Source organism: Charadrius vociferus, unplaced genomic scaffold, assembly GCF_000708025.1.
Source record: "Charadrius vociferus isolate BGI_N301 unplaced genomic scaffold, ASM70802v2 scaffold259, whole genome shotgun sequence".
NCBI lineage: Eukaryota > Metazoa > Chordata > Aves > Charadriiformes > Charadriidae > Charadrius > Charadrius vociferus.
This window is the reverse complement of record NW_009661368.1, coordinates 9,740,882-9,798,650: the sequence shown is the minus strand read 5'-3', so window position 1 is coordinate 9,798,650 and position 57,769 is coordinate 9,740,882. Positions and strand designations below refer to the sequence as shown.

Here is a 57,769-nt window from a genome sequence, read left to right as displayed (position 1 = left end):
CACATCATAACTTTGGATTTAAAACTTTTATTTTTAAAGCTAGATCTGAGTCATGCAGCTTTCTCCTGAGCTCGAGACAGTTTCATGTAATAACTCCAGGCCAGAATCTGCCACCATTTCTAACATCAGTGAAGGCTTACTTACGTGACTAGACTTATTGAACGAGTGCTACTTGGGGTGAGTAATGGTTACAGAATCAAGTCTGAGCCTTCTCCCATCAAAAAAACATTCCCACTGATTTGAGTCAGTTGCTGGGTCCTGCAAAGATGTCCTGTCCATGACTCATGCAGCAATTACTTTGCAGGTAGAAAGACAAAGGAGGAAACGAAGACTTTAATTCCCCAAACTGACCACTGCTGGTGGTGCAAGCCTGCCTGGCAGGGAGCAGTGACCTGATCTAATGAGGCAGACATCATTACATGTCAGTCATTTGAAACATTTGGCATTGATTTGCTACGTGGCTGCTGTCAGAAATATTTTACTTCAGGTAAGCGTCCCAAGGACCCCAAAAAGGAAGGGGAAAACCAGCAGAACTGAGCCCTGAATGGCTCTGTGGGTGCTTTAAAGGTTTTGTTCTCTTCCCTTTCCATTAAGAGGAAACAAAAATCCAGTGCCTGTCAAAGCATCTGCAGATAATATACCAATACACAAGAAGGGGACTGAATTAACCAAAAATAAATCCATATAACAATTTTTCAGTCGCTTTAGCTGGCTTCAGAGCCAAGTAGCATTCTTTAATGAAAGCAGGATCAGGCCAGTAAAGCTTTAAGAGTTTGAAGTTATTTGATAGATAGTCATTTTTCTTCAAAGAGACTAAGTAAACCTCTGCCTGTAGCCTTTATCATGCCAGCAGAAACCCTTTGTCAGTGTATTTGTGACAAATTAATTACAGTGATAGAAAATCTCAGTAGAAATGAATATTCAAAAAAAAAATTATTTTTTTTTAGGCTGTTGGCTTCAGGGAATGCCTGTCTGTTTCTAAAGCTGTGTTTTCCTCATTAGCTCTCTCCCTACCCCAGTGCTTTTCAGAAAATTTCAGAACGCATTAGAAATGGTTTTCTTTTCAGCTTGCCTGTGGAATGGTATTAGCAGTGGAAAAAACCAATGACTTTACAGTTTTGTTGGCAAAAAGAAATGGCCCATCAGCAAACTTTTCAGAAGAAACATCCTGAAATTATCATATCAGTCCTGACTACCTGATGCTAATATGCGGTAAGATGCTTGTATGGGGTTATCTCACAAAGCTTTAACACTGAAGGATCTTGTCCTAACAGCTCTGGGGAGACACACAGCTCAGCAGCTCCATCCTCTAATGGATCCTGGCCTGATCCCATAAACAGAAGAAGGAACAGAGCTGGAACAGACTACAGGTAGCTCTAACTTAGCAGAAAGATACGTAGCTCTTGCTCGCTGCAAAGACTCCAGTGAAGCAGAGGACTCCTGTTAGTCTCTTGCTCTAGTTATTGTCTGGAAACTGCAGATCTTTCTTGTCTTGGGCAAAAGTGATTTCAAGGAACACAATGCCCACTTATGAATTTCATTAAGGCTGACAAAAGCAGGACGCCACCACTGCATGTCATATCCCACACCTCCAAGTCATCCTCCTTACGTTCATCCCATGGTCACGCTGGTCCTGTCCCAATGCTTACACAACTTAGCCCTGCATGAAGCACTGAAATATTGGCCTGCAAGTCCTGGAGTCTCTTCTTGACATGTTGCTTTGGGCTGACAACAGGAATAAACATGAATAAATCTTCTCCCAAACTGCAACTGCATGACCCAGCTCAGGAAGCTCCAATGCCCGATGGCCCCATAAGAAGGGGTCCACCACAGGAACCAGGCAGAGATCCTCCTCCCCATCCTCACCTCCCCCCGACAACTCAATTAACAAGCTGCCTCATTAGCATCTTATACTTAATTAACAAATTGAATTTATAAGTAACCTGGGCTGCTTAATTAATAATTAATTAATCCTTGGTTAATAAGGACATCAAGAACTAGTTCATTAGGCAATAATTTCAATAGATTAAGGGGAAACAAGGATCTAAGGAGGTGGTGTTAAATGTCTGCATGGAGCTGGTGCTGGACTTCACCCCGAGACCAGGTGGCCCTCCCTGAGTCCAGCTGTTTTGGGTGCCACCCTATCTTGAAAGCACTTGCCTGCCTCCTCCAGCCCCAAATCCAGGTTGAAAAAAAAATGTGTAAAATGCTCATTTGGTTCTCACTTCCACTGTTGATGCTCTCCAGAGCTACTGCAGGGAGGTCCCTGTTGGAAAGGAGGAGCTGGTGCAGGTCTCACTTGCCAGCACTGCAGCAATGCAAAAGGGTGGTGTTACTTGAAATGATCAATAAAAAAAGGGAGGAATAAGCACAAAATACAATCTAAAACATCCTTTCCCTGCCCTGCAATGGTACATTATTTTGCAGGGAAGGACTGTGAATGCATTTGAGTAGTTGAAGTTTAAACCTGCTCTGGACCAACCAACCAAAGTTTGCCGGGGCTGGGCGAGAGACCTCACCAAGCCTCTGCCCATGGTCCTTGAGCAGAAGGCAGGTGCGGGTGGTGCTGAGGGTCCTGTTTCCAGGAGGAAACACTGTTTCTTTGGGCTAAGGCAGTGCTCAACTCCATCATACCCAACTCAGTATGTTGCCCACAGTTTGACAACATACAATATTTGGCATTTTTCAGTAGGAAAGTATGAAGAATTACATTGATGTTTCCTTTTCATTTTGATATAGTAAGCATCTTGTTTCCATATTAATATTGATTTCAAGGTGTATATAAGTATGTATACACACATTGCATCGAAACACTCATATTATCATATAACATTTCAAATTTAGCTAAATAGAAGAAGTTGGATTTTCCTGATGGTATTGGTTTGAAATTTCCCATCCACAAACCCCTTTGAAATCCCAAACAAAACAAAACCCAGAGTTGTTATTTCCCACACAACAGGTACAGTGCAACAATCTATAGGAAAATGAATTTTTAATTTATTGTTGCTTATGGTGACTTCTGTTCATGGCTGGTTTCAAAGACAACATTGAGTGTAGCAACAAAACACCTTTGCAGAGAGATAATTACTATTATTTTCAATAATGTTGTAATTTCCAATCCAAATATTTCAAGACTGAGAAATACAAACATTTACTGTTATTGTGACATTGATAAATTATATTGTTAGTTTATTCCGAGAACAATTAATGGTGCTCAGTTTTGTTCCAAAATTTGTTGGACAACCTGAAGTAAAACACAACATAAATTGGTTACTAACAATCACAGCAAGGAGGGGGGTGGGGGGAAGGTATTTATTAACAAAATATTCTAGACACAAAATCTGTAAGCAAAATTGAACTGGATATTCAGCTTCCTAGTAGAAAGATGTGAGATGGTATTACATTACTTTACATAGTGGCAATCAGTGCTCCTCAAACATCTTATTTAACCGTTTTTGGTATCTAATGTTTCTCTAATGTCTCAGACTGCTATCTGCCCAAGCATCAGTAGGGACAACCTGAAAGCAAGTGCAACTTATCTGATGACAGAAGGAAGTTCTAGTTAATTTTGGATTTTTTTTTCCTGACATAAATCTGTATTTTCGTAGTGTTTCATCCCTATATGTAGCCAAAAATACACGGTGTCTCAGACTTAGCCCTGTTTTACAAAGGGTGGAAAGGAGGAGGAGCTCAGTGTTTTTTCCATCTCCTTTCACCCGCTGCCTGCTTCCCAATCACAGCACAGGCAGCTCAGACCCAGCCTCCCCACTCCTGACCATAAAGGTTGAAGATAAATCCAGTGATAACCATTAGCATCAGTAACTCAAGAAAACCATCAGAAAACTGAAGAGCAGTCAGTGGTCTCTAACCCAAAGAGAACTGGAATGAAACTTTTTGTTGGCTAATTGAAAGCGTCAATAAACAAAGAGACAGAGTTCCTTTAAGTGTAACCCAACACCCGATGTAACAAAAAAATAAATCTCAGAAAAATACCTGCTGCATGGTTGTTAACTGTCTGCTTTGTGTTTGATCAGAATTCAAGACTCTTTCTCTGCCATTTGTATAACATGGATCGACATCCTTCTGCATTGTCTTTCCAACAAGCAGCCCCTAAAGCCCTCTGAGGTCTGTTTTGATGTAGAGACACAGGCAATTATTTTACCTGAGAAGCAACACGAAGATTAGTGATTTCCAGAGCTTGACAATACAGCATAGACCCTGTTCCAGCAGATACAGGTCATGGTGTACTAGCGTTCTAGTGCCTTGAAACTGTTCAGGGTTGACAACACTTTTTATACATGGTACCGGAGTTATTACCCTTAATGAGCTTCATGTGACTGCGATATAGTGTGTGAACATCTCATATAGTTTGAAAGTGACAGAAGAGAGAGACCCGTGTGAAGCTTCTTGCCCAAGGCTTCTAAGCAAGTCAGCAGAAAGCAGATGTGCAGCCTATCCAGCAGGACATTTCTAATGTAGGACTCCCCTCTGTTGGCTGTGACTCTGCAGACCCCAAAGGGGTCCTCGGCCTCTTCTGCAGATCTCCCAGGACACTGTTAGGGCAAAACCCATCAAGTGCTGGATGGGATTTGTGCCTCAACCAAGTTTCAGTTCTGTCATACACCAAGCAAGAAAGGATGGGAAGAAAGGAGAATGAAAGAGCTAACTGACTTCATCCCCATTGGACTCCAAATAACAAACACAACTAATTGAGGTAAAGGACTGCATTGAGTCAGCAGCATGGTTATAGTCTGGAGAAAAAAAAGACTGCTCCCAAATGCTTCCCACAGTCAATGTTGCAGTAACAACTTGGAAAGGTTTTCAAAGTATTTACCAGTTGCTGTGTCTGCCGCCTTGCATGGAAGTTCCCACTCCATGATCTGCACAAATCCATTTGTATTTCTCCCATTGCTTTACCTGTTTTTCATTACACAGCATGTATAACACAGTGGGCTTCTTGCTTTGCAATGCAAATAGCAGTAGCAATCTGGATGGCCTTTGGGACAGTTTTAGCTATTCTCATATGGTTCAAAATCCAGTGGTGCTGCTAAAGACAAGCAAAAAGCTATATACCCCTCAAGGCAACTTCACTATATTTTCTATAGCGCCTATTGTAGACAGAGAGTTGCCTGCTTCCTTATCACCCTCATCCTGAATTTTGCCTTTGTGTAGTCATATAACAATGATTATGGATTTGGGAGGGAACTGCAGTCAGAAAAGGCACGAAGTAGAGAGTACACACCACTCCCATCCCTCTGAGCAGCTGGGAATTGCAAACATAACTACAAATTCCCATCCAGTGAAAACTGTATTTACTCATCCAGAACAAATCCATGTACGTCACCATTGCCAAGGACTCTAGGTCCTATTTTGGACCACACTGATTCATATGCCTTCTAGATGCCTTACCAGAAGACTGGGCTTGCTGTGGGTGACTGGCTCTGGCCTTGCAAAGACACAAGCTGACTTAATTTCAAAGAGCAAGCAGGAAACTTTGCACATGTCCTGGAGGGAAGCCCCGAGTATCCTGGCTGGTGCTGTCTCACAAGAAAGCTCAGAGTTGCAGCTCCATCTCGCATCAGTGACCTGGTCCCACAGGTCAGCATGGTAACAGCTAATGAATCCACACTACTACGCTGAAACAAACCAGGAAAGCAGATCTCCCAAGGCCTTCCTGCAAAAACATCTCTTTCAGAACATGATATCCTTTGTGTTCACACTATCTTGTGCAAGCTATATCAGCTTCACAGCTGGGGACACACAGAAGATCCTATCCTGCTTCTCATAGCTGAGCTCTGTCTGTTCCCTGTGGCAGGGGATGGACCCGTTTGGAGCGGCCAGCTCTTCTGCAGCAGCTAGATTTCATGTGATGAACATTCAGGAAGTTTTGCTAGTGAATCCCTGGATCATCACATCATCCCCTCTGAGGCTAGAGTCACTGATCCCAAGACTCCTGCCTTTGGGCCAGACATGGTGTGTTTTACCCAAACTTAACCACCCACTCTTGCAGCAGGGCATGAGATAAGGCCTGCAGATTGATTTTTAACCTTCTTGTTCTTCCCAAGCCTGTCTTGACACTTCCCCCCCTCCCATATTTCATGAAATCCAGGCCAGCAAGGAGGAAGAGAGAGTTCAGTGCATCTGTTCACCACTAACATTGACAAACAGCACTAAAGAGCTTTGCTAACCTGAAATGTATTGGCATATCTAACCAAAACCCACTTGATTTCCCCTGGAAGGCAAAAGCTGTGAAAGGCCATTACTAGCAGGTTGCCCTTGCATATGAAGTAATTGAATCAGGAAATGGGAAATGTGAGGCATGAGAGCTTAGCTGTCATTTTACAACAACAATTAAATGCATGAAATGTATCTTAATGATATAATTAAAGCAAAATTCCAATCCACCATTAGTAGTGGCATTAATTATTGCAAGCATATTACATTCAGTATTGTTGGAGTGATGAAATCCTTTGTTATGCAGCTTTATTAACAAAAAAACCCACCACAGATTATCTGTTCTTCAAGAGAGGCGCTGATGCAAAATTACTTTTGAACAAGCCTTGATTATTTTTGTTTGTTCAGGCTGATAGTAAGGGAGGTCAAAGCAACACAGCTTGCAATACTGTAAAATACCAAACAATTGCTGGGACCCATCATGGGCTTTTACTGAAGATGTGCAGTGACAACGCTGTGTGAAGCAAGGTTGACTAGTAACATCATGGTACACAGTAAGCTGTTGCCATACATTCACAAGAGGCAGATCCATCCCGTGTGTAGCCCAGGGTACTGGACAGCTGTCAGCACAATAAGCAGCCCAGTTTGCAAGTCCTCCCTGCCTGCGGCCACCAGATAGCTGGGACACTTGCCCTGAGCTGCCTCAGGCTATGGTCTCACTGGCCTCCACACTCCTGGATTTCAGCATTTCCAAGGCTCAGACCTCAGCAATCAATCAATGGCTGGAAAGGTGTTCCATGTAATCCCCAGCTTTCAAAGGGGCCCCAAACTGTGTTTGTGTGGTCATTCCTGGTGCAAGCAGAGCCTTGTAATCTCATGGCCACTTACAAATCTCATGTGGGTATAATTTGGACCTCAGTCGCTAAGTATAACCATGTCATCCAATGCTCCATCCCATCTAAGCATGCCTGCAGCAGCCTCTTAATTCCTGGATTTCACAGCATCTTTCACAAAGATCCCCAAACATCTTGTAATCTTTTCCACCAAAGAAGTTAAAACCAGCTCAGGTCAAAAGCTTACTACCCCACATGCAAACCCTGCTTTCCAAATTGCACTGGCCAGGTGCTATTCTGGTCGGGTCTTTTTTTGCCACAAGTCCCTTTGGAAGGGCCAGTCCATCTGCTCAGCTCCCTGGGAGCTGCTGCTCCCCCTCCCGCGGGGACATGTCAAAGCTGATTTGTTCCTTTTGACTCTGCTTCCTACCCAGTCGAGCTTTTCTGCCTTCCCCTCAGCATCTACAGACTGCCAAATGAAGCACAGCTGTTGCATTTTCATGATTTCCAAGAGGAAACCCCTCTGCACTGGCAGGAGAGCGTCATGCACTGCTGGGCTAAGGCACCCAAAACAGCAAAGGGAGGCGAGGGAAGCTCCTGGTGGGACACTCTGTCCCTGCAGCTCTCCTTTAACACACCAATTTACACACCAGCTTCGTGAAGGACTTGCTTTTGCCTTCCTAAAGTAACTGAAATCTGCTGTCACCTTCGAGACCTGGTTTGCATCAGGGCAAGATCTCACCTGCCTTATATGAGAGCCAGTAGAACACAGCTTTTCAGTTTTACAACCCATTTTACACGTATTTTTATACTCTGCTCCAACTCTGACTGTCAGTTCTATATGTTAGTTTTCTGGGGTTTGAAGCAGTTGGTTTGGCACGGTGGAGAAAAAGGGTTTGGAGTAGAGTGTCTACACTGCGCAGGAGCTGTTGATCAGCTGCTAAAAGGCCCTTGGATGTTGCTCAGAACTGTTTTACATATTGTGACAAGTGGAACTACCCATCTCAGAGGCGCAAAGACATCAAATATACCTTTCCAACCAGAGGAGGAAGCCATCAATAACATTCCCCCTATGGGTACACTTATTTGGGACTATAAGAAAACTTATTAGACATGGAAGACTCTTTATAGTGGTTTTCAACACTTAATTCAGCTCAAGAAACAAAAAGTAGAAAAATTAACGCCCTCCAGACGGCCATGTGATTCTTAGGTGATAACTGCCAGAGAACAAGCAAGCACATCACTTGAGTGATTATGTGGATACCTGCTGGAAGAGGGGGATTTTCAATTACGCGTGGTTGATTTTCTACACGTGTATCTCCTGTTATAGAGGGAAAGAATCAGTTAGCAAGAGCCATTTTTTTCCAAATGCATTGGCTGGAGGGAAACATTAGTTCAGAAACATTAATTTCTGGACAAATGTTTACAATTAAAATGCAATTTTGATTCCACTCAAGTCCTATACTGCCACCCTGAATCTTAGGCAGATTTGGAGAAGAAACCAGAGTCTCCAGGAAAGGCAGATCAGGGGTCACAGTAGTGGGAGGTAGCAACCATCAGTTTGCCACGAAGATGTTGAGAGGCATTGAAGGACAAGGCTGGGGGACTGGGCAGCAGAACCTTGCTCCTCAAGCCGTGAACAAGTCCTGGGTAAACGGGAACCCAGAAGCAGAGAGGAAGACAGCACACACAGATAGCACGTGGGTACAGAGCACAACATGATGCAGTCCCTGAGGGCTTGGGGATTTTTCTGGGTAGGACTGATAATGCAGAGCTTCTTTAAAAGCAACATGAAGCTGTGCTGGATGACATTTGTGCTGTTTGCTCAAGTCCTAAACTCAGAGCAGAAGCTGAAGACCAAGACAGAAAGTGAGCAATGGGCATAGTCTCCCAGGGGTGTTAGAAACCCTCACGCACAAGCAGCACATGCAGAAGCAGTGAGTTGTGGCTGGGCTTTTACCCACACATAGCGCTGAAAGCCAGAGCAGGAAAGCAAAACCAGTATCTTTTCCCATAAGCCAAGACTTTAAGAGAACAGACAAAGCCTGTTTTCCAAACTCATATTTGGTACCAGCAATTATTCACAACTAGTTACATTTGCTCGTGATTCAGTCTGAGAAGACCTTGATTTGGGGCAGAAACCTCACCCAGGAGTCCGGCATCTTCTGATGAATTGGAAGAGCTGAGTACACTTGATCATAAAGTTAATCTACTTCCTTAAAGCTTTGCTGCATACTGTGCTTCTCTACACCACAGAGAGTCTCAATTATATTCCTTGATACTGTCCCTTTGTTCTCCGACACAGCTACTCACACTCCACACACCCCAAAACGGAAGTTTCCTTTGAAGCATCGCCAGGCTATAGGCAACGGCAACCACATCCTTATCTCTACATGAAGAGCAAGTGTGCTGAAGGTGCCATGCCTTCTTCGAGATCCGTTGAATGTTACGGCACCTGCCTGCATCGCCTTCATATGGGTTTTCTGCAGTAAAAGTTGCTCTTCTGCCACAGGTTACTCATCAGATCTGAATTCTCAGCAGCAGGGTGCAAGTGCACCCAGGCACTGTGCAAATTTGTAGAAATTGCTTATACAAATAGTTTATTTGAGCATTTACAGTACAATCTGGCCTGAAGGGGGTAAATAGAGTTCCAGTTCCATGCCACTCTTATAACATTACTGCAAATCTAGTCATATTAAGTATTTTTTCCTTCAAGTGCAGGAATTATGCACCCAGCTGACTTTGCACTGGCGCAGGAGGAAAGGAAGCTTTCCAGACCTCCTGTTTGCAAAGCAATAAAACATAACAGTGCTCAGAGATCAGAGGGGAAAATAAACAGATCCTCTTGCTCACCCTCCCCCACTCCCCTGTTCCTCCTTTCCCCAGCTTATATTTAGCTCTGGCTCCTCCATGCCCACACGAGGCCTGCCCTGGCAGCAGGGAGGCAAGGGACCAGGGCTCTTGGGGAACCTCAAGCTTTCCTCCTCAGAACAGAAAATCGACAGACCTGCTAAGCAGAGCAGAGGGAAACAGCAGCTCTGACAAGAGAAAAATACAGATGAGAAAAAGAAAGCAGTGAGGCCCACCAGGGTTGTGCATTATTCGGTTTTTAACCTGCTTCTGCTCATCTGAACTTTGCAGAGCCTTGGCTTGAGATTCAAGGGAAAAAAATCTGTCTGCCTGCACTGTGATGGACAGGTACATTAATAAGTTGTCTGGAGTGAACACATGCTTACAGCTCATCATCTTCCCTGAGAAGGCCATGGGTACGCACTCACCCAGCGTTAAAACCCAGCCAGCTCCCTCCTCACACTCACGCCAGCTCTACTGACTGCCCCAGAGCTATACAGACTTTCCTCAAAACACCACAAAGTACCCCAGAGGGGTTGGTCTTGCATGACTGCATACTTGCATGGATATTTTAGAACTCCTAAGTGTTTGGATGCCTAATTCTTACCCATCTTAATGGACACAAGTACTAAAACATTGTAAACACCTCTTGCAAAGAGGTAGCTGACTGCACTTGGTACTGCAGATATTAACACAATGCTACGATATAAGAGCAAGAGCTGTGGCCACAGCCCATCCTCTGTTGGTAACACAAAGGGGACCTAGGTTACAAACTGAGAACAACCACCTGTGACACTACAGTGACTGCCAGGGATTTACAGCCACTTGCTACATCTTGCTAATGAGCGACTCAGCAGAGCTGCCGTGGTCCCCAGGACTGCGCAGCCATTCCCCTCCCTGGGTCAGGTATATCCATCTTAAGGGTCTTTTGAAGTAGCCCAGTAGCTTCTGCAGTTTTGGGAAACAATCTGCGCCAAGCCTCCAGTGCAGCAAAAGCCACCTTTTCCTTTCCATTTATGCCTTGACAATAGCAAGGCCACAGAAGAAAGGAGGAGATGGGAGCCTGGTGCGAAGCCACTTGCCTTGGTGCAGCACATTGTTTGGTGAGCAATGCAGCAGAGGTGCTTTATACTTAAGTCTCCAGTCTCTTTTTTTAAAACCAGGCTGCTTATTAGCAATGCACATCAACACCAAAGCAATAGCTTTGTACTTCAGAATTACTCTCTTAATCAAGTGCAACTTCACAGAGCCACCTTGATCTCATTGTTCAATGTCCAGGTTCCCTGCCTTTGCAAGAGATAAATACTCTGAGGAGCTGCATTTTGACTGGCATCCAAAACTCACCACTAGCTGCTATGATTGTGATTTATTGCTGCTGCTAACAATCAATCTTAAGGCAACTGCGTGCATTTGAACTGAGAGTCAGGACTGGGGCCGGGAGAGGTGGGGGGCGGGTTGTGACACAGGGAAAAAACACCCAGCAAGAGCTGACAACTAATGAATCCTGACCAGCAGTCGACGCTCTCCCACATTTCTGCATTGCAAAACCCACTCCAAGTACACTGCATAGAGTACTTCATGCCACCTCTCCTCTGCCTAGTCCAAAGCCATCAGTCTGGTCAGCCAGAGCTCTAAATTTCATTTGTGCATCTTTTAATCTTACCTGACAATAGGCTTTCCATATGCAGAGCCAAGGAGGAAGCTGGGGAACCATGCAGCCACCAACCCAACCTGCTGGGCAACACCACCCAGCAGAGAGAGATGCTCTCTGGCAGGCAGCAAGCCCCAGGAACAGCAGGTCATGTTCCCCCAGGGAGGAAGGCAACCAGAGAGGAGGGCCCAGAGCTGCAGTGATCAATGCACTTTCAGGCACAGAAGAAGAAAAAGCACACCTACAGCTCCTGGGCACTCTGAAACCCACTGTTGTGTACCCTAAAAAAATGCTATAAAACTTAGTGTCACCTCAAAAAGAGTAAGCACTGAAGTAGCTGCCATTTCCAGGGATTTGTCTTTCCTTCACATCACCCAGGCAGCTTCTGAAACCTGGGGCATCACTGAGCCAAAACCCAGCCCCACATCACGCAGCTACAAAGGGTGGTCAGGAAACACCCTCTTTAAACCGCCTTTAGCCCCTACTCAGCAGAAGAGCAGAGGAAACCCCCACAGCCAGCCACCACCCTCCCTGGAGCTGCTTAAATTTGCCTCCTGGGCCCTGGCAGGATTGTGCCCACCTGGGTCAAAGCCCCCAGCTGGGCCAGCTGCCCTGCCTGCTCACTCAGCACAACCCACGATTCTTCCTGTGCTGGGTTCGAAGGAGAAGTGTGAGCTGTCTGCAGGGCTCCTGAGAAGGGGAAAGAGGGAAGGGGAAGCAGTTTTGACCCATCAGACCTTGAATGAAGTGGGTTATGAGCAGTGCTTTTTCAGCCTTATTGTGTCCAGGAGCACAAGGCAGGAATTATTTCCTCTTTTTTCCTGTCCAGTCTTTTGCTACTAACACTGTTACACAGTCCTGTTTTATGTGAAAGCAGTGGGAATTTCTAGACTCTTTTTTTCAGAGAAAAAAAAATGATAGCAGCAAGTGTTTGGAGTAAATTCCCATTGCAGTCAGGATAGTCAACAGCAAGGATTCCTGTGAGAACACATTGCTTTCTTAATAAATCTCAGTGTAACCATCACCGTGACACTCACCGTGAGGGAGAAACTGTGTTTCCAGCCACCATACTCAGGGGTTTCTGTCCCTGGTCAAGGCTTCCCCTCCCTTGACGGGGGTGGACAGGTCTCAGCCTGCGCAGGGGCTTCGTGGCCAGCAGCATGGAGAAAAAAAAACGCTCCAATAAATCAACTCGAGGGAAAAGCAGCCTGATCAGGTTAAAAAGCAAGAGGCTGATTCCAGGTTTCACACCTTCCCCACCTCAAAGCACCCCAAGCCATCGCCTCCATCTTTACTGGGAGGGAATCACTGGCGGGCACTATCCCAGAGCACTAGGACTGGAGGTGAAGAAGCCCTCGGGGAGGAGTTGCTTTTTGCCCTCCAGGCACAAAGTGGATTAAATGCAGGTGCAGGCAGCAACATGGAGTGAGCTGCAGCTGAGACTGCATGAGAAATGAATCATCTGCAGGGGAGAGCAGGAGTGGGGATTAACGCAGCTCATGAGGAGGGCAATGGCAGAGAGGAGGGGCTGGCAGATGGAGAGTTTGGGTTAGAACAAGCAGATAAAATACAGAGACAAAAAGTGGGGGAAAAAAAAAAAAAGCTGCTGTGAAGTTCAGATACTTTGATGTTGGAATTTACACCTTCCAGTGAGCGCAGCCAGGGAGGGCCAGAGGCGCTACAAAAAGGTTTTGATGCTGGAAGCACAGGGGAAAGCCGAATCTGATTTCTTAAGTCCTATTCAATTTGCAGCACAGAAATCTGTTTAAAATCAAAGGCTTTGCCACTTGTGGTTTCCAAAAGTCACAAAATTTTTTCTTCCACTGAGTTGCAAAAGAAAAAAAGAAAAAGCATTAAAAATAATCTTTTGCTGTTCAGCTGTGCTGCAGTGTCCCCAGATCACCTCATTAGCTGCAGAAAGGTAGCTTAGTAACAATATTTCTCTGCCCATTCCCACGCACTGTGCTGGTTGAACTTGGCTTTTTTTTTTTTTTTTTTTTTTTTTCCCCATGTAAAAGTTCCCTTTTGGAAAATGTGGTTTCAGCTGAGTTCCCATTTTCTGTGGGAAGATGTTTGTTTCAGCCGTGGATCTGAAAATAAAAAATGTCATTTCGAAACAGTGATTCAAACCAAACCCTGCCCTTTCCCCCATCTCGCCGCTCCTGGAGCAAGGTGGATGTTTCCCACTCTGATACTTGCAATCCTGACGTTGGGGCAGGGGTGCTGCCCCCACTCACAGAAATGTAGCATTTCAGTGTTTCTTTGCACGTGGGATGGGAAAGAAGGTTTGGAGCAGCTTGAGCCAACGCCAGGGCCATTGGCATCCTGCCATGGTCACTCAGCTCCTCGTCCCGCCTGGGCTGTGCTGCCCCTCGCAGCCCACAGCCTCACATTTGCCAGCCAAAGTGCTGTGTTGGTAAAGCAAATCAACTCATCCCTGCCGTGGGGCTTTCCCTTGTTTTTTCCTGCCGGCCCCCATCCAGCAAGACTCCTGTGCGCAGTGTTATACAGCGAGTAAGCCATTTGAATTTTTATCTGTGTTATTCACAGCACATAAAATGAGACAACTGTGCCTTTTCAGGATGGGGGCCTCAGTTTCCGCGAGCTGTGTTAGCTCCCGCGGAGCTCCCACCGTGTCGAGGGTTAATCCCGGCCACGCTCACATGCGCGTGGCAGCTCAGGCAGGAGCAGGGCTAATGAAGACTGCAATGAAGACAAAACTCATGTCTTCACTACCTGCTTGAACACATGCAACGGGGGGTTGCTTATTTTGCTCCATGCACGCAGACTGAAACGAAGATTTTGCTTCCTGAAAGCTATCCCATAGCACAGCCCCCCAGGGCTGCCACTGCCACTGGCAAGCCTGCTTGAGCTGCTGAGGTGCCATCCCAAAAGGAAAGAAGAAATCTAGCCCTGGAGAGCCCGGCTTTGGGACAAAGCATCACTCTTGATCACAAATGGGTTAAAAGTTTTAGCTCCAAACACTTACGTGAAAGTTGGTCAGACACTAAAATGGAGCCAGCAGGGTTCTTCTCATTTAAAACATGATTTAGATGAAAAAGGCTTCCTGTCTAACAGCTGGTGGTTTGTAAATGGACTGGAAGGCACCTAACACTGGCAACACAGAGTGGTACTCCATACAGCACACTCTCCGGTACCTCCAATACATCATCTCAAGTGCTCCGTGATGCCTTGAGAAGCCCACTTGCACCTCCGAATCGTCACTCACTGATTCATCCTGGAGCCCAGACTGCTGGGGCCAGTGACCTATGGTCTAAAATGGCAATGAGAGCAATTTAAGCCATAGTGCTGCTCATGAACCTTGCCTGCATGGCAACGCGCTCATCCTCCAAGCAGTACCCCAGCTCTTTGGGAACCTCTGGCTCCCTGGGCCATGGGGACAGCACCAGGCTTGAAGCCCCACTGTTCACCAGGGCTCTGAGAGCAGGCAGGGACAGTCCCCTGCCAAACACTCCCCCAGCCATGTTACAGCTGCTTACCATTGGGTTCGTTGAATAATTTGGGTGTAAAGGTAGAAGGGCTCCAAACCAGACTCGGTTGGGTATTTGGCCCATCAGAGCCTGTGGTCAGTTACTGATGAGTATTCCCTGAAGCCAGGAGAGCCCCACCAACAAACCAGGCAACAGCATGGCCTTAAAAGCAGCCGACTGCTTATCATGGGGAAAAATTAAAGTATTCCAACACAGGGCAGCTGCTTTCCAGTACTGTATCGCCCCGGGTCATCTTTTCAGCAGCAATGCACAGAGGACACCAGGAATCCCACAAAATAAACTGCAACCGGGAGGTGAGTGGCACAGTTCCAGGATCAGAGCTGGAGGGCTGGATGTGGGGTTCTCATTCCTGGGCTGCAATTAAGCTGCTTTCAGTCATTCCTAGTGATATTTTCCCAACTGGCCATCAGCTCAGGGCTGTGTTGCAAGTAACCGACTGTGCAGAGCATCCAGGTGTCCCACTGAAGTCCACAAGAGCTCCTCATGCTCATGGCTCCCCCAAACTAAAGCCAAGTGTCCACCACTTGCTCATCCAAACCAGCTGGAGAGGCCGCTTGCAAAAGCCAGAGGCCACTTTCAAAAATGCTGACACCTTAAATGGAGGTTTGCAATCAGCCAGACAGGCTGGGGAGACAGAGGGCTTAGGCAGAGCTGACAGCCTTCAGGCAAAGCCCAGGGATTAATTACTACACACTCCTTAGTCCCAAGAGGGAACCCGAAGTCTGGGTGCATCTACAGGGCATCCTTCAGAAACACAAAAAGAAAACCCCCTGCAAAGAATTAAGTTTTCAATCATTTTAATGTGATCACTGCAATTTGACCACAGTCTCAGAAAGGAAAGTCACACAAATTATCTGTGCTTAGAATTTGAGTCAATCTACAGAGTTCTTGTTGATTGACAGTTATTCAAGTTAAGACCTTCTGACCATCAGTGATGTTCTTGGCTGAAAGGCAGGATCGCAAGTGTTGGACATACTGGTGCAAACCAGGAATGCTTCTTCTGGTATTAAAGCTGCGACACCTGATCTACTCAAAAGGAAACAGAATTGTACACGCACACATGTGTACACACGGACCGAGCATGCAAATACACCGGGAACCAGCTACAGCTTCATGGGAAACACGTTCAGGCAATACAGAGGTTGGCTTGTTACTCAGAAGGCTACTTAACAAGGAAGGGGTGAAACCACACAAATATAAAAAAATGAGAATATTGATTTTCCAATATTTGAAAATAAAATAGGAAGAGCTTTTGAAATTACATTGTGTTGGCAAACTCTGATTTTTGGGCAACAAAGCAAAAGGTGAAGGCAAATTTTCCAAAGTATTGTAAAATTTATTGTATAAGTATTGCAGCTTTTATAATGACATATAATTGCCACTATTGGTTACTGTTACACAATAAGCGTTTACAACAGATTTTTGTAAATTGGCATCAGAGTACATATTCATACTAAAACAGCAAAATATAGATAAGTACTGCATTGCATGTGCTGTCAATAGTTTACATAAGTTTAAACTTGAACAGAACTCAGGATACAGGACTGCCTATAACAAACTCCAAAGCTAAAGCAATGCAACTGGAAGTTTAAGAAAATATTAATACAATGAAATGTGTCTGTAAGGCAGGCAAATTAGGACTTTAATGTTGTCCTTCATGAGCTTCTATAGTACAGCAAAAATTTGAAGTGCAGTTTCTGGAAAACTTTTTCTTTTTTGTAGCTTTGTGTTGTACATAGAAAATCTCTGAGCAATAGAGAGACAGACGGGATTAAAAATTTGTTCTGTTCTTGCCTAGCTCTGTTCATGCTACACATCTGGATTCAGTCTTTTCCTTAGTAAAAATGTTGGGCTTTTATTTTTTAAGATAGCAGTTAGTGCAATTTTATAGTTCAATACACATACAAAAGGGTGATTCTCCAGAAAGCAACTGGATCTCCTTATACCCCCACTTAAGATAGAATTAATTTCATAACACTTACAGAAACAACGCACTAGATTAGTGAAGCTGAATCTTCAAACTGGTGAAATGGAGGGTTGTGAAGGGAACACAAGCTGTACCAGTGTCAGCCCCAAATGAAACCCATCCTTCCTCACCATCCTGATCAACAAAGCCACGTTCCCATTCCAGGCCATTAAGATTTGGGGGCACTTTAAGGATGCTGTTTGCTGTACTGTATAAGAAACTCTGTAGGATTAACAACCCCTTTTAAAGCTAACGTGACTCTTAAAACTTCAAGCAAAAAGGCAGGCTAGGACAAGAGGTTGCTAAGCATTAGCAATGCCTTGTTTCTCCATTCTTAAGGGGCCTGAATCTCTCTGCTGGCAGCTGCAAGACGCTAGGGACTCCTATGGAGCAGGACTGCAGTCCAGCTCCTGGTACAGTTCTCTCCTGAGCTGCATGAAGGCCAGAAGGAAATGAGTAGAGACACCAGCAACGGTGTGCAAAGCAAGTTCTCTGCCTTGGTGGCAATACGGGATGTGGGAACTGGGAAGAAAAGGACCCCGAGGCAAAATGTGACATTAAATAGTAATAATAATAATAACAATAACGACAACGACAACAACAACAACGATAATAATAAAAGAACAGACTGTTATTTCTAAACACCCACTCAGAACTTGGAGTTGATCCGGGCCCCAGATCTGGTATCTGCACTTGAAATACACAGTTCTTGGGACTGCAAAGCAGAGAGATGGACAGAAGAAAGACTAACGGCGACAACTTGGCTCTGTTGAGGTGGACTTGAGTTGCACCCGCTGCCTGGGACCCGGGGCTCCCCCCCACCGAGGCTGCAGCTGCTCTCCCGGGACCTGCACCAGCAGTGGGAAAGGCGGCAGCTTGGTTTTTGTTTGTGCATGGCATGGACTGAAAGGCATCATTTGCAATAGAAATTTGGTGTTGATGAGCCACCCCATTTCACACTCATTAAATTCACCATACTAGAGAGAGGTAAATGAAACTGGACGCAGGAACTCGACAAACTAGTCACTCAACTGCAGATGCTTGGGGTGATGCTTGAGAAATAAAAGCTCACGCTGGGATTGGATGGGGGAGAGAGAAAAAAATAGGGAAAAAACCCAGAATTGGTTGAAATTTTGAGGACTTCAAACAATGACAGATGGGTTTAATTGCACTGCGTTTTTAGGCCCTCTCCTACTACCCCTCCATGCCTTTTCAGACACTACCCACCCTCCCTGATCTCTCTATGGGGTTTGGTGACCAGGTGACACCACGTGACAAGACAATCCCGTTACTTAACAACCTCCAGTCCCCATGACACCTCCTTATTCACTGCTCAGTTTTAAACGTGTGATGCATATTCCACCCAAAACCTTCTGAGGTAACCAGTTTTTGCAGAAAACAAATCAGTTCAGATCACAGAACAGCCCCACCCCCCAAAAAAAACCCCACAAAACCAACAACAACCTCAACAACACTATTCATGCGTTTTGGCTCAAGAGGGCAGTAGATATTATATTTCGGTTTCTCTTTTGGTTGGTATCTCATTTACAATATCCACCACAGTTTCCTACCTCCCCGGGTAGGATGATGTGCATAAACGCGTTGAAGTTCCCTTAGGAACAGCAGGAGAGCAGAGGCAGCAGCCTGCACGGCCAGGCATGCGGCACTGTGCCGGGGAGCGGGCAGCGCTGCCGGCAAAGAAGGGACTGGAAAACTGAGTGCAAGGTCCAAAGGAGCAAGAGACCAGACGCTGGTTACTTGTGACACTAATGATGATTTTGTTTCCCCCTCTCTAAAAAGGGAGGGTTACTGTTTCTTTAATAAGGCACTAAATAGACATGTTACATAAAGGAAAGATACATTTTAAAAACTCGTATAAATTCATCGGTTTTGTACCTTTCATGACAAACTAGATTTATTCCTTTGCATTACTTTTTTTGTGGCTTTTTTTTTTTTAGGTCATCAAAATTTAGGTTACATGACTGTAAAGCTATGGAGATTTCAAGAGCTGTGGAAAAGCTGTTTGAAATATTGAGAAGGTACAGGACTATTTCTAGGCAAAAATAAAAAATGCAAAAAATAACGATCAAACTTCAAGTTCAGCAATTCATCATCTTCCTTAAAATATATAAATATTGTTCAAATGGTCAGAACTTCAAAACCGTTCTCATGTTTCTTCTGGGTTTTTTTTTTCAAGTAATAGAAAAGTTGCTTAAAAACAATAGTTATTGCCTTTATATCTTTCATTTATGTCACTCTACTAGATAGCATCCTGCATAAAACGAAATCGCACCTCCTTGTAAAATCTTCGCTCTCTGTGGTTCCCCTACCGACCATTCCTCGTGCGCAGAGAGATGCTCTCCTGGCCGGGGACACAGGACAGAGAACAGGTTCTTTCCCTTTTGCTTTCTCTCTTGCGCGTTCTCAGGTTTCTCACTTGCTCACTCCATCACATGCAAATTCACCATGAGGGTAAAACACCTACCAGACACCTACGCAATATAAAAATGTAAACAATAGCATAGTAAGACAAAATGCTTCCGGTATCAAGATAAATTAAAGTCGCACAATGCCCGGCGGGCAGGAGGGCAGGTGGGACTGTGCTGCTGTGGATGAGGACATCTTCGGAATAGGTAAAGGGGGTTTGCTTCTAAAGCATTAAGCGTATTTCTTTAGTCTTTAATAAATACATCACAGGAGCAGATTCTTTTCCACCTACTGTATCTGATGCCTCTTTAGCTAGGATAGTAAAGTAAAAAAATAGCAATGACCAGAGGCAGCCCAGGGGATGGCGGAGCTGCGAGACACGGCTGCGCCCATTTATCCCAAATAGAGGTTTGGGAGGTTAATACAAAATGAAAATGACTTTCGCCACCACCATGCTTTTCAGCTCCTACTTTCAATGAGATATTTAAACCCCAGCTGAAAGGCAGCCGGTGGGTACATTACCATTTACTCAGATTAACTTCCATAATCACCACTTTAGCTCCAAATAGGGCCCTTCAGTTGAACATTGAAAGAAATGAACCAAAAACCACTTTGTTCCTTCAGACACAGAAGTTTATTCTCAACCCCACCACCCCCCTCCAAAAAGTTAGAGGGCTTCCATAAAAAAAAAAAAAAAAAAAAAAAAAAAGTAATTTTTGTCTGCTTCAGTCATTACTGACTCTCAGAAGCAGGGAGTTTTCATTTTACCTTTTTACTCCAATAATCCTACCAGGTGACATACAGATACACACCAACTCCTCTTTCTTTGTAGGGAATGTATAAAGTCGTGACTGTTGGTGGCCACGCGCAAAGACTCTGGAAATCAAGGATTTGCATAAGACGCAGTCTTGCTCACCGCTCCTCCCAGGGCTCGCATCTCCACTTCAGCATTCTTCCACCCCCTTCCAGCTACTTTGTTCTTCACTTCAACATATATCCCTTAACAGGTTCTTGGTAGACATGATAGAGGCTTTGACCAACACAAGCACTGACATTTATATTAAAAAATAGTGCAAAATTTCAACATTTATATAAATAACTCTAAACCCCTGCTTTTGATTTTTTTTTTTTTTTTTTTTTTTTTTACAACGTAATACACGCTTTTTGAGTTGGCACTCAAAAATTGCCATTTTTCTTCTAGTTCAGAAAACAATTTTTTTTGAATAGGCCTCTTCTAATACAAAAATACTCCTGCTCCTTACACATACACTTTCTCTTATTTTTAATATATATTTATATATTTATATTGCAGATCTTTAAACAAAATGTTTTTGTGCAAATATTTTGTTTTTAAAGATACGTGAAATAAAAAAAAGCATTCACACACAGCTCAACTAGAAACAAAAAAAAAGGACTACGGTTGGGTTTTTTTTTCCTTTTTAAATGTCAAGACACAGCTCAATGAAGAAATGTTTTTGCAAGCTTGGTAGGCTTGTGCATTCAGACCAGACATAACAAGTAAATATTTATATATGGAGAGATGGGGCTTTTTTTTTTTTCCTTTGCTCATCTTCCTCAACTCATTCTCTCGCTCTCCTTTTTCTTTTAACGAGAAGTGCAGCGTGTTTCATTTACTTTCTTGCCTTTTTTTTTTTTTAAAAAGGGTGCCCTTTTTGTTTCTCTTTCTCTTTGTTCCACCCGGTTGTGCTCTCAAGGCCATTGATTTGTGAATGATGGAGTCTGCTGCCCTCCAAGATGGAAGGCATCCCGTTGTTGTTCTGCTGGTGCTGGTAAAACGTCGACCCGGGGTAGTGCCCTATCACTTCGCTGTACGTCGGCGGCGGTCCCTCCATCCTGCCATTGCTCCCATAGCAGGTCGCGCTGATCCCAGAGTTACTGCTGGGGGGGCATGGCCCCCCGTACACGGAGTTATCTATCAAGTCACTGTCGAAGATGGTTCTGTTGGGGGGCGCCCGGACCGACTCTCTGTTGAGCTCCATCTGCTGCTCGGGGTCTCGCAGCTGCAGCGTGCAGGGTCCCTGGTACGGGGGGGGCTCCTCACCGTCCGACAGTGAGATGGTGGGCGGCAGGTCAATCTCGTGCTGCATGTAGGGGTAGGTTGGCTGGAACCTGTTAAAGCGGTCCCTCTGCAGAAAGGATGGCACTGCCAGGCGGTCACTGGGTCTCGGGGTGTAGATTTGCTGCTGAAAGGAAGAACGAGAGAGAAAGAGGGTGAGAAGCGTGAGACGCTGCAGCCCAGGACAGTGGGAAAGGCGGTGGCACCCGCACCCGTATTGCCCTCACCTCTGTTATTCCATTCCCCGACACAGTGCTTTCCGAAGGCCACAGGCTCCCCTCCTGCATTGGAAAGGAGAAGAGAGCACAGAGTGAGTCTGATTGCCAGCAGGGGTTACGCTCCTGCAAACAGCTCCTGCCTGGTCTCATCCTGCACCAGAGTCTAGGTAAGATGCTGCTGCTGCCGCTGTCAACGTGTCCCTTCTCCGGCTGCGGCAATGCATGGCATGCACCCTCCTCGAAGCAGGAAAATGGTTCACAGAATCACAGAATCACAGAATGGTTAGGGTTGGAAGGGACCTCTGGAGATCATCTAGTCCAACCCCCCTGCCAGAGCAGGGTCATCTACAGCACGTTGCACAGGACAGCGTCCAGGCGGGTTTTGAATGTCTCCAGAGTGGGAGACTCCCCCACCTCTCTGGGCAGCCTGTTCCAGTGCTCCACTACCCTCAAAGTAAAGAAGTTCCTTCTCATGTTAAGATGGAACTTCCTATGTTCAAGTTTATGCCCATTACCCCTCGTCCTATCACTGGGTGCCACTGAAAAAAGACTGCTCCCATCCCCCTGGCATCCTCCCGTTAAGTATTTGTAAGTATTAATAAGATCCCCCCTCAATCTTCTTTTCTCTAGACTAAAAAGACCCAAGTCCCTAAGCCTTTCTCCATAGGAGAGATGTAGGTTCCAGTAGGTTCTAGTAGGGGTATCACATACGCTGGGTATCGCATGGGTATGTGCTAAGGGTATTAGCATATTACCAGTGAAAACAACACTTCTGATTAAAGTTTCCCTCAATTTTCACCTCCATTTGTATTTAATAGATCACTTGCAGAATGAATGATGAGAATGACACTAGAAAACAACGCTCTCCCCATTTGCAGACCTCCCCCCTCCCGCCCACACTCACCCAGCATGTTTCTCTCCCTGGTTCAAACATGCCAGAGGAGTATTTTTCAATTTGTGATCCATGAGCCGTGGGTGATTCACAAGACATCAGAAAATGTTCCATGAAATAATGACAAGATTTAAAAAAAAAAGAAAGAAAAACCTCACACCCACATTCTCATGCACACAATCATGGAAATCATGGGAAAATAAAGATAATAAGTGAATAACCAAATGTTAAGCCTAATTTTGATTTAGCTAAAAAAACCCAGAAATCTGTAGCAACAGGATGGTTCTAGAGTATTTTTTCCCCAAAAGGATAAGTGGTCCTTGGCTTAAACAGACTGAGAAACTGTGGTCTAGATGTTTCCTTACACTGCAAGCATTACATCACCCTGACCCTGCAATGTGAACCCAGGTGCCAACAACCCCGAGTATGATAAAGCCACAAGCCAATTTCCCCCAAACGGTGAGATTAGTTTACAACTCATGATCAAAATAAACAAAGGTTCTTCCCATTTGCTGGTGATACTTTGAGTATACACAGTTCACCCTCGACACTTTTGCCTTAAGAACTAAAATATTTAAATATTGCTGATATTCACACATAGCAACTTCCCCCTGACAAGGCAGGGCTGGAGGAGAACAAGCCAGAAGGCTCACCACTATAACCTGGAGTAGCTGGCACCTCTTGGTTCCTTGCAGGTGAGTCTCCAGTTCAGGCATTAGCAAGTCAGACACAAGCAGAAGTATTTACCACCAGTGGAAATAAAATACCAAGGATGTCTTTTTTTCCCCTTTTTCCCTTTAAGGTGTCCCATCCAAAGGCCGTTCTGTGGCCCAGCCTATGCAGCAGAGCTCTCAGATGACCGCAAGCTTTCCTACTATGAAAAAAACCTATTTCTGTAGTAACAGCGGCAGCGGTCCGGGCAGCCTGGTGCCCCAGTGAAAGCCTGTAAAAAGCTGCAAAGGTACCGCAGCACCACGGACACCTTCAGTGATAAAGTCAGAAGGGATTCTGCCTGTATGATGCTCCCAGGACCTCTTCCAGCTGTGAAGCACATCTGGCCTCATACCAGGCTGCAGCACGCAAGGGAAAACGTTGCTGCATACCCCTGCAGCTATCCCAGTAAGCAGCTGAGCAGCATCTCCACTCCCCCCAGAAGCAGCTCGGAGAGAACAGCCCGGGGTGTCCCTGTGGCCAGAGCCAGCCCCAAGCCTTGCAGCAGGAGCCTTGGCACTGGGGCACCCCGCAACAGGCAGCCGACTTCCCAAGACACAGCACCAGCACCACCTTCAAGTTTCCAAAGAAGCCACCCATTAGATCCCCCTCCTCCCTTTTTCTTCTTTATTTTCCCCAACTTTGGAATATATTTTCTCTTGTGTCATCGCACATGGTATCAGATAACGAGGAGAGAATCCCATCGGGTTCCTGTTTTTGAAGCTCAGCTCTGCACATAAACCTCAAGGCGGTCCTGTTGCCAGTGCAAGGAAAACAGTGATTTATATGGAAATGAGAAGGCCTAGATTCTTCCCACTTCTCGGTGTTTTTTAGGGAGCATCTCCTTGGAGCAGAGGTTAAGTGCTGCAATACTGGCACCCTCCCCAGCTGCAGCTAATGTACATGCTGGTTGAGCTGTGTGCCACACAGCCCTTCCTGAGCAATGCAACACCAAGTTTTATACAGACCTTGAGACTTCAATATGTAACTGTTTACACAGGCATCAGCTGTTTAGTCTGGTCCATTTTAGGGGTATTTCTTGCCTGCAGGGATAGCCTACAGTCAAACTCCCCCAGCAGCCAAAGACCCAAGAGCATCTGCCACAGATCAAATCCTCGCCTCTTACCCCCTGCTCAGCCACGGAGCTGACACCAAGGGCACGGGGAGGGTTTTGAGCGCAGTCACATGTGCTGCCAGCCCTACACCTCATCCCGAAGGACACCGAAGCAGCAGGCAGGAGCGGGAAGCACTCTGAAAACTGTGTTTACTTTGCCGTGCCCCTGTGGCAGACTTCCTGAGCAGCAAGTACCCCGCTGCCTTCTGCTAGATGTTTTATATTTAACTTGGCAGTGGGCAGTGCCATGGCAATATCCCATCTGCTTCCCCCATTCCCAGGAGCGATGTCAGCTCGCTCCCATGAGGGCGGCTGCAGCCCAGTGCTGCTCAGGCTGTGGAGTATTGCCATGCTCAGATGGGGCTTCCCGCCACAGCAGGTGCTGGGGAAGGCACCTAGGCACCCTTACGTGAGCTGCCCAAAGCATTCCCCACCCCTAAGTACCCGCTCACCCAAAGCCGGCACCCAATAGCCCACCCAGGCATTTAGAGGAAAGGCTCTGGCTCACACATTAACTCATCGGTTTGTACAGATGTGGTCCAGGAACAATGCTCCATGCAACACGCGGATGCAAGAGTAGCAAACCAGCAGAAACACCATTAAAATGGGACCCACAGAGAGATAAGGAGCAGACAACCCCACTTTCTGTAGGAGCTGGATCTCTGCAGCTGTTATTAACCGCTTCCCGGGACTCCAGGGCTTGACCGGGACATGCTTACGTGCCCATGGCCAACAGCACAGTCACTGCTCGCCAAGACCAACCCTCTGCCTCACACGCTACTGTGTGGCCCATCTGGGTAACGGCTCATCTCTCCTGAAAACTCCATAGTGGGATGAAAACTGCTGGCAGTCAGTCATCAGAGGAGGGCAAAGCCTCAGAGACAGAAAACATACATACTTTTAGCCTTCGATCTTCGGCCATGGGATGGCTACATAGCCCTGTCGAGCCAAGCAAAACCACGCTGCCCATGAGGGGTCATCACCACTGTAAATCCTCAGCCTCGGGGCCCTCCTCGCTCACCTCTGATTTTCAGAACACTTCGGACTTGAATTCATCTCGACTATGGCTGAGTCTAGAGAGCTATAGTCTTCTGAAATGCAAGCTGAGATTCTGCTGCCTGATGAGCAATATGGCTGTAAAAGCCTCCACAAGTATTCCAGGACTCACTGCAGAACCTAAAATTACTTTTTAATTTCTTTTTAGAGATCAATCTTCATCTTTTATAGAATCGGTTGTTCTAGTAATGTCAGAGAATTTTCTCTGTAAAGCTGCATGGTGGAGATTAAATCTCTGAGCCTTCAGGAGGACTTACATTTTCCATTTTGGGGGACAAAGGTATGCTTGGAAATTGCATTTAGATGATCTTTAAGGTCCCTTCTAACCTAAACCATTCTATGATATCAGTGTTCCAAAGGTGCAGGGATAGTGCCATTCAAATTGCAACAAAGTTTTGAGTATCAATTCTTAAATATTCTTAGTTCTGGAAAAATAAAGGTACTTGTTATAAGGAGACAGAGTTTAAGTACAGCAAGAACAGTGATGGAAAAACACATGACGTAATACAAAAATTCCTTGCTAGCAAGAACCACATTAAGAAAAACCTTCAGGGAAATTAATTTCTCCTTCAGCTGTAATTTTTGAGCTACAACAACAAAAAAGGACAACTCTGGGAGACCTAGCAGTATCCTGACCATGGGATGAACTACTTTAATATTTCAAAAGATGAAAAGCATGTATGCAACTCTGGTGCCTGTCTGCAGTCACGGCAGCAAAATGAAGTTTGGGATTTAAAAAGCCCAACACCAGTTCAGGGCAAGTTTAATGGATTACATAAACCAGTATCCAGTTCAGCGCAGCCTCTGCCTGCCAGCCTTCAGCACTCATGTAGACCGAAGCTGTTTTCTGCAAAAAGATGTGCTGCGCTGAATCCAAATGGAGCTACCTTTAAGATCTTTGTTATGACTGATGCCACTGTAACGAGGGGCTTCTCTGTCCCGCCAGGAGGGTGCTCGGGCCAGAGGAAAGCTTGGCTGCCAGTCCATCAACGCTGCACTCGCAGCACAGGCAGGGGCAGGGAGAAGCGGAAGAATCATAAGAGGTGTGGAAACCCCCAAAATGGTACATCTGCATTTCTCTCCTTAGTTCTGAGAAAGGTTTTGAAGACTCCGCACCCTCACTGAGGTCCAGCAGAGGCGCGGAGGTAAACCTTTGCTGAAACGCCATTTAATTGCTGATGTGTCTGAAGGCTGAATAAATAAAGGAGCCGTTTTGATGTGAGGACTGGGCCAAAAAATGACTGGAAATTTTGGCCTGGTGAATTTAAAAAAGAAAAAAAATTAAAAAAGAAAAGGAAAAAGGGGAAAAAGGCAGTATTTTTTTTAAATAGTCAACAATATTTGCTTCAACCTGGAATTTTTGTTCAAACTCCATGTGATTTTTACTTGTCTTTCCATGTTAGCCTTCTTTCCTCTTTTTAAAGAAAATAAAAAACAGGCCACTTGAGAAAACAAATCAGTATATTAAAACAAAAAATGTCTTATCTGATATTTGCTTTGAAAATGTAAAATGAAACATTCTGGTATTGTTCAAGTAAAACATTCTGCACATGATAAAACAGTAAAAAAATCTGGAAATGGGAAAACAATCTTTCTGCTATTTTTAATAATTCACACGCTCGGATGTTCATATTCTGCTGCTGTTGGAAACCCATGCACGGGACAGTAAGAGACATAAGATTTCTGCAACTCCACAAGGAGCCGAGACGCATGAGGGGAGTTTAGCTCTGATCCCCAAAGCAGGCAGGCGCTTCAGCATTCTCCACCCTTGCGCCTGCTGGTTTAACGTGGGATCACACACTCCCAGAACTTTGATCTTGTTGCACAGCATCAATAAACGACCACGAGCCGCATTCACTGCCGTGCCTTCCGCAGACGTGCTCCACAGTCCACAAAAAGTGCAGTTTAATTGAGCTTGGGGTTTGCACAGCTCTCCTGTAATGTGGGACAAAAAGAGCAGCTACGGAGCAGAGGGACAGCCCATACCCTGGTCATCTGCTGGCTGGACAGCCTTCAACAGCACTGTACCGAAGACTTATTTAACAAAAGATGTTAGGTATCTCTCTCACTTGGGGGGGGGGGGGGGAATAGAAGGAAAAAAAGAAAAAAGCAAGCAATCCCAGTATTTGATCTTTTTTGAAGCGAGCATGGATTTGATACAAGAGAGCACGGCCTCACACAGACCACCACAAGGCAGCACCGGCGTGCTCAGCCTGCCCTGGAAGCCTGCAGAGGAGAGGGCACGAAGCAGTGACCTTGAGGAAGCCCTATCATTTAAAGAGCTTTAAGATCCTTCAGGGGGAGCACTAAAAAACACCAAACCAGAAGTATCAGTACAAGATATCCCTCCACTGAAGACAGAGCCATGTAGGCAGCAGTGAACAGCACATGCACACCCTGTAAGAAAACGCGAAGTCCTGTCTCTATCAGTTCTTGTAAGTGTCTCTGAGCTGCTGCATTTGACGAAACAACATAAACCAACATCTGCCTCAAGGCTGGAGAGGCTGCCCCCCGAGTCCCCGTCAGAGGTACAATTAACATGTTTCTCCTCAGGCTTTTATGAAGCGGGGAGCCTGGGTTACACAGGGAACCTCTCGAGCACCCCCTTGGAGAGATTTCCGCCTGTCTGGCTGACAAGTGTTTTCTGACCCCTCCCCTCCATCACAGTAACGACAGCACCATTGGTGAAAATGGGAGAAAAGTCTTTCAGGATTTCCTGTTCTCTTCAAGGCAGGCAATAAGTTTTTATACATTCACTTGAGACTCTCCAACTGGAGCCGCCAAAGCACTCGATAGTTTGGGGCTGTTAAAAGCAAGGCATATGCACCCCAACCAGCTGAAAGTACGTGGTGGTTTCAGGAACAGAACACGCCAAGAACAGCCTCGCGCAGTTACTTTACTGATGTAACGTTTGAGTTGCAAAGCTCAGGGCAAAGGCAGAGGCTACAGCTGTCCATATATTACAACATACAGAACCCTAAAGAGCCAGAGGCATCCCTAAAAGGGCCCCTACCCCAATGACTGAGAGACAGAAGATGATGCCAAGACCCAACCTGGAGGGTGTCTCTTCATGCAGTATGAAGTGGCACACGGGCAAACCTGACCCAAACAAATGCCTTTGGCTTTAATGTTTCCCCGATGCCACATCATTTGGCAAACAGTGTAGGATGATGTGGGTTCAAAAAGCAGGGTGTAACTTACTGATGAGAGGTTCTCGTCTCTCCGCCTTCCCTGGCTGTGCCGGCTGATGAAGGATCGCGCAGAGAGTTTGTAGTGATTCAGCAGACACGTGATCACCACCACCATCACCATCATCACCACCACGATTATGATTATCTGTACAAATTCCAACTCCGCTGCAAGAGAGACAGACAGACTTTAAGCCACCAGAAAAAGCAGCATGTAATTGAGCACAAGAAATAATGTGGCTGAGACGCCAATGACACCACTGCATCCTTCCCCCATAAAGCCCTCTCACATGCCTACCTGGGTTCTGCGCGCTTTGAGCCCAGCTACTTACTTAATAAAAACTCATTCACTTTTTCAGTGCCACAGAAGAGTCTCTAGGAGGGATCTTTAAAGAGGATCTACAAAGCAGAGTGTTTCCAAGCTAGAATGCAGACAGGACTTCCCAAAGCCCTCCCAGCTGCAGTGTGCTGGATGCCCCCACCGCCGGCTACAAAACCAGCAGCATTTCAGTGCTGTGTGTGCCTCACTCGGGGCCATGGAGCCATGAACCAGCATAATTCATCCTAATGAAACAATTTAGCCAAGTGCAAGCTAAATTTTTGCAATTCTCTTCCCATCACCACCACTCCTTCCTCCAGGGAGGACTGGACTGAGGTCCTCCTCAGCACACCCTCACACCAGGCACATATCGTCCCCTCTGTCAGGGAGGTCGAACAGTGGCACGGGGAGCCCGCAGCATGGCACACCAGGCACTGGTGCTGGCAGCCCCCCTCTCCCCAGTGCTAGCCCATCCACCGCAGGGCGCAGGCAGGGAGACCTCCTGCTTTTTGGTGAGATGCCAGATGGGCACACTGCAGCTGCCCATGGGGGCCGTGCCCCAGAGCTCCAGACATCCCTCAGCTCAGGGCTCGGCCAGCTGACAGTGGCAGCTTGAGTGGCTTGAACTGGCGTAAAGGAAAAATGCCAAAAATCCCCCGAACAAACAAGAATAAGCAAACAACAGCCTATCCAGTTAACTCCAGAGACACTTGGCAGGAGGCAGTAAGAAGCTACTCCTAAAATTTTCTAAGGAAATAATTCCTCATGCCTCTCCGAGGCTAAGGAAAATTGAGTACTGGAGGCAAACGTAGCACTGGGGTTGTTATTTCCACACCTTTTGGGACCCAGAGAGCAGACGCCATCCCCAAACTGCTCAGTCACTCCCCGCAAACCCCCTGGTGCCAGCAGTGCCCTGGGCTCGTGGAGCCCAGGACGGGGCCACAGCAACTTCAGTGCTCATTGGAAAGGAGGGGCCAGACCAGCAAAATTCAATAGTTCTGGGTGTTTAAACTTTGTTTGCTTCTCAATAGGGACAGCTATAAAATCCAGTTTTGGAAAGCCGTGCCCTCAGCTATCATGGATGCTGCTATCTGTATTTTATCTATACAGACAGGCACACATATATATATATTTGCCGATACACAGGAAGACCCATCATGCCTCGAAGGGCAGCATCACACTGTTTGTACCAGCTGGGGTGGCTTCTGCTGAGTCAAGCAAATTTAATTTTTTTTTTTTTTAATGGATTTTTTTTTCCTGGCAGGTGGCATTTAAGTGCCAGTAAAAGCAAATAAATGTCAAGAAAACAGCCCAGGTGGTAAGTGCTGCCAGTTACCTTGGAGCTCATTCTGCTAAACAGCAGCTATTTCTGCCATTGCCCAAAATGCTTAACCAGCTCTGCCCACCACCTTCAAATAGCAGAATTATGCCTTGAAAGCAGGAGACTTATCTGTCACTTAAAGTTTGATGCATGAGCATCCATATACTTACAGCACCCCTAAAATGCAGCTGCCTCTACACTGGAAGATCACACACAGGATGGGAAGAGAGGGATTAAAAGCCAGGCAGAGGAGTTTTGTCTTAAAAATGCCTTTTAGCTAAAGGCACCTTCTTAAAAGAGGAGCTTTGGGTCTTTCACAGTAACCCCAGCAAGCTTCCCGAACGCCACTGTGAGGGGAAGAGCCTGGAAAAACACACGTTCCCAAAAATTTATGATCCAGCCCCGAAGCAGCGGCACAGCTCGCCCGTGGGAATGACAGGTGACCGGATCCAAGAGCTGCCATGGGTGCCCTGTGCTGGAGGAACAGGCTGAAATAGGTTTTGTCTTCTAAGCATAATTCATAATAGCCAGATGCACAAACACACCAAAACTTAAAGGGCTGGTAAAAAGACGATGATGCAAAACCATTTAAAAAAAAAAAAAAGAAAAAAGCAAAAAGCACAATGTTCCTTCCCATGTTACCCCGCCGCCATGTAGGGGAGTGTCTCTACATGGCCCAAAGGCATGTCCTAGTGCCAGCTGCACCCAGAGGCACTGACAGCATCCCCGTTGACCGGCATTCCCCCAACCAGTAGGGTGAAGCTGCAGTACCCCAGCCAGGCATGGGATGCCCCAACACCTGGAGTTGGGACACCCAACTCTGCCTCACCTACACCTAGGCAGCAGAGCCCACAGGCTGGAGAGCAGCCACTCTGCTTGGGTACAGAGCCCACTTTCTGCAGAATTCATTACAGAAAATAAAAAAGAAAAAACAACCAAGGTTTTCAGGAAGATGAGTCAGTCCAGCCTCAAAACGCAACGTGTGCTTTAGCCACAGTGAGAAAAGAAAAAACATAGATGAGGCCAGTGATGGAAAGCTTCCTTTTCTGTTAAAAGAGGTTATATTTCTGAAGAAAAACAAGACCAAGGTAGTTGTAAAGGAAAGTTTGTTTCCTAGGATGAGAGGTCCCTTAAGTGAACCAAAACTTGCTAAATTGGTCACGGTGCTTTGGTGACACAGGCGAAGTTTTGGCCATCAGGAAGCACTGCCCTGACTCCATCCTAGGAAGGAACACACACGAGACCTGCGTCATTCACAAATGACCTAAGCCAAGCTTCCTGCACACATGTACAGACACGTAACGAGCAGAGCCTGAAGCAGAAGAAAGGGTGGGAACTCCGCCAGAATCTGGGACAACACGCCGGCATCTCATCCATCCCTATCCAGCCCCGAACGCTGTTTACTCTAGCTCTGGGACTCCTGCAATTGGGCTATGACAAAACAGTTGCCAAGAGGTGCAATAGTAAGGCCCAGCATGATTACCACAAGGAAGGGGACGCTCCTCCCACCCCACCTCTCCCTCAATGTTCTCCTGGAACTGGTCATGGGGATGGGCTGGACCCCCTCGGGGACCACAGTGGGAGGCCAGGAGGCCCAGGCAGCGTTCGGCCACACATCATGCCTTGCTCTTCAAAGTCTAAATTGGGTTATTTCAGTGGAATCTAGTCTAACGCTACAGCAGTCACACCGTCATTACCAATAGAACAATTTTAGTATCTTGCTTTGTGGGAGGAGGGAGACCAATTAAGCTGCAAATTAACGTTCTGTAAATGGGTTTGGTGAAATGTGTCTCGATGATAAAACCTGATCAGCTCCCCCCATTTGGACTTCGGCCTTTTCATGCCAATGGCCTTGCTCATCTCCGACCTCCTTCATTAGCACAGGGAAGCAAACAGCCTAATCACTGCAGCGGAGCACATCTATCCTTGTCCTGCAACACAGACAAGGGCTGGAACCTTTAAGTATCATATACCACAAATGTATCTGCCCCCACGTCTTCTTTAGTGGTGCTGCTGAAATTAAAGTTTCTTCCCAGTGCTGTACGTATACGTAAGGAAGCCAAACCCAGCAGGAACCTCCGCTCCCTGCACCACCTGCAGCGGGTACCTTGAGATGAGCTTTAATCCCACGAACAGTCATGTTGCCCTGTCTGGCCTTTGGGAGAAAAAAAAAAAAAATCAAACCAAACCAAAAAAAGTCCCACGTGTTCAATTTGTGCTTTTCGACTTTCAAGACTCACGCCCACTCAAGGCGACAAAGTTTTAGCCAACTTTCCTTCTGTTTTAACTTGTCTTCATGGCCTTCACTTGCAGAAAAGGGGGGGGGGGGAACAACACTCTGGGAAGCTGGATACACTCGGTAAAATTTTGTCTGAGCAGCTCAGTCAAACTAATGAAGAAAGATCATTAAAAATCCAAACTTGGAGTTAATACATTATACAAGTGCAATTTGGCTGCTATGCTAACAAAAAACCTTTGGGGAATGAAAAACAAGACAAACTGCAAAGCACATAATTTATGATTCCACTGGTATTCTTAAAAACACACATACAACAAAACAAGAAAAAAAAATTCAACGCATTCTGTATTTGTCTTCCTAATCATTGTCACTTTTCAATTAGAAGAGACCTCATTCCATTTCTCTCTGTAATTTTCCCCAAGGGAAGTGTTATAAATGCACTAGGCTTTACAACATGGGCATATTCAGCCTGCAAATGCAAAGTAAGGTCACACTAATTTAATTTTGCATAATTTTTACTCCAGAACATGTTTCAAACTAACAGGTTCAGACATCACATTTAAGTGACACAACCTGCTTTTCTGTTTTTTCTGTCTAGACGCTCACATGCAACCGTTCTGCAACTAGCATTTTGCCCCCAGATTCTCACAATCCTGAAACCGGATATTCGTGATAAAGGAAAAAAATCACCTGTCAGGTTCCATTCTTCAAGTTTGTTGCTCGCTTGCCACTTTAAGCCACACGTGGCCTTGAATAAGGGTTTCACAGCAGATTACAGGGTTACGCGGAGGAACGACAGGAGACTCCACCGCTTCCCAAAGCCTGCAGACGCTGCAACGTGCAGGCTGCGGCTGCTCTCCTGCTCAGAGGGCTTTTTGGAGGAAGGCAGCACACGCCCTTGCTGCCCGGCCACTGCGACGGTAAGGCTCTGAAGTGCCTGATACTTATGAAAATGGAAGGTGGCTGGCACATGCTGCCGACGCGGAGGCACCTCACCCCCATGGCTGCTGGGGCGCCCAGCCCCACTCCTCCCACCGGAGACCACCTTTATGGCTCAGTAAAAGCAGCTGCGGAAAGGTGCATCCCAGAGCTTCTTCAAGTACCTACGAACAAAATGCTCAGCACCCACAGGTTTAGGATTTATAAATATTTCAGCATGGAGGGAGAGCTATTTGAGTCGATGGAGCACTGAGCCTCTGCAGACACACACTGTTCACAACAGCCGCAGGGGAGGTGAGGCTATGACATATTTAAATGCATTTCCTTACTTTTTACAGCGATACTACAGTTCATAAAATGCTTATGATAAACCATATTAATGCTCTTCCTTCCACATAAGAGTATCACTGCTGAAGACAAACACTCCAAAGCACTGGCAATTATAAAGTGGAGGCAAAAAAACAACCCCACACCTGCATTTTGCTGCAGTAATTACAGGTACTCCAGCTATCATTTACAAGTGGACAGAACAGCTTTCACACAGGTTGTCAGTGAAGATGACCTTTGCTTTCAGCTGAGTATAATACACATCTGCAGGTCAAAACAGTTATCTGTAAGCTTCAATTATAATTTCTATACATATTGAAATTGCGTATCAGGAGAGAAGTGATGAGAAGGAAAAGTGAAATTACTCAGGAAATAATGGCTAAGCTGAACAAATGTAGCTGCACTAGGCACAATTCCTAAGAAAAATGTTCTAAAAAAATATGCCAGTCATCACAAGGGCTGTGGTGCACCGTGCTAAAACCCAAGTCTGTTTTGCTGAGACAAAGTTAAAGCAAGAAGAGAATCCTCTGCAGAATACTTTGCTTCTCCTATGTTCACTTTCACTTCCTCTGGGTATTTTTATCATTAAAAACCCCTTAGTTCTGACTTGAAACAGATTGCTGGGACAGTTCAAGCACGACGAGTCCAGTCACAAGCTCACACAGACTATCAAAAACACACTCTTAAGGGTGTGGAGAAAAAACTCCTGCGGCTGATTTCATGTTCTGGTGGACATCAGCCCGGTGTGAGGCAAGCCAACACCCCACTTCATCCCAGTCACGATGAGAGACCTCCTGAGCAAACCTTGCTCTGTAAAGTTAATGAGCCATCAGTTAATTTCTACCCAGAAAGGACGGTATATGCACCTCAGCTTCTGGATGCTCCCATGATTGTCCCTCAGCATCAAGCCCCATTATCACTCGTTTTGTTAGCGTTCTTTGGGAAAATACATCTAAAAACATGTTTTGAGGTTGCTCCACATGCCTGACAGAGGAGATCTGGTAACAGAGGCAGGTAACGCCTTCATCGGGCTTTGGGAACGTCAGGTACCACTATGGGGAAACTTCCAACTTTGCTCCAACATCTGCAATAGCACAAGTCACAGAAAAGAAAAAAAGACTGTTGAAGTCCAAAGGGATGTAATCAGGTCTCATACAAACCTGGGCAGCATCGCTCTAGCCTCCAGAAGACATAGGCTAGGCATGCCTTCTAACGGCAGGTAGCCGGAGCTGCCCTGCAGCACCCCTGACCGCCCCAGCCGGGCCTGCAGGTGCCCATGCAGGGTTTTAAAGCAAGGGTTTGCCCACAGTGGTGGGCACACCACAGCTTCCCCACCGGCTCGTGCGGCAGAGCCACAGCCTACAGATGAAGTCAATGCACAGACACAGGGGGCTGGCGGGGGGGAGACCAAAGAGGGCAAGTAGCTGGAAGCAAAGCTTGGTGTGGGAGATGCACCACGGTGAGCAGAGGAATGCTCACCCTGACCCCAGGCACCCAGATCAGCTGCCCCGTGGCCAGCCCAGGTTCCCAGCCCATGCACCGCAGAGGGACAAAGTCTTTCCCCGGGTCACCCAGCCCCGGAGTGAGACCCAGCGCTGACACAGCCGCGCTGAGGAACCCGGTCCCTCCCAGGACTGCAGGAGGAGCACGGCCCTTGGTGCAGGCATGGAGCCAAAGAGTTCACCAGCAGCACGACACAATCACTGGGCACAAACCTATTGGCACAAATGGGGAATGTGCAGCACAGGGCACCGGAGCCCTCTGCCAGCAACCAGCCTCTGGGCGAACACGTGCCTCCTGCAGGGTGGCAGAAGGATACCTCTCAGCACCACGCTAAGAGCCAGGTGATGCTTAGAGAAAGCAGAGCTGAGAAAAGCATCTTGCTTTCCACCCTCAGAGCCCTCGCTCCAACTATGAAGCAGCACCATCCACTCCCTGCCACACACAGCCGCCTCATGGGCCTCCTGTGGTTATTTACGGAGTGTGGCTCACGCAGGTGACTGCACCGTGATTCAACAGATCCCAGCCAAGAGCCCACAATGACGAGGAGCGGGGCAGCTCAGCGGGGACTGTCCCGCAGCAGTGCCCCGTGAGCAGCACCAGCCCGCAGCACAGCCCCAGGGGACTGGGGACAGTCGGGTCACATCCACTCCTGAAGCTTGTGAAATCCCTAAATGAATTGCTACCTACCATCAGCTAAATACAGTGGCACTGTAATGTCACACCGCGTGTCCCGGCTTCTTCCATAATCCTTGGGGATTTAGACTAAGTTCAACTGACTGCAACACTCCATCCTCCATGCATCCCCTACCCTGGAAAGGAAGGTCTCCACACCCCCACACCCCCGCTCCAGTCTTTCCAGGCATGGCAAAATTAACCAGATGAATTAATGAAAAATCTTCACAAATCTGCAGTGATCACTTTCATCCCTGATTTTCCATTAATATCTCTGATACTCACAGAGCTGCCCTGGCTGCACGACTCCAAGCAAGACGCAGCAGAGATGCGCACAGCCCTGACTGCAGTCCCTGTCCTCCCAATTTTCTCGTCTTTTCACCCACCCCCACCCTTGGGCATCTTCCGTTTGAAGAGGTTCCTTATAGCCCTTGATGGCAGTGCTCTAGTTACATTTAAAAAAGTATGTAGAAGACATAAATAAGGGTACAGCTACATTTTGACTGCGCATGTGCAGAGGAGGCTATTCAAGACTAATCAGGAAGGTGATGGGGAGAAATCTAAGTCCAAATCAGGCTGGTACTGGCAATAATTTGAAGCTTGGAGCTGAAAAGCATCCATGCATCCTTCCTTCCTGTCCGTGATTCCCCAAATTCTGCACTTACAAGCTCTATGGGATGCCGAGCAGGGATGCTCAAGGATGTTAGCCAAGAACGGTTTCAGACCAGTAACCTTAAACGCTTGTACAGCTCCTCAAAGAGCAAATGGAAAACAAGTCTTGGAATAGGGGCAGACCAAGGCCCCCTCTTCCAGCATAAGTAAGTGTCTGTCAGCACCCAAAACCTGGTTTGCTTCATTAGCAACCTATAGTGAGCATCCTTCTCAGCTGCTGGTCCAGAGGTCCCTGCCTGCTCCCCTACCTATGCAGGGGCTTTGACAGGCAGGAGAATATGACCCAGCATTTTCTCCAACAGACCTGGGCTGCTGTCTTCACACAAAACTTATTGTCTATGGGTAGCCAGAGACACTGCCCTAAATGAGAAGCGATGGGTCTGACTTTCAGCCGTTCTCAGCACCCACATCTCTGGCTGAAGGCAGCAGCAAGGGCAGGAGCTTGGGCACCAGCAGGCTGCAGAGGAGGAAGATGAGGGACATCCTTATCCATTCTGTCAGCTACTTGACAACCTGACCCACTCCCCTCCCCAGTCTTTGCTGACATTTCAGCGGACCACAGCTTCAGCACTGCCCAGAGGCACTGTTGAGAGCAAGGAGACACACAAGGACAGTCCCTGCCGTGAACAGCTGAGAGCCTACCACTACCTTGCATGCCCCAATAATTAGGGCACAAAACAAGTCCTAATCACTTTTGGAAAATGAAAGCTGAGGACACCCTGTACCACCTTGCCTTACACATATCAACAAGCTGTCTTTTGTAAGCAGAGACCCAGAAAGGCCAGAGCTGCCATTACCGAACTGGTCTGCAGCAGGTCTGGACCAAGGCAGAGTCCACAGAGCTGGCCTGAGGTTTGCCCGGTCCTCATGCTGGGTTCAGAGCCCTCCCTGCCCCAAGGGCCTACGTTGTGCCTGCTGGCTGCGAGCATACTTTTGGAGAGCAGGGAACAGAAGTTACAGCAAAATTTGAGCACGCTTTAGAGCAGCATGTGGCTCCCTAGAAGGACCGGAGGGTAAACTCAGCAGAACCAAGTCCATCCAAAGTGCAGTTGTTATGCCAGATGCTCATCAAAGCCTCTGTAAAAGGATGTGGGTTAAGCAATGTAGCCAAAGAGTGGACCTCATTTTTTCTACTCAGGGCTAAAGAATGTGAATTAGAGAAGAGCCATCTGAATCTAGTCACCCTTCCAAGCTATGATTTTGGTAGCGAACAAACTCACAACTCCTCAGTGAGCAGCTGCAGGGACTCGGACTCTGCACCATCCCACTGGAGAGGCAGCAGGCTCAGTGTTGGGACCATGTCTGACCACAGCCCCTCGTGCTCCCCTGTTCATACATACGCCACAGAGGAAAATACCCTGGCAGGGCAGCAACACAGCCCAGTGCAAGCAGCTCTGCCCTGGCGCATCCTTCCCAGCCCTGCCTGGAAAAGGGACATGCCCATTATGCTAAACATTACGTTTGAACTGCTCTAATTTAAGCAAGAACCAAAACAGCTCCAGGCAACAGCTGGAACCCAAAGGCTGCCAGAGAGGGTGCAGCACCGAACACGTCTCCTGGTTTACAGAGGCCATTTCATCCACCAGATGCCGAGCTCCACTTGTTAAAGAGACCAATGTTCTCTCTCTCTCAGACTGTGAACGGGGAAGAAGAGATGAAAGAACAAAGAACTTCACATGGCAGATTACTCACCCTCCACCACCCGCCTGTTAGGTCGTCTTACAAACAATCAGACCAGGCAAAATCATTACTGCAATATCCGTGTATTAGTATCTGCTACATTTATCTTCTAAATAATACCTCCATAACACCACATACAAAGGCCCCATCATATTGTCAACAATTGTATTTGTTTACAAGGCAGCACGGGAAGTACTGGAGATAGATACAGAATATGATCTTGATATCGCCACCGTGGGTGCTATTCAGCAGCATCTTGAGGCTGGAGCAGCAGCAACACCAAGCATCAAAGAAAACAGGATCAGGACCATGACAACAGGCAGGACAGCTGGGAAGAACCCATTGGATTTGGTCCCGCTTCATGCATCATCAGTACAGTTAACAGCTAAATTGCATTTCCAGACTCACAGTGGCCAGTTCCGATGTAGCAAGCAGAAATAACGCTGTGCGAGTTCATGAAGGCAGGCTGAGAGGGGGGCAGGAGGGCAGAGAGCAAGTGGGACTCAGAAAAGGAGACAGTTTGAGGAAAAACATTGCTGGAAAAATGGTGATGGGGCCCCAAAAAGCCATGTTCATAGTGTAAATCCTTGGGCCACAACTGTGCATTTAATTTAGTTCGTTTTCTTCATTTGTCACCCCGGGTAATCAAGCATCACATCCTCTGAGTCACTGGCAAATGATGATCCTGCATCCCCACCCTCTTTTTTTGTTTGTTTGTTTTAAAGGAAATGGCCCCATTTCATGCTTATAGCCACAGAAGTATTGGACTGGTTGAGCCTCAGAAATTTTTTTTAGTCCTTAAAACACAGTAACTGTCCTGATCACACCGCTGTGCCTGTTTTTAAAAAGTGACCTTCCTGAGCTAGCATGGCCACGGTGGCCACTGCGGGGAGCAGGACCTGCATTCAAGGGCCAGAAAGGCAGAATTGGCACAGCAGCACTCAGCTTTCACATGGAAATTGCCAACGTGAGAGCTGGGGTCACCAGCTCTTTCCACTGGGACACCTCCTGGCTCTGAGCAGAGACCTGTCAACTGGAGACTTGTTTAGAGAAACTCCTAAAGACATTAAACAGCTCCCTCAGAGCAATGAGAACTAATGAGGCTCTTTGGGACACTCCAACTCTCTAAAATCTTGCATACGCCAGCCATTTCTCTACCTTTGTGTGCCTGTTTCTCCCACCCTCCCATTTCAAGGATTTTGAGACAATATGTTTTGTGTGCAGTAAGCCTGATGCCAGCCTACTGAGATGACTGGAAGGAGCACATTGCTTTTGAAGTTACTCCCAAGGGTAAGGAAAGCTAAACTGGATTAAAAGAATAAAGTAATTTTGATCTTGCACTTAAAAGATAGGTAAACTTGCTTGCTCACTAGAAAACGTTGAGCAAGGCTCATGGTCCCCAACAAGCTGAGAACAACCAGAGCATCTCCTGCTCCCTGAGAGGCAGCACGACAGCATCAGGCCCAGACAATGTCTGGGGCAGGAGCGAGGGCAGTGCATCTCCCACCCCTTGAACAGGAGCACCCAGAGAGGGACATGGCAACACGAGTCTACAGTTTGAAATCATAAATAGCATGAACCAGAAAACTACCAAAGAATGAGTGAAAAAACACAGTACTCAATATCCAGATCAAACCCTGCTAGCTGACCCTAAAAGACCAAAGAGGTTTTGTTTATCAGGGGCATTTCTACAGCTAGTAAAAATAAACACATTAATAAGTAAGTATTTTCTTATACCCTGGAAACACTCCCAATCAATATATGGCTTGCTACCATAGAGGTGGTTTTTTTTTTTTTTTTCCTTCCACCCAGCAGAAACTCATGACAAAGGACAGCACATCTCATTTATGAACTTAGCTATAAATACTTCTGCTAACTGCCATTTAGGAATTTCATTTCCTGCTTGAGCAAGTCCTGTTGAAAGAGGCAATTACCAAATTTGTTTCTAGTTATAGAAATAGATGTTTGTTGCTGCCCACATCTGTTTCGACAGACAAATTGCCAGTCGCGGACGCTCTGAGGAGAGCATGTGCTCCATCCAGGGAGGGCTTTGCCACCTCTCCAGAAAGCTAACAGCCATTACAGGGATTGGGTTTCTGATTCCAACTTCGTTTGAGCCCCGTCTCCCACTGCAACAGAGCAGTCTCGCACCAACAGGGCACCTGAGCTCCAGTCAGCCATAGCCGCTGCACCACCTCACCCGGCACGCGCCACCAACTGCTGACGGCAGTGCCGCAGCCTGCTCGCCCTCCCGCTGCTGCAGAGACACTAAGGAATATGCGTTTCATTAGTCACCAGGCCCATCAAAACAAAGCAACTTAACTCTGCAGGTCACGAGGATCCATTCCGCTGCATCTGTTGTATGCACAGAAAGGAGATGGCGCAGGCTCTCCGGCTCCACGTGGGACACCCCACTGCAAAACAGCCAGTGGTGGCTGTGCACAGGCACGGAGATGGAGGTTTACGGTTGCCATCAGCACGGAACACAGCCTCTCCCAGCCCAACGCCGTATACACCGGGCTTTACCAGGTCCTCCTCCCCAGTGTCCTCCCTCTCCAATCCCCTCCACCCTGGCTGTCTGCTAGAAAGTTTCCATTTCCACTTATTCCTGGGAAAACTGTTCTTCAGCTGACTCCCAACAGGCTCTGGTCTTGTGGGACCAGCACTGGAGCACGGGCACCCCAAGAGGGACACGGGGACAAGGAGCAACGCCCGTGCCTCCCTGACACAAGCACAACACCCACTGACGGGCGCTCAGCGTCCGGCTCTGGGCCGCAGCAGTGAAACTCCATCAGCTGTGGTCGGGGAACCTCCGCTCCCCCGGCACCTCTCCTGCGTGAATCAGCACGGCTCCTCCACGCCACCGCGCTTATCAACTGGGCGCAGCCTCAAGGAGCCCAGCGGTGTTGGGGAGCAGTGCCGGGGACCCAGCTGTGCCCTGTCCCGAGGCCGCAGCGCAGCAGCTCCCCAGGGGCTCTGGGACGCGTTCCCCCAGGACACGGTGCTGCAGCGGCCGCCCCGATGGGCAGCTTGCAGACGCGTGTCGAAACACGGATTGAGCAAGTTGGCCAAAGCTACACAGGTCACGACAGGGCTGTAACTGCGACCGGATTTCCTCAGCCATGTCCAGGGCCGTCCAGCAGGACACCTCTCCCTTCTCTGCCTCTTCTTAAGCATCGTTATTGTCTATATAATTTTGCAGCTTTTGCTTACAAAAGGAGTGACCTTTCACAAGGTAAGGCACTCCAATGGAACAAGGACAATCTTAAGTTAGACATAATTATGCACTGCAGAAAAAAAAAATATGCAAAATGCATGCAAATGCCCAGACACCCACACTGCTGTTTGGTCACTGCAACAGTCAAGTTCAGTTCTTAAACTGGTCTGAACACCACCAGATGGGAGCAAATGCATGTGCATACTCTCACATAGACATGTGAAAAAATATTTTATATTTATATAGACACACACCAGAGCAAATGAGGGAGGTGAGTAAAAACGCCCCAAATCTGACAAAATTAAAGGTAATAAGTTTACTTCGATCTCCTGATCAGCCTGAGAAAGGTTTTAACTCCTACAGCAGATATGCTGGAAAGTCTAAGTTTTGTTGTAGTGTTTTGCATTTGCGAGATTTTAAGCACGCACAAAAAGAGAAGCAGTTCTCCTATGTAAAACCCAGCAGCGGTTGCTCAGCAGAGATGGTTTTGGAGCTGAGAACAGGGCTGGGTTCCCATGCCCATCCCTTGCTCGGCTGTGGCACGACAAGCCAAGCCTCCCCATCCCAATCACCATCCCCTGGCACATCTGCATCCCTCCTACCCATGCCATTGTCCCCAGCACCCCCACCTTGTCCCCACGCAGCCCCCAGACAGCAGACTGATGACACCGGATGGCAGCGGAGAGCCAACTTGCAAGGTCAGCCATGACAATAGGTTTTGGGGGTGATTGGAGGGGAGAGGCCCCCGGCTCACCCATCCCTCCACAGAGGTGATTTCTAGCCTGGCTCTTCAGGCCACCTCTGCGGGCCACCCACCAGCATCCCCACGGGGACAGGGATGCTTGGCAGTGAGAAGTACCATGGGGATGAGGATGATCGGCAGCAGGCAGTACCGTGGGGATGAGGATGCTCGGCAGTCGGCGGTACCGCGGGGATGAGGGAGGAGAGTGGCAGCTGCCCTTGCACTAGGGTGGATGATGACATCGGGGAGGAGAGGGAAAGGGGCAAGAGCACAGAGGGGAGGATTATCCATGGACACAGCTTGCCCTTTTCACTGCATTTAACAATAAAGCAGTAGCTATAGCAACGGGGTTAATTAATGCATCCGATTTGCATAACTAAAACTCTGAACTCATTCAAACCTCCCTGATATTTTCAGTCTTAAACCTGGCCTGCGAGGCTGTACTCTTATGGCAAGGGAATCCCAAGCAAACACAGACATCCATATGTATTGTGATACTTGCAGAGAGCTGCAGGTACATACAGGACACTGCACAGAAACGAACAGGGCACAAAGCCATCCCTCAGATGTGGCTTCTGCAGTGTGCCCTGCCAGTGAGGCTCCAAGAGTGATTTGCTCCACATACCTTTATTTCCCCAGAAAGCATTAGCAGTTGCAAATAAGCATGTGGAAAAGAACAGAAAAAGAGGGACTGAAGTGTCCTTCAAAAAATAAAACAGGAGAAAAAGTGATTTTCAGAAATGGAGGAAGTAAAGCACATTCCAAGGCAGAGGGGGTAAGAAGATAGGCAATGTAAAGGTTTCAGACTATCGTATAACCAGAGGGGGAAATGTCTTTTCACCACAAACATGCATCTGCATGATGTCTAGACAGTCATAAAAAGGGCAATTAAAGTACTGCAGGCTGCAGTAAGCTAATGTCTCTTCTCCCAGTCTAAACAGTTGAAACATACTGTACTAACTTCGGGAAAAAAAAAAAAAAAAACCACACAGGCTAGAAAGACAAATTTGTAAGGGAAAATGTTTTTTAAATTCAGTTTTAAATAAGCCAGTAAATTAATTCAACCTTGTCAAATCTTTGCCTTATAACATATCAAATATTCCGCCTGCGTCCTGTCTAGACTGCGATAACAAAGGGCATTTAAAACCCTGCAAGATGCGCTGACAGAGTAGCCATTTAAAGATGCAGTATTGCTTTCTCCATCTAAAACGATTTGTCAGATGGAGTTAAAATGAAAGTGATAAGTAATCACTCTGGTTCACAACCGTTTCAAAAGAAAAAAACCACAAAAACCCCACAGCTCAGATATAAATCCCATTAAAATCATGCCAATGTATTGTTCCAGTCAAATTTGTTTGGCCTTTTTTCTTTAATGGCATTTGCTTTTTTTTTTTTTTTATTTTGTTAATCTAAGGTGTCACTAGCTTTCTGCAGCACGCTCATTTCTAAATAGGAGTGTATTAAGTTTGAAAACGCCAGCTCCAAGTATTAATTGATTTATTGATATAAAATGATGGCTTGTGAAGAGACAGTATCAAAACTCCAAAGGTTGACATTGAAAAGGATTTTTTTTTTTATTTACTTAAAAGCAAAAGAATAAGCTATCTCACATGAGATAAACTGGCCAGTCTCCATCACTGATACAGTTCAGCCTGGGCAGTCACTGTCCTCAGGAGAGCAAAAGAGAAACAAAAGTTAAAGCAAACTATGAGGGTGTGCACAGCATGGTTTTTTACTGAGAAAGGACCATTTAGCAGAAAAAAAAAAAAAGCAGATGTACTCCTGTCTAACACAAGAAACCTTCTCCTCCTTCCCTGAGCTTTTTCAGCTGTTGGAGAACTGAAGTCTCAAAAAAATATTTATATGCAACATAGCTGATCCGGCTAGCAGGACAGCAAGCACTGCCCATGATGGAGCAAGCGCCCTGCAGGTCTACCGCTACCCTACAGGCGGCCACTTTCGAACAAAGTGCAAGACTGACTTTTAAAGACTTTATTTTGCTGTGACATGGCATGACCAGAAGCCCCTGGTCAGGGAGGGGGGCTGGGATGTGCCCAGTCCCAGGTCCAACCTCGCCATACGGTTGCTTCTGGGGGCGGGGGGGGGAGAAATTGTGGGGAGAGTCACCCCCTGAAGTTCAAAGCTGGGTTCCTCTCTGCTCCTCACCCTGTAGCATCCCACCACCACCTCGTCTGCACCTTCCTCTGTCTCTCCACCATTGTTTCTTAATTATTATTTTAATAACACTGTTTCCAGCTTCATTGCTCATTCTGCAATAGCCCAAGGGCTACAACTGTTCATTAGACAGAATTTCTGCTTTAATTGCACTGACACAGATGTGTAGGGTATCTGGAAAAAATTACTAAAATGAGCAGTAAAGAATGGGGCTGGAAGCCTTTCTTCCCCTATGGAGAGTTTAATTTAACATTCTTTCCCTCCATACCCTGTAAAAGCAGCATCATTCAGTGCATCACCGGTGCACAGAGGGATTAACCCCAAATGGTTCCCGCTGCCACGGTGTGTGCAGGTGCACTCTGCTCCCTGTGCTGCACAAGGATTTCCGCAGGGGCAAAAAGCGCGGGTTTACCTCCACGGGTGGGAGACGCGGGGCTAGAGGGGCCCGAGGCCACCCGACCCAGCAGGCTCCAGAGCGCAGCCCCTCCACGGATGCTCGGAGCAGAGCTCCGTGGCTGCCCCACGAGGGGGGTGGGTGGCTCACCCCCTGCCCAGCTGACATATTTCGGCTGCCGCTGGCAGGATGGCCCATGTGCCCCCAAGGCACTGCACGCTGGTGACATTCACCTGAGAGGGGAAGCAATCGAGACCATCGATAAAGCTTTAGGGAAGAAGTTCACACTGTTGCACTGCCTTGACCTGACTGTAACTTCTGGGTTTTGTTATAAGGATAAAAAAATCTCCCTGACAAACGCTTGGCTGCAGTCACCCTGCACGCCTGTGTTGTCATGGCTTTCTGCAACTCCAGAATCACGTCCGCTGGGTAACATGTGGGAGCACCGAACCCCGGCGGGGTGGGAGGCAATGTCACCGCTGCCCCATGGCTCATGCCCATCCCCGCACAGCGCTGCGGGTGCCAGGACTGGGGTGGGAAACAGCCTCCCTCGGTGTGTCCCCCCTGCTGCAAAGAGGTAAGCCATCAGACACAGAAAAACGCCATCGCTTCTGCTCAATGGCATCCAGGCTTTGAACCCGCCACGGTTGTGCAGCTGTCAAATCAGCCATGGAGTTTACATGAACTTCCTCTGCAATTCATGTTGGCGACAGCCAGACACATAATAGCCTTGGATTCACAGAGAAAGAGCTGCCAGTGTTATTTCTATTTAAAACCTCTATTTGAGCTTCACACAGTCATTCTTCACACATAATACACATGCACATTACACAAAATGCTTCTGGATCTGGCTCACTTCTGTGTTTCACTTCACCGAGAGCACTGCCTAGTAGTGATTTCAGGTTTTGGCTCACTGTTATTATTTAATAGGTTTTAATTCAATCACAAAAAGTATGAACCTGCCAATTTTTTGTTATGTCTTATTGCCAGGAAGAAAAAAAATAATAAAAGAACATGCAAGCAACTTGCTACCAACTTACACACTGAACAGTGCCCCCTCCCTCACCCGCCAGCCCCAGGCACGGGAGCAGCGACACAAAGGCCCCCCCGGCCGGGTGAAAGCTGAGGCTGGGGGAGCCCTCGGCCAGCCAGTGTAGGCTGGGGCAGGGGGGACACGCAGATGCGCATCAAGGGTTCAAGTACTATGTCTGAATATGTCTAAAAGCCATTAAAAATGCCTCCTTCAGCAAAACTCATCTTTGATTTAAAGGCGCGGGGGGCGGAATTTCACAAATGCTTCATGTCACAGAAGTCTGCATTAAGGGAAAAAAACCACTTTCCTTTGTTGCTAGAGGACTGACTTGCTTTGTATCTGCTGAAAACCTTTAAAATTCCACTATTGTATTTTAACAAAACCCTGAGACTGAAGCATCTCCTGTGCTAAAAATCAAGAGACAGAGCACATCAGTTCCATCCTCCATTTGTAAGTACTTTGCCCAGGCCTGACTTCGTCCTGTATCTTGGTCCTGCACGCTTTTTGGCAGCTTGCTCTAGACTTACTGGCAAGGGCTAAAAGGTTTCTATTTAGCTGGTGTCAGCTGAGCATCTGCGCCTGCAAGAACTGGAGTGGGGGTGATCCCGACTGCGTTTCAAAAGCACGTTTCTTTTTGGGAGCTGCCACAAGAATTTGAAATCCGAGTGTGTTTGGGTGGTGGGGCAACTCCCTCCAGAGGGGTCCCTGCAGCAGTCCCAAGCGCAGCACCCAGTTCTGGGAAGCATTCCTGATCGGCGGAGGGAAAGGGAGCTGGGAACGCTGCCTAACCTGTGACCCCACCAACAAAAGGCAGGGAGAGCATCTAGACCTCCGGCCCGACAGGCAGTGAAGGCGAGCATTGTGCTGCGGTGGGCAGGGGCTGCCTCAGACAAGGCAGGCGCAGAAACTGCGGGACGGAGCAGCGATGCAAACCCCAGCTGCAGCCACCGACAGGCATTGCCCCCAGAAGGCGGCGGGTTATCGAGGGAGGGAGGACGGCGGCTCATAGCCCACCCTTCCTCGCCAGCGCAGGAAGGCAGCGGTTTCGCAGCAGCTCCCCACTCCCAGCACAGATGAAGGAGCTTGTTGGACTTCCAGCCTGACCAGCCCCAAGTCTCCCTATGCCTCCACGTGTTTCACACACACCGTCTTCACTCTCCCAGACACAACCATCCCGTCTTCCAGCTCATCAACAGGAGAGAACAACAAAAGTGCTTCTTTCCACAGAGCCTTTATATTTTGCCTTCCCGGTCCATCTCAGTTAAAAGCGGATAAACCAAGGTCTTCCCTATCTGCCAAGCATGGTGATCAGCTCAGCACTCAGAAAAGCTGTATTTGAGACCCAGATCTGCCACATATTGCTTCTGTGACCCTGGACAAGCCCTGTGGCTTCTCTGCATTGTAGGTCCCCAGATACAAGAATACAACTACCTTAAATAAACACTAGAGCTAAGCACAAAGAGAAAACAAAAGACCTATTAAAAGCACTCCTTCACCTCTGCCAGAAGGAAAACACCATTACCCAGTACTTAAAAAGATGCGTTAAAGGAGATGGAGCAGCTGGGGGGTCTAGGGATGCCGCTGGTGGAGCAGGGAGCTCCTGGCCACGCTCTGGCCATGCCACCACAGGGAGTGGGAGCAGCCCCTGCCCCGAGCACCCCCAGCAGTCAGCGGGGCTGGTCCCGCACTGAAACACACCATCGTCAACAACAAACAGACAAGAACTTTTGGCAAAACTGACATGAAACAAAAATCATTAGTTTCACTCTTCCCAAAAGAAAGACTAGCTCTCAGAAACTGGGTTTTCTGCCAGAAGACATGTTCCACATCAGCTGTACAGACACAGAAGCCAGAGGGACCCACACGCACAGAGCTGGTGGCACCACCATGGGTGTCAGCAGCACCCGCTGGTCTGGGAGTGCTGCTCCTCATGGGACCTGCAACCCTGGGTGCAACCAGCAACCACCTCAGCTGGCTGAAGCAGTCCACTCCCAGGCTGGACCTTCAAGGATTACAGCCTCAAGCCAAGCAAGAACACCTCCAGCAGCTGAGATAGTTTATGTAGCCATTAGAAGCCCACCCCCTTCTGATGGGAGGTGAAATATCAACAGCTGATGTTTTATTACCCTGGTAGTCATGCCAATCCTTCCCCAGAACACCCTACACCACATCCATACCTTTCTACCTAGAGAAAAGGTGAGGGCAGGGAGTTTCTTCTTGCCCTGCCTCTATCGCTTCCCACCCCATTTCCCAAACATCATCCCTCATGCAGCACCTCCTTCCTCAGGGGCTCTGGGTCCTGATGCTGCCCGCAGAGCTGGGACCTGCGGCAGGGTGCTGCCTGGTGGCACTGGAGCGAGATGCCATGCACCCGCGATCTCAGCGAGGTCCAGCCCAAGCTTCCTTACAGCCTGGCAACCTCCATGGCAGCAGCTCATCTTCTCACAACTGGGCGTGATTTATTTTTGGTCCACAGGCACAAGGAGACTGACAGATCCTATGCAGGGATTTTATCAGCAGTATGCAGTTATGGAAACAAACCCATTTAGACTAATACAACAAAACGCCCAAACCCACATTAAAATAAAGAACAACACATGGGCATTTTCACAGGGGAGTGCTGCAGCAAGCACAGAGCATGACCCAGGTTCTAGGACACAGAGGAGGTCTGTGTGTCTGCTCAGATAGAGTTCACTCAAACCTCTAAGAAATCAGCAGACCACGCATTTTCATCTAGTTACGTATTCTGCTGTGTGAATTTTGTTTTGTGCAAGCCCTCCACCCTGCTCTTTCATTATAAAGAGTTCAGGGTCTACATCACAGAATAGTCAGGGTTGGAAGGGACCTCTGGAGATCATCTAGTCCAACCCCCCCACCCGAGCAGGGTCACCTACAACAGGTTGCACAGGACGGCATCCAGGCGGGTTTGGAATGTCTCCAGAGTGGGAGACTCCAACACCCTCCCTGGGCAGCCTGTGCCAGTGCTCCACTACCCTCAAGGTAAAGAAGTTCCTCTTCATGTTAAGATGGAACTTCCTATGTTCAAGCTTGTGCCCATTACCCCTCGTCCTGTCACTGGGCACCACTGAAAAAAGACTGCTCCCATCCCCCTGGCATCCTCCCTTTAAGTATTTGTAAGCGTTAATAAGATCTCCCCTCAATCTTCTTTTCTCTAGACTAAAAAGACCCAAGTCCCTAAGCCTTTCCTCGTATGAGAGATGTTCTAATCTACATCTCCTCCTAAATCAGATGAGTGGCTCCTTGGTGAAGGCACCTCCTCTCCACTCCCCGTACCCATTCCCAGCCACCCTCTGCGAGAAGCAGGAGAGCCAACACAACACCAACAGAAGTTGATGCACCCCTTTTTGCCCCCCGTGGGGATGATGGCAGCGCCTGACCCTGCCCCAGCGCACAGCTCTGGGCAAAGGCTGCGGCTCAGCCCCACTGATCCCCTCTCAGCAGGAGAGATCCACAACAACTTAAAGGGTCTGGCATCCACACTGCAGACATCCCAGGGGTTGCCAGAAGAGAGCTGAACAGTTTAAAAACCTAAGAAAAAAAACCCAATGAAAGATAAATCTGTCTCGGGTGAGGTGGTGCTCCCTACCCAGGGTTTGTGTTTTGACACACACCCTCCCCCATGTGCAGGGCTTTGGCCCAGACAGCACCAGGATGGGCATGGGCATCTCCCCCCGAGGGACCCGGCTCCGCAGCCAGCACCAGGGCGCTCCGCGAGGAGGCGGCTGTTGGCGATGTCTGGCAACACCGGCCGAGGCTGTAGCTGCAGACAAGGACCCAGACAACAAAGGCCAGGCAAAAAGCCATCCGATAGAGGCAGCTGTGTCTGGCAGACCACGTCTTTGAGAAGCCTGGGGAGACTTTCTGGGCATGCACTGATGTCTGCAAACGCAACTCCGTGCTGGGCGCACAATTAAGCTAGCAGCAAGATCACTAAAGTGTCCTACACCGTACTACAAATAGTATCCATCTAGTAAAAACCCCCAAAGAGTACAAGACTGGCAAAGGAGCAAGCAACTCCAGACTGAAGGGAACAACCCTACAACAACAAAAAATATTATAAATAATATTCTAAGAAACCCACATGTTTTCACTTGCATCTTTGCCTCCCTCCCTGAGGCACAAACATATGCACAGAATGGGACTGGGAAGACCAGGGAAAGCAGGAAGAGCAGCACAGCTAGAACACATCCCTGCTCACATGCTTTCCTAAATCACAGGACAAGAAAATGGGTGCAAGTTTTACAGCGGTCAAGCAACAGCAAACACCTTTTGCCAGAGTGAAAGCACTCCGAGCTACGCTGCTCAGAGCAGCGTGACACTGGGGCTCCCTCTGCCCACCTGGCTTACTGCTGAAATCTGTTGTTTAGGGCATTAATATAAAAAAATATAAATCAATCGGTGACTGCTGCAGGACGGTTCCCCTGTGGACTGGCGAGCGTGTCCCAGCACCGGGGCTGTGCCTGCCCCACGCGCACAGGCTGCTCTCAGCCTCGGGCTCCTGCTGTTTCCCTGCCTGATGTTCGGTAACATTGCTGGTGGGACCACTGGTGTCTTACAGCTTTTTTGCATAAGCAAGGACTACTTTGCTGTGCAACCAAATGGTGCCATCAGGCTTGAAATAAAGCAACTGAGGTAATTCTCTTATTTTAGATTGTGACTTTTACTGATAGATGCTTGATAAAAGCCTAATGAATGATTTGTAGGTATTACAAGCATGTTAAAGATCTGAGTGTGTTTACAGGCGAAGGTCATAAGCTCTATTGACTTCCCAGGCTCTATAACAACTGATTAGCCATTTATTAAAATCATTTACTCACCACTTCTTAACACTTCGTTTAGTCGGTTCTTCCCCAGCAGGCTTAGGACACCACATTTGAGCAAAGACGCCTTACTTTTGAGGTACCCTCATAAACTCAATTCTAAATTAAAAGAGACCCATATGCACTACGACAATGTTTTTTTAAAGCAGCAAAAGCTCTTTTGCAAACAGCTCAAATACAGCCGCCTGGTTCAATAGCGCTCCCAACGCTTGGTTTTGTCCATCCTGAACATGGGCAGCTCCTGCCACGCTCAACAGGAGTCTGACATGCCATGACTTAAAAAGTTACAGGTTGTCAAACTACTTTCCCAAAATACAGTGACAACTTTTTCCCCTCGATGTAATGCTGCTCATCAGTTTGCCAGAGTAACAGCAAATGGAAAAGTACTTGTGCTTAAAGAGACATTCAGCTTTTGAAGATGTTTCTACATTGAATATCAGAAGAAAAAAATCCCATCCACGATTACAAAAGTGCAGCCAGCTATCGGCAGACAAAAAATAGTGGGTTTGTAAGATCAGCCTCTAAAGACACAGCTGCATCCCCTCCTGCGCTCCGAACAGCAGGTACTGCTGCTCCCACGGCAAGGCAACACACCACTCTTTCTGTCAACAGGTAACCAGGGTGTTTATAGTACAGCAGCTGCAATCACACAATCAACCTTCATAATTAGATCTTGGCAACTCTTGAAATACTTCACTTACCCAGTTTACCTGGAAAGATGCGACCTAAACATTCAGTGCCTGAAGACATTTGAAAGAAAAACAGAAAAGCATCCGTCAGTGACGCAAGCCACCTCCGACCAGTGGCAACAACCCCCAGCTCCCCTCCTGGGGACTCATTCTTGAAGAGCCGCCCTGTAGCCAGCCGTGGTTGACATCTGCACCCAAGCCTAGCACCTCCACTGTGGCCAGGAGCACCGAGAGCACTACAAGGCAGATCTCACCACTGCTGGTAACAAACCCACATGCTTTTCCCACACCAGAAGCTGCAGCATGACGTCCCGTTCCTCTCCAGCTGTGCCACTTCACTTCCCAAGAACCACTCTCCTCCAGCACTTGTGGCCAACTCACCTGATGACATGCTGAAGCCTTATGAAGGTTTGTGAAGTGTTTGGGATCATTCAGCCCACCCCGAGACCTTCCCACCAGGTCCAAGAGTGCCAGACCGCCTGCCCGTGGCCCTGGCTAGCACTGTGCGTTCCAAGGTGCCGGTGGGCCACGTGTCATGTGCCATCTCCTCCACAAACACACGCAGCTGAGCCCCACGTGCTGCTGAGCTGCAGCAAATGCTCAGGGTTTCCTGACACACCATCCCCGGTGGGGGGCAGAGGCCGTGGGGTGCTGAAGAGGAAGACCCACAGCAAAATCTTGCACAAAACCCCACATGCAATGCCCAGCAGATGTATTTTCAAGTGAGGTACAAAGCAGCAGAAAGTCTGGAATAGAAGACAACTTAAGACTTCTCTGTGGCCTGTCCAAGAGCAGCACATTACGAGCTGCAAAAATGATGGGATGACGGGAGATGGATCCCCCGACACCGCTGCATGCTGGGCGAGCACTCTGCAGCCCCAGAGAAAACCTGTGTACGGGACTTTTTTATGAAGCCCATAAGAACTGTCTGTCGCTGATAATGGTTAATTGGTACTAATTAGCACCTGCCACGGTCTGATGCCAAAGGAGTCCTACTGGCCTGTAAAAGTGGCCTTTAACCCTCCCAGCCTCCAGAGACACCGAGCCTCAGCTGCCGCAGCCTGGGCACTGGCACACTGCCCGCTCCTGCCGCCATGGCTGCGGGTATGAGCACCGAGAGCGGGCTGGGAGGTTCAAGGGGCTATGGTAACACATCATTCCTTCCAAAAAAATCTTTAAAAAGTTACTTCCTATGCATGTGAGAGGACAGAGATAAGCAACTTTTTTACCCCCAAAAAAGATGAAGGGTCAGAGAGTCGCTGTAAATTACTGCAGCAGCTAAATAATTGGGCTGCGCAGGCTCAGCATCAGCTCGCCGATTTTAAGTCAGGCTGACCTAGAGGAGCAAATTCAGACGTACTGCAGATCACTACTTCGTGCGCAGGAGGCATTCCGAAGTGACCGTGCAAACGCAGGCACTGCCTGCATTCGCGGGGCAGCCCAGAGCCTCTGCGCCTGCCACCACCCCCCCGCCGGCAGCGGCACCCACACTGACCCTCAAGGGACAGAGAAGGAAGGCACTCTGCCGAGCCAAACGCCAACGGGTGGCAACAAGCTGTGACCATCTCCTCCTCCTCCTCCTCCCTCCTCCACAGCCAGCTCGCTGTGCAGAGCCTGAAAAGGGGTGCGAGAACAAAAGAAGAGGACCAAATAAGGGGTGGGAGACCAAGGGAAAAGTAGATGCTGAGAAAAAGCAGAGTCCAAAAAAGGCTTAGGAGGCCCAAAAGGGGTGGGAGTCCAAAGGAAAGTTAGAGGTTGAGAAGAAGAGCCTCCGTGCCTGCAGCTGGCTGGATGAGGATCAGTTGTTCACCGGTTACATTTCCAAGAGGCCCCCGCTCTCCCCCTCACCCTGCTCCCAGCACGGGGGATGCCCCCACTGGCATTGAGCGCAGGGGGCTGCGCACAGCCCAGGCGTGACACCCCGTGCACGTGCGGGAACGTCACCCCAACACACCATGTCTCACCCAGGACGTTTCACTATGGCCTGGGATGTGTGGGAGAAGCGAGCCTGAGCCCTCTGAAGTCAGGCAGGATTTTAGGGCGCTGCTCCTCGCCTCTCTGGGCTCGCCCAGCTCTCATGTGCTCACATTTGCCCTTTTGGTTTAGCCATGCATCTTGCCAACTTTTAAATGCAAATCAGAATTTGCACTGAAAGTCAGTGCTCTAAACTTGACCCTCGGCCCTCCTCCCTTCCTCCATATACACGTACCATTTCTTTTAATGCAATCACCAGCAGGGAAGAGATACAGGAGTGGTTGAGCAGTCGGCGCATATTCCCCGTGGATCGGTGCCCGGAGCCCTTCTGCAGCCACAGTCCTGCCAGACGACTCCATGTGAAGGGTGGCTCACGCTGTCTGCCTACCAGCAGCAGCAGCGGCGAGGAACCAGTAATTACACTGGCTGGACCAACACCTGTTAGTGGTTTTGTCTTACACTGTTTGTGCAACCAAATAGGCTGCCAACAAAACAAAGATGTACTTAGTCTAAACAGGTGAAAACATGAAATAGGGAATGGAGGTGCTGCGTTTGTCCCACAACGCCTGTGTGCAACTCAGGCTGGAAAATGATTTTTGGTTTAGGCTCCAAAAGCAGGTGACAGCATTGCCTGCACTGAAAAGACAAGTCTTTGCTGGGGGGGAAAGGGCAGAGGTCTGCCCGTTCCCAGGGTCCTGGATCCGGCCTCGCGCTCTGGAGCAGGGCACAGGGATGCCCTTTGCTGGGCTGCAACACCAGCACCAACAAAGCCTGACTTTCCCATAGCGTGGCCAAGAGCCCCACCAAACCGGGCATCCCACCGGGGACCACTCGCAGGACGGGGCAGCCTCCGCCTGCCCATGGCTGGCTGCAGGTCAGAGCTGCTCCCCAAAACCCACCCAGTCAGTTTAGAGCAGAAACACTCGTTTCATCCCCCACCGTGCTGTGTGTGGGACTCTGTGGGGGCAGGGGACCCCCACACCGCGTTTCTCACTCACGGAGCCGGAGCTTGGCAGCGAGGTGGGAAGGGGAGGGTAAATACCCCGAAGGACCAGGGGCAAAGACCCCAAAGGACTCAGGCCAGTCGCACCCCTCTCAGCCTTTCTGCTAGGCAGGAAAGCCAGTACCAGCTCCTAACTGCCCCCAGGCACACCCAAGATACAGTCCCCCATCGGCAGAGGGGATTTATTGTACGTGATTCATCCTGGAATAAAAACATCAGCCCCAACTCTTGCAGCCTATTTACTGAAAGCCACTAAACATTAAACAGAGGCAAAAAGTGTATCCCAGCAATATCTGGAATTTATCCCTTCCTTCTTCTGGAAAAAAACAAAAAATCATCTGGCCCTATTCTTTTTGATACAGAAAAGTTATTATATAGAATTATAATGCTGGAAGAAGATAGAGAAGAGCGGAGATTTTCTCTGAAATGCTGTTTGGACAATTAAAAAAAGGATAGTTTCAAAAAAGCAGCGAATTCTATTTCAGCTTTTTCTGCCCTGTCCCACAGTGCCAAGCTTTCTGCCCCTGTGTTGGCTAACACACTCTTAGGAAAGCAACAGAGTCTTCTCATCCTTGCAAGACCTTCAGTAAGCTAGAAGGAACACCAGCTCTAAGTCCTAACTAGCTGAAGATACACCAAATAAAAAAATTACTTGTCCAGTTCCTGCCAACAAGATTTGGAGGAGCCTCGTTTTCATAGAAGCACAGAATGGTCTTGGTTGGAAGGGACTTTTAAAGGTCATCTAGTCCAATCTCCCCTGCAATGAGCAGGAGGGGTTTTCTATGCAGAAAAGCTATTTGGGAACCAGCTTTCCAAAAGAAGATGGGCCAGTCTTTACCCCAGAGAGGCAATGCTCTACCTCTCCAGACAGAAGAACAGAAAGGCTTTAAATATAGAAACAGGAAAGACTATCTGGATTAATACGAGGATGCAAGGTCAAAACGCGATATCCTCTACTTCCTCAGGCTCCTGATCCCAGAGCAGCTGGGTGATGGCCCCACAGCATCACCTGGCCCCAGTCGCCACCGGCGAAGCCTCAGTGCAGGGGGAAACCCTTCCCAGCCTCCCCTGAGAGGGAAGCAACACAGTCTCTCTCACGCCAAACCCGCAGAAATGCCTCCAGCTACTAAATTACTCAACGGCTTAAACTAACGGCATTGATCAAGCTGGAAAACAAAGCTGCAGTTCTTGGCATGTGCACAGTTAGGAGGGGATGGCTGCAAGAGTTTTGCATTTTTCACCTGCGCGTAGTTACAACCACAGTAAGAGATGGCCCTTCCCGTGCCCAGCCTCAGCACCGGGTGGCTGAGTGCTCCAGGGAGAGACCTGCGAGCACGCGCAGGGCAAACCGCTGCTCCAGACACCCTTCTGACACAGGGGAGCCCCAGCAAATGTCAGGTATGTCTGATTTTGCAAACGAGGACAAGGCTGTTCCCAGAACCAGTCCCATTACTCAGGCTCCTCAACCCCCATCTCCTTGGCTGTGCGTGGACTGGATGCAGAATTTCATCAGGACGTTAAACTCGGAAGCCGTAAAATCACTGTGCAAAAAACCAATTATACCTATTTTCGTAACAGCCAATTTAAGCTTGCATTTAGGTCCCCTCACATACCCCTACGTTACATAAAGCATTTCTTCCACTTGAAATGTAGCTTTCTAAAGGCCATTTTGCTTAATTTAATAGATGCTTAACGTGGGTCTGCAATCTCTGGTAGTGTAACCAAGGAAGACACATGGCTGCAAGATACAGTGTGATCCCTTCCTGAGCAAACAGAGAACAGGAGGGGATGAAAAGCATTTCCAACCCATGAACCTGCTGAGACTGGAGAGCACTTGTGGTCTGAAGAGCAACAAAACCCCGTGGCCAAGTCAAAAGAGAAATTTCTGAACATCTGCATGTGGCGGAGCTCGGCCAGCGCCCGCAGGCTGCACGGCACGACGGGTCTCCCCTCGCCGCACAACCCCACCAGCTGAGCTGAGCCCACTCGGGCAGGCTCCCCTCATGTTTGGAAGAGCTACTTTCTGAACTTAAATTAGATAAATACAGTCATCATTGCTATTTTTTTTTTTTATTAAAAAAAAGCAGCTCACTAATAAAAAGCTCACAGTGAATCTATTAAATTGAGGCTGTCCCTTATGTTTATTGTTCCTTACAATTCAGGCCTGGATGGCAAGTCAATGGATGTTGAGAAGAAAACCCACGAGAATGATGAGGATTAAAAGCCACCAGCAAGACAGGATACGTCTGTAACCCCACAGTTTGCTCTGTGCCTCGCTAGGAGCATGCAGGACCCCTGCCAGAAACCCCTGCCCCCCCTTATTCCTGAGCCCATCTCTAGCACGTCAGTCGACAGGACAGCCATCACCCCAATTCACAGCAAAAGCTGAAAAAGGTGCAATTTGTATATACTGTATATACTACTGGAATAAGTCACACTAGAGAAATGTAAAACATTCATTGCATTACACACCAGTGATCAGTATCACTAAGCATTACAAACCTCGTGTGTGTCTGAGCACGCTGGAGAGGAAGACTCTGAACTCGAGAGTTCATCTTCCAATTCAAGCAAAGTCACATTACAGCACTAAGTGTAACAACAAAAGTGAGATTCCTGTTTATTATATGGGAAATTATTGCACATTAAGATAATTTTACTTTGAGTTGTGTGAAGCAAATGTCTGTAAATCATGTTGTTTCTGAAGTGTCCTAAAGGAAGCACCTAACAGGCCAAGGTACTTTCAGAGCTCAGTCCTAAAGAGCCCAATCTATATATGCTGGTCTAAGTTATTGAAGCCAAGAGACCACCCTTGGTAAGGTGGAATAATGGTGCAAAGAATGAAAAAAACATGGGAAGAGCAGGACCTGCTCCTCCAGGAAAGCAGCAGAGACGTCTGCCTTCAGCAAAGCTGAGCCCTCGCAGCGCTAGGGACACGGAGGCTCTCCAACTCTCAAGGAACCGGGTCTCGTTGTACCCATACTTGTGAAGAGCACAAGGAAATCCAACCCGTTTTCAAGTCCGGCGCATGCACCAGGAACAAGTCCAGCCCTGGGTCACTTAAGCTACGGAGCTGTGGATTTCATCCCCGTGGCTCTAACAGCCGGCCGGTACCCTCAGCATGGTGGGAAACAGCAGAGGAGGGTGCGGGAGGCTCGGGGCATGTCTCCGCTTTGGGGGTGGATTTTTTTATTAGAAATAACAATATTACCCATAATATTAAACAGAAACCACTAAGGGGGAGAATTTCCAAGCTTGCTCAGCACAGGGCCCAGCCCACAGCAGACCAGCCGGCACGCAGCCACAGCAGGCAGCATCCCTGGGACTCATCCTCAGCAGCCAAAGCCACGGGCGTGTTGCACA

At 47.7% G+C, this 57,769-nt stretch overlaps 1 protein-coding gene across 1 annotated transcript; it reads right to left on the bottom strand.

Annotated features, from left to right (window-relative positions):
* Window positions 1–20,855: 20,855 nt before the first annotated feature.
* On the bottom strand, window positions 20,856–36,090 carry PMEPA1 (prostate transmembrane protein, androgen induced 1). The gene is made up of 4 exons (XM_009893477.1): window positions 36,081–36,090; window positions 28,683–28,837; window positions 21,718–21,771; window positions 20,856–21,617 (listed from the first exon to the last, which is right to left on the bottom strand). Exons 2-4 carry the CDS (start codon window positions 28,794–28,796, stop codon window positions 21,069–21,071), a joined length of 717 nt encoding a protein of 238 aa, XP_009891779.1. The 5' UTR covers window positions 28,797–28,837; window positions 36,081–36,090; the 3' UTR covers window positions 20,856–21,068.
* Window positions 36,091–57,769: the final 21,679 nt, after the last annotated feature.

What these genes read in the sequence shown, in the direction of transcription:
- PMEPA1 (XM_009893477.1), bottom strand. Translation starts at nt 28,796, where the DNA reads ATGATGGTGATGGTGGTGGTGATCACGTGTCTGCTGAATCACTACAAA. An exon ending in GAGACGAGAACCTCTCATCA is followed by an intron (nt 21,772 to 28,682) that starts GTAAGTTACACC and finishes TTTCCAATGCAG; the next exon opens with GAGGGGAGCCTGTGGCCTTC. An exon ending in CGGGGAATGGAATAACAGAG is followed by an intron (nt 21,618 to 21,717) that starts GTGAGGGCAATA and finishes TCTTCCTTTCAG; the next exon opens with CAGCAAATCTACACCCCGAG.